We start from the raw sequence: 72,089 nt of genomic DNA, 5'->3' as shown, positions 1-72,089 counted from the left end.
CACCCACTCAGAAGCACTTAAAAATATGTTTTTCCCTTGAAGAAGCTGGCCAAGGCAGGAGCAACAGTTTTAGCGGGTACTCGTCTCTGTGTCTCATCTATCTGCCCTCCCTCTTTAACGGCATCTTGAAGGATATTAGTCACTTTGCTCTGGTGCTGTTGACATAAGTTTGCCACCTCTACAGAAAGGATTGTAAATTCTTTTCTGAAGGAATTTAGAATGTATGGAGGCCCAACTATCAGACATCCCGCCAATCAGCAGTGTTTATTGAAGACATACTGTGCGCAGAGCACAGAGTAAGCATCTCGAAGAGTAGTACACAGAAGAAAATATATAGAGGATATAGTCTTTAAACTCGTTGCGGGCAGTGAATGTATCTGTTTATTGTTATATCGAGTCTCCCAAGCACAGTAAGTGTTCAGTAATTACGATTGAATGAATGAATGAATGATGCCTGCCACAAAGAGCTTGCAGGTTAGAGGAGGAGATGACAGACTATTCCTGATTCCAGCACATGGCCTATTAGAAAGACTACGGGCCGGGGTTAAGGACGGAAATTGCCCCCGCAGTTTATGCGGAGGTAACACATTTCCAAAGTGGGTCTCATGTGGGCCGCTCCTCACTGGGCCTCTGCGGGGATGTCTGGTCAGGTTTCGCGGGGCATCTTGAGGAGGCATGGCTCATGCTTTTGGGGATGCCAGAGTGAGGCCCAGTTAGCATGGGCCCAGCGGAGGGCCCTTGCCGGTTCCTGCCTCCCTCTGGCCTGAGCCTGGGCCCGTTAGAGCCTTATGGTCCTCAGGTCGTCCCACGGGGTGCTCACAGTCTTAATCCCCATTAGACAGGTGAGGGAACTGAGGCCCAGATAAGTTAAGTGACTTGTCCGAAGTCACATAGCTGATAAGTGGTAGAGCCGGGATTTGAACTCCATGACCTCTGACTCCAATGCCCGGGCTCTTTCCACTGAGTCATGCGGCTAATCTGTAGCTGCTTCTCTTGTAGTCATCATTGCCTGGAAGAGCCACAGGACTGTGTGTGTGTGTGTGTGTGTGTGTGTGTGTGTGTGTGTGTGTGTGTGAAAGAGAGAGAGAGAGAGAGACAGAGAGAGAGAGAGAGAGAGAGAGAGAGAGAGAGAGAGAGAGAGAGAGAGATTGATGGTGATGAAAATTCAAAGTGAGCCCTTTAAGGGCTAAGGACCATATATCATTTGTATACTGTGTAGCACCATAGGTTTTTGATGCAGAGATACTGAACACCATCATCATTCTGACTTTACATTAATTTAGTACCTTACCACACATTCTTCTCCCTCCTATTTAGACTGTGAACTCTATGGGGGACAGAGCCTGCATTCAACCTCATTACCTTTTATCTTCCCCACTGCTTAGTACATTGGGTTTTTTTTTTCAAGAAATTTGCTAAGCACTTTCTATGTGCTAGGCACTCTACCAAGTGCTTGAGTAGATACAAACTAATCACTTTGGACACAGTCCATATCCCATGTTGTGCTTATGGTCCTATGGTCCTCATTTTACAGATGAGGTAACTGAGGCACAGAGAAGTTAAATGACTTTCCCCAGGTCACAAAGCATTCATTCATTCATTCAATCGTGTTTCTTGAGCATTTACTGTGTGTAGAGCACAGTACTAAGCACTTGGAAAGTACAGTTCTGCACCTAATAGAGACAATCGCTACCCACAAGGGGCTCACAGTCTAGAAGGAGTGAGGCAGACATCAAAACAAGTAAACAGGAATCAATAGCATCAATATGTATACACATCAAAACAAGTAAACAGGCATTAATATAAATGAATAGAATTATTCATATATATATACATATATACATATACACAAATGTATACATATATATATATATATATATATATACAAATGCTGTGGGGTGGGAAGGGGACAGAGCAAAGCGAATGAGTCAGGGTGATGGGAAGGGGAGGGGGAGCTGAGGAAAAGGGGGGCTTAGTCTGGGAAGGCCTCTTGGAGGAGGTGAGCCTTCAGTAGGGCTTCGAAGGGGAGAAGTGTGATTTTTTTGGCTGATTTGAGGAAGGAGGGCATTCCAGGCCAGAGATAGGATTTGGGCCAGGGGTTGACTGTGGGATAAGCGAGAATGAGGCACAGTGAGGAGGTTAGCACCAGAGGAGCGGAGTTTGGGGGCTGGGCTGTAGAAGGAGTGAAGGGAGGTGAGGTAGGAGAGGATAAGGTGATGGAGAGCTTTGAAGCCAAGAGTTAGGAGTTTTTGCAGCAAATAAGTGGCAGAGCCAGGATTAGAACACAGGTCCATCTGACTCCCAGGCCTGTGCTCTATCCACTAGGCCACATTGCTTCTCAGTGATTGGCACCTGGCAGGCACTTCACAATAACCAGTTATTATTATTGTTACATATATAACACCCCCCACCCCTCAAAAAAAAAATAGCAGTGAGAGCCTATCCATGCACACTAGTGATATTGAAATGACTGAGGCTCAGCCAATGATATATCCCACATTGGAAACACATGAAGAAAGTTCCTCACCACATCACAGTGCTTGGTACATGGTAAGCACTTAACAAATATCATCATCATCACCACTCTCACTGTCTTTGGGAACCGTGAAACCTTCTCAAAATCTCTGGTCAGATAGTTACCCAGGGACTGAACAACTCCTGTTCAGATTAGTACCTGATACTCCAAAGAAATTGTATTTTTTAAGTGTACTTTTACCGATAGAGATAAATCACTGATGGCAATTTTGTGATTCAATTATTCATGAACCGGAGAAAGCACTCAAAATAAGAAATTGGCACCCTACACTTATCCTATATCTGCCTAGAGTTACTGATCCTGCTCTTGCTTGCCATCTACTGTGGGGGTTCCTCAAGGTTCAGTGCTGGGTCCCCTTCGGTTCTCGATCAACACTCACTCCCTTGGTGAACTCATTTGCTCCCACGGCTTCAACTATCATCTCTACGCTGATGACACCCAGATCTACATCTCTGCCCCTGCTCTCTCCCCCTCTCTCCAGGCTCGCATCTCCTCCTGCCTTCAGGACATCTCCATCTGGATGTCTGCCCGCCACCTAAAACTCAATATGTCCAAGACTGAACTCCTTGTCTTCCCTCCCAAACCCTGCCCTCTCCCTAACTTTCCCATATCTGTTGATGGCACTACCATCCTTCCCGTCTCACAAGCCCGCAACCTTGGTGTCATCCTAGACTCCGCTCTCTCATTCACCTCTCACATCCAAGCCATCACCAAATCCTGCCGGTCTCAGCTCCGCAACATTGCCAAGATCCACCCTTTCCTCTCCATCCAAACCGCTATCCTGCTCGTTCAAGCCCTCTTCCTATCCCGTCTGGACTACTGTATCAGCCTTCTCTCTGATCTCCCATCCTTGTTTCTCTCTCCACTTCAATCTATACTTCATGCCCGGATTGTCTTTGTCCAGAAACGCTCTGGGCATGTTACTCCCCTCCTCAAAAATCTCCAGTGGCTACTAATCAATCTGCGCGTCAGGCAGAAACTCCTCATCCTCGGCTTCAAGGCTCTCCATCACCTTGCCCCCTCCTACCTCACCTCCCTTCTCTCCTTCTACAGCCCACCCCGCACCCTCCGCTCCTCTGCCACTAATCTCCTCACTGTGCCTCGTTCTTGTCTGTCCCGCCATCGACCCCCGTCCCTTATCATCCCCCGGGCCTGGAATGCCCTCCCTCTGCCCATCCGCCAAGCTAGCTCTCTTCCTCCCTTCAAGGCCCTACTGAGAGCTCACCTCCTCCAGGAGGCCTTCCCAGACTGAGCCCCTTCCTTCCTCTCCCCCTCGTCCCCCTCTCCATCCCCCATCTTACCTCCTTCCCTTCCCCACAGCACCTGTATATATGTATATATGTTTCTACATATTTATTACTCTATTTATTTATTTTACTTGTACATAGATATTCTGTTTACTTTATTTTGTTAGTATGTTTGGTTTTGTTCTCTGTCTCCCCCTTTTAGACTGTGAGCCCACTGTTGGGTAGGGACTGTCTCTATATGTTGTCCACTTGTACTTCCCAAGCGATTAGTACAGTGCTCTGCACACAGTAAGTGCAATAAATGCTATTGATTGATTGATTGATCTTTTGACTAGAATTAGGAATAGCTGCCTGAGCTGGAAAAAAAAGGATATAATAATAATAATAAATTGTATTTAAGTATGTATTATGTTCTAGGCACTGTCCTAATTGCTGGGATGGATACAAGCAAATTGGGTTGGACACTGTCCCTGTCCCACATGGGGCTCACAGTCTTAATCTCCATTTTACAGAGAAGGGAACTGAGGCATAGAGAAGTTAAATGATTTGCCCAAAGTCACACAGCAGAAAAGTGGAGGAGAGAAACAGTTGTATGAGGTCAGAAGCCATGGGATTCTTATTAATACTGGAGGAATGTCCGCTTGACAGCAGTAATAACTATGGAATTTGTTAAGCACTTACTATGTGCCAAGCACTGTACTCAGCCCTGGGATAGATAATTGGGTACCACATAAGGCTCACAGTCTAACTAGGAGGGAGACCAGTCATTGAATTCCCAGGTTGTAGGTGAGGGAACTGAAGCACAGTAAAATGAAGTGCCCAAAATCACATAGCAGGCAAGGGCAGAGCTAAGATTAGACTACCCCTCTAGACTGTAAAGTCATTGTTCTCTGTAACTTCTCTTTAAAATGGGGTTTAAGACTGTGAGTCCCATGTAAACATGGACTGTGTCCAGACTGATTAGCTTGCATCTAACCCAGCGTTTAGTACAATGCCTGGGACATAGTAAGTATTTCACAAATACCATCAAAGATAGAAGCCGCATTTGACAGTCAGGAGAATTCCAAGAGGCCTCTTTGCCTACCTGGGAGTAATAGACATCTGTTCTGTTCTGTGCATTACTCAGGATATACAATATTTCATAACAATAATAATAATGATAGTATATGTTAAGCACCTACTATGTGCCAAGCACTGTTCTAAGCACTGGGGGAGATGCATGGTTGTCAGGTTGTCCCACGAGGGGCTCACATTCTTAATCCCCATTTCACAGATGAGGTCACTGAGACACAGAGAAGTTAAGTTACTTGCCCAAAGTCACACAGCTGACAAGTGGCGGAGCTGAAATTAGAACACATGACCTCTGACTCCCAAGCCCGGGCTCATTCCACTGAGCCAAGCAGCTTCTCATATGAATTGGACTGTTTCCAACATGATTAGCTTGTGCCTACCTCAGTGCTTAGAACAGTACCTGGCACATAGTAAGCCCTTAACAAATATCAGAAAAAAGGAACATTTAATGGAGACTTAAGAACCTTAGAATAATAATAATAATAATAATAATAATAATAATAATATTGGTATTTGTTAAGTGCTTATTATGTGCAAGGCACCGTTCTATGCTCTGGGGAGGATACAAGGTGATTGTCCCATGAGGGGCTCCCAATCCTAATCTCCATTTTGCAGTTGAGGTAACTGAGGCATAGAGAAGTTAAGTGACTTGCCCAAAGTCACACAGCTGACAAGTGGCAGAACTGCTTCAGAGTCATTATGTTCCCTTATCAGATCCCTGTAACCATGGACACCACTTTGGAGTAGGAGGGAGCCTGGGAGTGTAATCAATTAATCCCTCAATAGTGTTTATTCAGAGCTTACTCTGTGCAGAACAATAGAATTAGTAGTCAACAAGCTTTGCCTTCGGGAGCTTATAGTCTAGGTTAAAAAAATATATGTCAGATAAAAAGATCTCTGGTGTTCTATCTATTCTGGGCAGGGGTGAGCCTAGCTAAAAATAAAACCATCTGATGTTAAACTGGATGAATGGCTAGTTTTCCTAAGGTGGTAGCCGTGTAACCCAAAGAACAGAGGATTGTGTCCATTCTTGACAGATGCCTCTGAGAGAATGGCACAAAGCCATGAAACTACAGTTAATCAGTGGTATTCATTGAGTGCTTATTATGTGCAGAGAACCATACTAAGCACTTGGGACAATGCAATGAAACAGAATCTGTAGACATGTTCCATGCTCACCACACGGTTAGAGTGTATCCATTAGTAAAATAATAATAATCCTTCTAGACTATGAGCACATTGCTGGGTGTAGGGACCATCTCCATATGTTGCCGACTTGTACTTCCCAAGTGCTTAGTACAGTGCTCTGCATACAGTAAACACTCAATAAATATGATTTAATGAATGAAGGAATGAATGAATAATTATAATTACAGCATTTATTATGCACTTAACTATGTACCAGGCACTGATCATTGCAGTATGTCTGACCACTCTCTCCACGATTGGATGGGCCGGGGGGTGGAGGGGGTGGCTAGATGCGCTTTTAAGGAGATTTCCCCAAGATTGCAACCTCTCAGGACTCAAAACAGGATGAGGAAGGTGTGCTGCCTGTGAGGATTTCAGAAAGGAGAAACAGTTGAATGATCTCATTGAAGGGAATTGCCACTCTGAACTTTTCTATGTGTGATTATACTGCCACCAACAGGCGATTTTGTTTCATTGCCTCACTTTGAGGCTGATGAGCTGGGAAAGCAAGAAAACACCTGCCAATCAATCAATCAATGGCATTTATTAAGCGCTTATTATATGAGGATCCTCTGGCCCTGGCCCTGGGGCTGGTGATGGAGATTAAATCAGAGTCCTCGTGTTGCTTTTTATTCTTTTTATTTAAAAACAACTGAAAATTTCTCATGAAATCTCTCGCTCCATCCCTTCTCCCCTCCTTAACTTCCATCTTCAACCGCTCAAGCTCCACTGGTTCCTTCCCCTCTGCCTTCAAACATGCCCATGCCTCTCCCATCCTAAAAAAACCCTCTCTTGACCCCACCTCACCTTCTAGTTATCGCCCCATATCCCTCCTTCCATTCCTTTCCAAACTCCTTGAACGAGTTGTCTATACGCGCTGCCTCGAATTCCTCAACAACAACACTCTCCTCGACCCCCTCCAGTCTGGCTTCCGTCCCCTACATTCCACGGAAACTGCCCTCTCAATGGTCACCAATGACCTCTTGCTTGCAAAATCCAACGGCTCATACTCTATCCTATTCCTCCTCGACCTCTCAGCTGCCTTCGACACTGTGGACGACCCCCTTGGAACACGCTATCTGACCTTGGCTTCACAGACTCCGTCCTCTCCTGGTTCTCCTCTTATCTCTCCCGTCGTTCATTCTCAATCTCTTTTGCAGGCTCCTCCTCCCCCTCCCATCCCCTTATTGTGGGGGTTCCCCAAGGTTCAGTGCTGGTCCCCTTCTGTTCTCAATCTACACGCACTCCCTTGGTGACCTCATTTGCTCCCACGGCTTCAACTATCATCTCTACACTGATGACACCCAGATCTAAATCTCTGCCCCTGCTCTCTCCCCCTCCCTCCAGGCTCGCATCTCCTCCTGCCTTCAGGACTTCTCCATCTGGATGTCTGCCCGCCACCTAAAACTCAACATGTCCAAGACTGAACTCCTTGTCTTCCCTCCCAAACCCTGCCCTCTCCCTGACTTTCCCATCTCTGTTGACGGCACTACCATCCTTCCCGTCTCACAAGCCTGCAACCTTGGTGTCATCCTCGACTCCACTCTCTCGTTCACCCCTCACATCCAAGCCGTCACCAAATCCTGCCGGTCTCAGCTCCACAACATTGCCAAGATCCGCCCTTTCCTCTCCATCCACACCGCTACCCTGCTCGTTCAAGCTCTCACCCTATCCCGTCTGGACTACTGCATCAGCCTTCTCTCTGATCTCCCATCCTGGTGTCTCTCCCCGCTTCAATCCATACTTCATGCTGTCTTTGTCCAGAAACTCTCTGGGCATGTTACTCCCCTCCTCAAAAATCTCCAGTGGCTACCAATCAATGTGCGCATCAGGCAGAAACTCCTCACCCTGGGCTTCAAGGCTCTCCATCACCTCACCCCCTCCTACCTCACCTCCCTTCCCTCCTTCTACAGCCCACCTCGCACCCTCCGCTCCTCTGCCGCTAATCTCCTCATTGTACCTTGTTCTCGCCTGTCCTGCCATCGACCCCCGGCCCACATCATCCCCCGGGCCTAGAATGCCCTCCCTCTGCCCATCCGCCAAGCTAGCTCTCTTCCTCCCTTCAAGGCCCTTCTGAGAGCTCACCTCCTCCAGGAGGCCTTCCCAGACTGATCCCCTTCCTTCCTCTCCCCCTCGTCCCCCTCTCCATCCCCCCATCTTACCTTCTTCCCTTCCCCACAGCACCTGTATATACGTATATATGTTTGTACATATTTGTTACTCTATTTATTTATTTTACTTGTACATATCTATTCTATTTATTTTGTTTTGTTAGTATGTTTTATTTTTGTTCTCTGTCTACCCCTTTTAGACTGTGAGCCCACTGTTGGGTACTTGTACTTGTACTTCCCAAGCGTTTAATACAGCTCTGCGTACAGTAAGCACTCAATAAATACGATTGATGATGATGATGATGATGATGAAAATAATAATAATGATAGTGGTATTTGTTAAGTGCTTACTGTGTGCCAAGCACTGTATTAAGACCCTGAGGCGGGTGGAGGAGATGGAACCAGAGGCTTCGTGTTGGTTTTTTTTTCCTTTTTATTTCAAAATAACTGTGAAAAAAATAAATACTAATAATTGTATTTGCTAAGAGTTTACTGTATGCCAGGCACTGTACTAACTCTGTCCCCCAGGGGGCTCACAGTCTCATTCTCCATTTTACAGATGAGGTAACTGAGGCACAGAGAAATGAAGTGATTTGCCCAAGGTCACACAGCAGACAAGTGGTGGAGCTGGGATTAGAACTCATGACCTTCTGACTCTATGCCATGCTGGTTCTCTGGGCCAGTGGCACTCCAGAGCAGGGGCAGCTCCCTCCACTTACACCTCCCACCTCCGACCTTCATCAGGACTGGGGAGTTCTGCGGCCACTTCCCGGTCTGGAGGGGCTGTCCTTGTGCCTCCATCGAGGCTGCATGAATATGCGTGGGAGGAGAGCACAAGGGTGGCATCAGATTTTATCGTGTGACTGGCAGCAGCAAGGTGTCACCATGTTGGGTTGTAATTCAACCTCTTCTACTAAGGCTTGGTAGAATTACCATGACGTCCAGAGAGATTCATCATCCAACTAAATGCCTCATACAAATAGCACCTCCATTACAGACTGTAAGCCCGTTGTTGGATATGAACCGTCTCTATATGTTGCCGACTTGTACTTCCCAAGCACTAAGTACAGTGTTCTGCACACAGTAAGTGCTCAATAAATACGATTGAATGAATGAGTGAATGAATTACAGACCTTAGGTTTGAAAAGCATTGACCTAGTGGAAAGAGCATAGACCTAGGAGTCTGAGGACCTGGGTTCTAATCCTGCCTCTGATGCTTGTCTGCACTATGACCTTGGGCGAGTCATTTAACTACTCCAGACAATAAGCTCACTGTGGGCAGGGAATGTGTCTGTTTATTGCTATAATGTATCTTCCAAGAGCTTAGTACAGTGCTCTGCAAACAGAAAGTGCTCAATAAATACAATTGAATGTGTGAATGCATACTCTGCACCACAGTTTCCTCATCTGTAAAATTGAGATTAAATATATGTTCTCTTTTCCCCTCAGTTTGTCAACACCCTTTGGGACAGTGACTGTCTTTGCTATGATTATCTTGTATCTACCCCAGTATTTAGTACAGTGCTTGGCACCTAGTACGTGCTTAACAAATACCATCATCATCGATCATTCAACAGTATTGAGTGCTTACTGGGTGCAGAGCACTGTACTAAGGGAATAGGAAAGCATGATATTATAAAGCTAGTAAAATGATAATTATGTTATCATTATAGTTTATAATTAATAATTAGATCAGAAATTATGATGTATTAGTATTATGTTGGATTTTGTTAACTGATTAAGCCTGGTTCTCTTTTTGGCGACTTGGAGGCCATTGGTGTCCTGAAAAATGTTTCTCTTGTCCCATGGGGTCTCTTCCCCACCTTGAGTATTTCCTTTATTCTGAAGTTTTTTTTCTCTCTGCCTTACATTTCTGGTGGAAAATCTATCTTAGGAAAGCAAAGAATTGAAAAGAGAGGGAGAAAATGGTAATAGAGCATTCCCAATCAATTATTCAGTCAACTAGTGGTATTCATTCATTCATTCAATCTTATTGTTTTGAGCACTTACTGTGTGCAAGCACTGTACTAGGTGCTTGGAAAGTACAATTTGGCAACAAATAGAGACAATCCCTACCCAACAATGGGCTCACAGTCTAGAACATTTTATTGAGCACTTGCTACATGCAAGGCACTGTACTAAGCATTTAGGAAAGCACAGTGCAACAGTGATGGTAGACAAAATTCCTCTTCTCAGTGACATAGTGCATCTTGATGGCTATCTCAGCGGTTCTGAATTTGCAGCTCCTTATTGATAGCATTCATATCTTTATTGATTCACTTACCTCCTCTCCTTACTCTTAACATGACCAGTTCTATCTTTGTTTTTCTTCCCTCTTCTAATACTTGTAAACAACTTGTGTTTGCACAACTGTGCTGTTTGACTGTAAGTGATTGGAGGGTCGGAAACACATACTTTAGCCTCATGGTACTCTCTCCAGTCCCAAGTACAATGCAAACTGACAGTGGGCTACTTATTAAATTATGATAGACACCATCCCCCTTGACACACCCCTTGTCCACACCATGTTCAGCCTGCTTTTCTCATTGCAGAAATGCCTCGCTATGACTTTAGACTCCATTTTTGCCCTAGAGACAGTGAGCTTCCATCTATTCTTGTGAGTCTGGATGAAAAGCCTGCTGCATGGCTAACCTTCTTCACTGTCTGCTCATAAAGACACGTGATGTAGTAGGATGGTTGTTTCATTCGGTGATTGTCTGTTTTTTGAGGCTGCTTCTTGGAATCCTAATCTGGGTGTAGCTTTTATTCAAGGAGAACAACACATTTCCTGGTTGTTGCACCTTTTCATTTCCAAATAAAGGAACTGATTTGGTATCCAGCTATTACCCATACTCCTCACATATCTAAGCATTTATTCATTGAATCATTTTTATGGAGAGTTTACTGTTTTCAAAGCACTGTACTAAGTGCTTGGAAGAGCACAGTATAACAATAAACAGATGCATTCCCTGCCCATAATGAGCTTACTCTATCAGGGGAAGCTATGGATTTTGGGGTATTTGTTTTGGTATTTGTTAAGCACTTACTATGTGCCAGGCACTACTAAGCACTAGGGTAGATACAAGGTAATTGATTTGGACACAGTCCATGTCTTACATGGAGATCCAGTCTTAATCCCCATTTGATAGAAGAGGAAACTGAGGCCTAGAGAAGTGAAGTGATTTGGCCAAGGTCACAGCAGACAAGTAGTGAAGGCAGAATTAGAATCCAGGTTCTTCTGACTCCCAGGACTGTGCTTTATCCCCTGAGCCTTGCTGCTTCCCAGTATTTGTCACACTACCTCAATGTTTATGAGTGACTGCATACTTTATTGTTGATAAACTTGGTCTCACCATTTGACAATGAGTCTGTTTTGTAGTTGATGCTGGGAGGTTGTTTAGTAAGTCCAATTGGTCTTTTTGAGGTACGTCCAGGTGTTACAGCTGTACAGAAAGTCCAACACCCCAACACTTTATGGACCTTCAGCTTGGTGTCTCTACCTATCTTCTAAAAATCAACTTGGGCTTTTTCAATGCTTTTTCTACTTAGTATTCCTGCAAAATATAGTGAGCTCTGTCCTTTTCTCCTGTCATCTCTCTCCTTCACACTAGAGAGAACTTGGGGTCTTAGAAAGCTGTGTTAGGGGCTGAAGGAGAGGAAGAGATGAGTGATGCCTGTCTTGTCTGAATGAGTGGGGAGGACCTGCACCGGTCCCTGGTGTTCCTTGACCCCGAGAGGGGGATGGTTGACTGATGTCAATCTTAGGCCAGCCTTGAAATGAAACTGATGATAGTCACAGCTCTTCCATGGAATTTATATAAGGAAAATGATTTAACTTTTAAAAAGCAAGTCACTTAACTTCTCTAATCCCTTGTCTGCAAAATGGGGATTCAATACGTGTTTCTTTCTCCTATTTAGATTGTGAGCTCCATGTGAGACCTTTCTCCCTGCTTTCTAGATTGTTAGTTCGTTGAGGGCAGGGAATGTGTCTGTTCATTGTTGTATTGTAAACTTTGAACACAGTAAGTGCTCAATAAATACGGTTGAATGAATGAGTTAATGAATTACAATAATTGTGGTATTTGTTTGTGTGCCAGGTGCTGTATTAAGCACTGTGGTACATGCATAAAGTATTGGACACAATCCCTGACCCATGTGGGGCTCACAGTCTCAATCCCCATTTTCCATTTTGCACATGAGGTAACTGAGGCACAGAGAAGTGAAGTAACTTCCCAAGGTCACACAACAGACAAGTGGTGGAGTTGATATTAGAATCCATTCTCCTCTGACTTCCAGGTACTGTGCCATGCTGCTGATCTGATTATCTTGTATCTACCCTAGTGCTTAGTACAATGCTTGACACATAGTAAGCGCTTAACAAATACCATAATTATTATTGTCAGTAATAATGCTGATCATGATAATAATGATAAAACAGGTCTTTATTTAAACATTCAAAACTCCAATACCAGAAAGGTCATGGTAACCTTTTTTCTTCACCACATGGAAACTCTCTGGGTTTGTGATTCTTCACCTACTTAGATCCAATTTACTGAAACCCTTGAGAAAAATGTCTCTCAAAGTGTGTGGCTTAGGACCCAGGGGAGGAAAATGGGGCTCTATTTCATAATTAATAAATTATAATAAATTATAATTTATTATTAATTGGACAATCCCAGGCTTCAAAAGATCTGGAATAAATTTACTTTTTCCACCTCAAGATAGTTAAAGCAAGGAAAGGTCCTTCTCCCTTCTGTCTTCTAAGTTGGTCCAGAAGCTTCAGGAGCTTGGTTACTTCCCTCAGAATATTCTAAGTGGACAAAATAAGGAATCTTCCTAGAGGTGAGCTCTCAGAAATTTTGACCTACGTATTGACCACTTTTTTGAGGGCCATTAAAATGTCACTTTTCAGCTGAGATAAAAAAGAATAAATCTGTCAAAATAATTAAGCTTAATCTATTTGATTCAGGGATTAGTCAAATGAAGTTTATGTTTATGGTCACCATCAGTCTGTCTTTGAACATGCTGTTTGTGTTTTATTCATCTGTGACCTCGGGAGAGTACACTGTAACAGATTTAGTAGACATGTTTCCTGCCCAAAATGAGTTTGCATGCCCATGTACATCCCATGTATCAGTTTGCAACAGTCTGTCTGAGTCTACCCAATCTTATAGTGTTTTTCTGGGGAGATGTCTGATTCATTCCCCTGTTCCCTTGCTCCAAGGCTCCAAGACATTAGTCTGTCTTTCCGCATGCTGTTTCTGTTTTATTCATCTGTGACCTAGGGAGAGTACACTATAATAGAGTTGGTAGACACGTTCCCTGCCCGCAATGAGTTTACAGTCTGGAGGGACATCCCACGTATCATCTGTCTGAGTCTATCCAATCTAATAATGTTTTTCCGGGGAGATACCTGATTCCTTCCCCTGCTCCCTCATTCCAGGGCCTTTGCCTTCCCTTCCCAGATTCCTGTGGTCATGGGCATTGGCTTCATATCCAGAAAACTAATCAAAACTGAGAAGCAGTGAATAGATCAAAGGCCTGGGAGTAAGAAGGTTATGAGTTCTAATCCTGGCTCCACCACTTGTCTTCTGTGTGGCCTTGGATAAATTCCTTCACTTCTCTGTGCCTCAGTTATCTCATCTATCAAATGGGGATTAAGACTGTGAGCCCAAGGTGGGACAGGGACTGTGTCCAACCCTATTTACTTGTATTCACCCCAGCCGTTAATATAATGTCTGGCATGTAGTAACTGCTTAACGAATATCACAATTATCATTATTACTGTTATTATTATTATTATTGTTACTAATAAAATTCCTAAAATTCCCTGGACATAAAGGCATGCTCCTTGTGGGCAGGGGGCATGTCTGCCAACCTTGTGATATTGTACTCTCCCTAGTGCTTAGTACAGTGCTCTGCACAAAGCAAACACTCAATAAATACCTCCAATTGGTTGATTGATTTGGTGTCACATCCATACCAGACAATGGACAGAAACAGGCCAGTTTAAAAAACAGATTGCCTGACATAAAACTGGATAACTGGACAACTTAGTGGACAACTAAGTGCTGCTGTTGTGGGATTTGTTTTTGTTTGGTTTTGTTTATGGCATTTGTTAAGCACTCACTGTATGCCAGGAATTGTACTAAACTTTGGAGTATATACAAGTTAATCCTGTTAGACACATTCCAAGTGCCACATGGGGCTCAAAGTCTTAATCCCCATTTTACAGATAAGATAACCGAGGAATAGAGAAATTGAGAGGTGCCCAAGGCCAGACAGCAGGCAAGTGGTGAACAACAATTCCATGTTTTCCTATCCCCTTCCCTTTCGTGATTTTATCCATACCTGTCAGGTCCTCTGTCACCCTTCCTATTTCCAGAATGAAAAGTCCTAATCTCTTCTGCCCACAAGGATTTTCCATAATAACAGAAGAGAGTGGGAAATTAGAGACACAGAGTGGGCTGAGACAGACAAATTCATGGAGGGAACTTCACAAGAATTGAAATTGAAAAAGCTAAGGGCCTGATGCGCTCTTCCATGCCTCCCTCCCTTCCCTTTCCCTCTGGGGTTTGGCAATCTTGTAAAATCCTTACGTACCCTTCTCTTCTATTCTCCCTCCTTTCCCTTCCTCTCTGAGGCTGTCAAGGGAATTGCATCAATCTATCACAGCTATAACAGGTGCATTTTGTTTGCATATAGAAGCTACAATAATTTACTCCTTGTGGTGTTTTTGTTGTTTTGGGGAAAATTAATAGAAATTAAAGAACATGAATGTCTCTAGGCAAAGTTAATACTAGCATTTCACTCATTTTCATATCTTTTTTAGACTCATGTCTGGCTAGGTAAGATGCAACTGTAAAACTTCAGCTACTTCTTAAAATTCAAGCAGCATTCACCTAAATGTGGTTCAGTGTTTTTCCTGCTGCGACTAGAGGAACTTCTTTTCTTACTCTTTAGCAGAAGAACAGGAAAAAAATTGTTTAAAGACAAATGGAAAATCAAGGTGAAGAAAGTAATTTAAGTAATAATTGTCAGAGGATTTTGTTGAAAATGATATACTCAAGGTGTTATTATCTCTATTACACACTTAGGAAAAAAGTGTTTTCCTAAGCACTGAAATTCTACTGCTGCTTTTTAAAATTCTTCCTAATATCCAAAGTGGTAATTACAAACAACAAGCTCTTCTTCCTTTAAATAACTGAACAGAAATCATACCAAATGATTATTTAATCCCCGAAGAAAAACTTTAGCGGTATCCTGGTCACAGATATTGAATACTCATTTTACAGATGAGAAAACCGAAGCACGGAGAAGTCAAGTGACTTGCTCAATGTCATACAGCAGGCAAGTGGCAGAACCGGATTAGAGCCTAGGTCCTCTGATGTTACCAGGTCATATTGCTTCAATAAATCAAAGAATATTAATCTATATATTCCAATCAATAAATCAATAACATGGGAATTTGCTCCCACAAGAAATTGAGTAGTTAGAAAATGTAAAGTTTCAAAAAAGATTTTGTATTAACCACTGACCACCCCAAATACTTTTAACCCAGTTCCTCTCAGGGTCTGGGAGAATGACACCATCTTAGAATTGATTGGGGGAATTGTCTTTCCTATGATGTAAGTCTCACCTACATTCAGCTCACCGCCCTGCCCCATGAGACCTCCTGCAGAAACGAGCAATGACTATGGTGATCCAGGGGTGTACCAATACAAAAGAAATGAAAATCCCACAAGAAAATTTAGACTAATACTCACTTTCCCACCAAAGGAATTGAGTAAAATATTGTGTACCCGTATTTTAGTGTGATTTGAGATGATTTGCGATCTCTAGCATACAGTATTTTCATTTCCTGAAAAGGGTCTGTGTGATTTTTAAAAAGGAAATGGAAAGAAATTTAATTCTAGACCTACAAACATACTTATTTCCATTAACTCCTAAATTAACAGCAGCTGTCTTTTTGTTTCTCTGGACAGATTGCAGCAGCTATATGCCTGAGGGGAATCAAACCAGGATAGCAGAGTTTGTTTTTCTGGGCCTAACAAATCAGCCTCAATGGCAAATCATCCTCTTTATGATGCTTTTATTTTATTATCTTGTCACCTTGGTAGGAAACATGGGGATGATCACACTGATCAGAGTAGATTTCCATCTTCACAGCCCCATGTCCTTTTTTCTCAGCCATCTGGCCTTTGCGGACACCTGTTCCTCCTCCATTGTTGTCTCAAAGATGTTGACTGACTTCTTCAAGGAGAAAAAAGCCATCTCCTTCCTGCAATGTGCAGCCCAGATGTGGTTCTTCGGCCTCTTTAGGGCTGGTGAATGCTTCCTGTTCTCTGCCATGGCCTTTGATCAATACGTGGCAAACCGAATCCCACTACTTTATATTATGCTCATGTTCCCAGAGGTCTGTGTGTGGCTGGCGATGGCACCTTACGTGCTGGGCTTTCTGAGCATCATGACCCACACAAGGTCGACCTTTCACTTACCCTTCTGCAGCCCAATTGTCATCAACCACTATTTCTGTGATATCAGTCCACTCTTAGCCCTAGCCTGTGCCAACCTCCATGCCAGTAAGTGGCTCTTTTTCATCTTGGCTGACACCTTAGGAGTATGTAGTTGCTTGGCCATCCTGGTCTCCTAAGTTTACATCCTCATTGCTGTCTCGAGGATTCACTCTGCTGCCGGGAGACGGAAAGCCATCTTGACCTGTTCCTCCCACCTGACCACCGTCACCATCTTGTACGGAACTCTCTTCTTTATCTACATTCCACGTGGTGTTAGCCTTTCATTGACTGTGAATACAGTGGTGTCTGTCTTCTACACAGCCATCATACCCATGTTGAACCTCCTGATCTATAGCTTGAGAAACAAGGAGGTGAAAGACTCCCTCTGTTGGACTTTTAAAAGGAAGATGGTTCTCTACAGGTAAGTAAGAGAGATATGATCGTGCCATTTCTCTCAGAAGGAAATCTTCTGAACATACTCAGCAGCTGAGGTTCTTTCCTAACTGCTGCTTGTAGCAATACACCACCTCTGATAATAATAATAATAGTAATAATAATAATAATATTTGATAAGTACTCACTTTGTGCCAAGCACTGTTCTAAATGCTGGGGTAGATACAAAGTAATCAGGTTGTCCCACATGAAGCTCACTGTCTTAATCCCCATTTTACAGGTAACTGAGGCACAGAGAAGATAAGTTATTTGCCCAAGGTCACACAGCAGACGAGTGGGAGAGGCGGGATTAGAACCCACGTCCTCTGACTCCCAAGCCCGTGCTCTTTCCACTAAGCCACGTTTCTTCTCTAGACTGTTAGCTTGTTGTGGGCAGGGAATATGCCTGTTATGTGGTTGTGTTGTACTCTCCCAAGAACTTAGTACAAAGCCCTGTACAAAGTAAACACTCAGTAAATATGATTGATTGACTGTAAACTCGTTGTGAGCAGGGAACATGTTTACCAACTCTGTTGTATTGCACTCTTCCAAGTGTTTAGTAATACAGTGCTCTGCATACAGTAAGGGCTTAATAAATACCATTAATTGATTGATTGCAGAGATCTACCAGTAGCAATGCAGTGCAATAACAGTACAGACCAGTATCCTTAGGCTGTGAGCTCTATGTCCAACCTCTTTACCTTGTAATAATGATAATAATGGTATTTATTAAGTGCTTGCTATGTGCAAAGCACTGTTCTAAACACTGTGGAGGTTACAAGATGACCAGGTTGTCCCACAGGGGGCTCACAGTCTTAATTTCCATTTTACAGATGAGGTAACTGAGGTACTGAGAAGTTAAGTGACTTGCCCAAAGTCACACAGCTGACAATTGGCAGAGCCGGGATTTGAACCCATGACCTCTGACTCCAAAGCCCGGGATCCTTCCACTGAGACACGCTGCTTGCATCTACCCCTGTCCTTGGTACAGGGCCTGGAACACAGTAAGCACTTAACAAATACCAGAGAATTCCTAACAGAAACAGGCCTCTTAATACAATAATAATAATAATAATAATGTAGTTATTAAACACTTACTATTTGTCAAGCACTGCTCTAAGCACTGGGGTGAATACAAAATAACCAGGTGGGACACAGTCCACAGAGGACTCGTAGTTTAAGTAGGAAGGGGTGGGGTTTAATCTCCATTTTGTGGATGAGGAAACTGAGGGACAGAGTGACTTGCCCAAGGTCACACAGCATATCAGTAGCGGACTTTGAATTAGAATCCAGGCCTCTGACTCCCAGGTACATACCCTATCCAATAGGTGATACGCTTCCCACATTCTTCAATCAATTGTATCTACTAAGTTATTAGTATCTACTAAGTCTTTAGTGTGTGCAGAGTACTGTACTTAACACTTGGGAGAGTAGAAAAACATTTATTACTTGTTATTGTCAGATAAACACAAAGTCACATAAACAAATTACATAAAAAGTCACATAAACAAAACTCTGCAAGAGGGAATTGCTAGAAATCACGATAATATTGTCATACTTTTTATAGAACCTCAAATCACTGAGGCTTGAGGTTCTTTAGAGAATGTGTCCAAGGATATGAAACTGAAGGAGTGGGAGGCAGCTTCAGAGGTAACAGTAAATTCCTGAAGAGAGATGTGGGAATGTCTCAGAGCAAGGAATTCAGATCTGGCAACATAATTAACAAAATTTTCTGTTCCATCTCTCAAGAAATCCACCTGGTGCCTGAGGGATCTAGGCTGTAAAGCCCCTCTGTTGGGATTAGGTTGTGGTTGATTAGCGGCAGATGTATAAGAGAATGAAGACCAACACTGAGAAACAGTAAAATTAAGAACAACCTTCCTATCATTTCTATGTACATTGTGGTGAGAGTCAGACAGGGAGGGTACCAGAGAATGACTTTGGGGAGTAATATGCAACTTCAGATATTTCATAGGTATCTTTTAAGGATAAAACTGAAGTTTAACTGGACTAAAGTATTTTTTTCCAAATTATTAGTTGTTTCTAAGTGGGTTAACTATCATTGAAGAAGCTTTAACTGTTCCAGGGTTTGCGACAGGTTGATCTTTGTGAATATCACTGTTCAAGAACGAGAAGCTATGTGGCCTAATGAATAGAGCACAGGTCTTAGGAGTGAGAAGGATCTGGGTTCTAATCTCCACTCCACCATTCATCTGTTGTGTGACCTTGGACAAGTCTCTTAACTTCTTTATGCCTCATTGACCTCATTTGTAAAATGGGGATTAATTCTATGAGCCCCATGTGGGACATGGACTGTGTCCAACCTGATTTTCTTGTAATCTACCCCAGAGCGTAGTACAATGCCTGGGACATAATAAGGGCTTAACAGATACTAAACAAACAAAACATGTTCTCAGCTTCATTTTAAATCCCATAAAAGGTGCTTTGGAAAACTTGGAGTCCATCTGTTGGACTTGTGGAGAGGAGACGGGGGACATAGTGCAATTATTTGTGTTTCAATCATTGAAGAGTATTTACTGAGTGCTTACTGTGTGTACAGCATAGTACTACACTCTTGAGAGGCAGAAGGAGAACACTGAGAAAGACCAGCCATGGAAATAAGAAGAGAACCATGGGAGAACTGCATCAGTGTAATCAAGGTTAGACCTTGTTTCCACTAAATTGTAAGCTCCATGAGAACAGGGATTGTATCCACCAATTCTATTACATTGTCCTATCCAAAGAACTTAGGGCAGTATTCTGCACACAGTATACTCAATAAATACCACTGGTGGATTAATTGATTAAGTTGTCAATGAGGATTAGGATAGAGTAGAACATATGTCCTGAAAGCCTGGAATTGGAGACTGGATTGTTCTGTCAGGGTGACGTATGTTGCTAGATTTCCACTGTGAGCAGGAAATGTGCCAGTCAATTCTGTTGTATTATACTCTCTGTAATGCTTAGTATAGTGTTCTGCACATAGTAAGTGCTCCAAAAGCACCACCCATCCATCGACTGATTTCCAGGATAGGCTTGGAGTTGGGGTTTGTTGATGTGTGCCTCTGAGTGGATTGCTGTATCTGTTGAGCCCACAGCTTGCGATTATCAGCCTTGCACTAATAAAAACCATGATCACAGTGGCACTTAGGATTGAAAAGCTCATTTAGAAATCATGTCATTTTCCAGTGTGTATATCTTTATAAATACCCAGTGAGGTGGACCAACAGAAACAGGAATCCGAGTCAATAGGCAGAAAACCATTGAGGAAATATAATAAACTCGATACGGTTGGTAAGGTTTTGCTGCTTGTAATGGTGCAAATGAATTTGTTATTTACTAGGAGTTATATCTGACTGAGACAGTCACCCATAGCACCTACAGGAGAAATTCTAGTACAAGATAATTTGGGCTTTACAATTGAATTTCTCTAAATATTTTGTAATTCAGAATCCTTGTAATGTTCATTGACATTTGTGAAATCCAGGGCGATACTAAGGTCGATGCGGAATGGTGCTGAATATTCTATCTATTTGGAGATGACCATACTGCCCAGTAGTGAAATATAAGGAGCGAATAGAGCATAATCCATATTGGCTACATGATGGCGCCTTGAATCAAAGAAAAGGCGTAGCTGCTTTCTTCAAGCTTTGCAGATGAAAAATCCCATGAAGGAAAAGAACTAGGGGGAATGAAGTTGAGCCTATTTCAAATTCAAATTCTTAGGTAATTACCAATTAACAACTGTAAACAACTTTGCTAGGGGTCTTTCTGTGAATCCCTCGGATTATGCTTTTCTTTGTTTTCCTCTCTCTTTTTACTTCTCCCTCTCTTTTTCCTTTTTTCCTCTGTTCTTCCAAAGCCCTTAGTATAGTGAGTATATTAAACGTAGATACTTCTACATTCAGTCCCCTCTAGACTGTGAGCTTATTGTGGGCAGGAAATGTGTTTGTTTATTGTTATATTGTACTCTTCTAAGTGCTTAAGACAGTGTTCTGCACACAGAAAGCATTCAAGAAATATGATTGACTGATTGACTGTTGTAGATCCATTTCTCTATGTTGTACAATATTGAGGGAATCCACACCCTGCCTAATGCAGTAACACGGGATAAAATAGACCATTCTGTGAGGAAAATGAGCCTACTTATCTTCTACTCCCTCTTTCTTCTGTAATCATTATTAACCTCACTCTCAACCCCACCGCATTTAGGTACGTATCTGTAATTTGTTTTAATCTCTATCTCCCTCGCTAGAATGCAAGCTCCTTGTGGGCACGGAATGTCTCTAAAAGCTCTGTTAAGTTTACTCTTCCAAGTGCTTAGTACAGTGCTCTGCACACGGAGCACACAATAAATATGATTGCCTGATTGATTGACTAATTTATTATTAAAAATGGCATTTGTGTAAGCATGTAGAGTTTTAGTTTCCGGAAAGTTGGCTAGTGGGGCAGTATGGCAGCTCTAGAGGTAAAAGCATCTGGACAGTCGTCAATCAGTCAGTCAGTAATATTTATTGAGTGCTTACTGTGTGCAGAGTACTGTACTAAAAACTTGGGAGAGTACAATATAACAATAAAGAGACGTATTCTGTCAATAAATATACAGTAACAACCATAGTAATACAGTCATGGTTATACTGCTCTGATGTTAAGCAGGGCAGGAATAGAAAGCACCCAGAGGTTGGCATTCACTATAATGGCACTCTTTGTGGATTGATAATACAATAATTAAGCCATTGCATTCCATTCACTTGACAGTTCCCTTTCCAAATTCCTGGTTATTCATCTCCCTCTACAATGTAAGCTTTTCATCGACTGGGAAGATGTCTACCATCTCTGTTGTACTGTATTCTCTCAAGTACTTAGTACCATGTTGTACATATGGTAAGCACTTAACAGTGGTCTACACACAGTAAGCGCTCAATAAATATGACTGAATGAATGAATAGAGAAGCAGCATGGCTTAGTGGACAGAGCCTGGGCTTGGGAGTCAGAGGTCTTGAGTTTTAATCCCAGCTCCACCACATGTCTGCTGACCTTGGGCAAGTCACTTTACTTCTCTGAGCCACAGTTATCTCATCTGTAAAATGGGGATTAAGACTGTGAGCCCGACATGGAACAACCTGATCACCTTGCATCCCCCCAGCGCTTAGAACAGTGTTTCACATATAAGAAGCCCTTAACAAATGTCGTCATTGTTATTATTATTAATAAATATGAGTGATTGAGTGACTTGTTGATACTTTCTCATCTCCTGACCCTTGGCTAATTTATTTAATCCGTGGCCACCAATTCCAGAGAGGAATGATTTCCTTTACAATGAATGGGAAAAGCTCACAGATATTTGGTAAGTCACTGTTTTACTCCTGCTGAAGGAGACCTCGGCAACCTATCCTTGAAAAAGCTTTCTACTTACTAAATTGTCCCTTCCTAAGGGTAAGAGCTCTATGGTTATTGCAAACAGACCTGAACTGGTACTACAAAGATAGGTTGGATTATGATTAATTATCCCACCAAAAGTGTCATTATTTAAAGTCTGTTGGGTCTAATTAGATTCTTTGTAACTCATTCATGAGGTAGAAGGAAAAGTGTTTTCAAGTTGTGTAATTGCCCATCTCGGAGCACCCAATCAATGCTAATAAAGCCCAGTGGAGCTTGTTAGAGTGAGGATCCATAACAACCACTGGGATTTAGGGCCTGTTCTTCGCACTGGGGAAAAGAGGTCAAGTTAAGGACTTTCTCTTGTTAATATTACCAAGGTCTGTCGTTTTAACTTCTTAACTGCTCAGACTCCAAATTCAACAGAATTTTCAGTAAGGTGTGGTAGCCTTGGAGAATAGTACCTGTGGATATTCCTTTCTAATTTCCGTGCCAATATAGACAGACAGGTATAGACTCTCAGGAACAGGACATTCTTTTCTTGGACCCAAAACCACAGTGAAAGCAGGAGTTTTATTTCTTGTGCCACTATCTTGCTTTGTGATATTGAACCTCAACTTTTGCACCTATAAAATGGGAATGATAAAGGAAAAATTCCTCGAGGTTCCAGAAGTACCTGTCTGTCACCAAGCTGTATTCTCATTTGTTCTGTTTGCCTTCTGGTCAGGTGGGTTAGAACAAGGAAAGTTATCTCCATTATACAAATGAGGAAACTAATTACTTACTGTATATTTGGCTATTTATATTCTCCTCTCTCCCCAATAAGATTACAAACTATCCAAGATAAAGGGATTGTGTCTTTCTCCTCTGTTGTAAGTCAGTGCCTGAGTCCAGACTGGAGCCTGATTTTCCTGGCTAAGCAGGGAGTTTCTACCACTTCACATTAGATTAAGTTTTCCAGGAGTCTTGATAAGAGTCATTACTTGAAGTGATGGTAAACACCTTGGGAAAAGTTAATGTGCTATAAATATTTGAGAGCTTGTTTCCTCCACTGATCTCATTCATCCTCGGAATGCTCCTAAGAGAAGACTAAGGGAGAGGCTTTATTGTTTGCATCCTTTCTCTGGGGAAATGGAAGCTAGGGAAGACTAAGGGCTTGAGCAGAAAGTGATGTAACCTTGGGAAACTCACTTAGGCTCTCTGTGCCTCAGTTCCCTCATCTTTAAAATAGGGACTGATACTGTAAGCCCCATGTGGGACATGGATTATGTCCAACCTGCTTATCTTGTAATAATAATAATAATGGTATTTGTTAAGCACTTACTATGTGCCAAGTACTGTTTTAAGCACTGGGGTACATATATGGTAATCAGGTCGTCCCACGTGAGGCTCAAAATATTAATCCACATTTGACAAATGAGGTATCTGAGGCACAGGGAAGTTAAGTGACTTACCCAAAGTCTCACAGCTGATAAGTGGCAGAGCTGGGATTAGAACCCACAACATCTGACTCCCAAGTCCATGATCCTGCCACTAAGACATGCCACTTCTTCTATCTACCCCAGTGCTGAGTACAGTGCCTGGTACATTGTAAATGCTTAACCAATAGCATAAAAAACTGCTTGGGAGGTACAAGAGAAATAGGAATAAACCCTGTCCTCAACAAGTTTACAATCTACTTACTGTGTGCAGAGCATTGTACTAAGCACTTGGGAGAGTACAATGCAATAGTATTGGTAGACATGATTTCTGCCCTCAATGCTATTACAGTTTAGTGGGGGGGGGGGGGGAAGTGAAGAGGATGTCATAGGGGGCCTAAATAACTCCAGCCCTATGCCTCTAGGAGCTGCCCAGCCTCAAATAGGGATTATCTAACTGGAAGCTATCACAACTAAGATCCTTTCACCTAGTCGATGAGCTTCTAAATGCCTCAGGAAAGAAGAAAATATATGCCTTAGTCGATTTAGTATTGAGTAGGGACTATCTCTATGTGTTTCTGACTTGTACTTCCCAAGTGCTTAATACAGTGCTCTGCACACAGTAAGTGCTCAATAAATACGATTGAATGAATGATAGAAGAGCGATCAAAAATGCAAGACCAAATGACAGCAAACATACTTATTATGGGCAGGGAATGTGCCTGCTATTTCTGTTGTGTTTCATATTTCCAAGCACTTAGTACAATGCTCTGCACATAGTTAGTGCTCAATTAATATGGTTAATTGATTAAAGGAGCACCAGGATTTCAGACTCATCCACATAACATTCCCAAAAGTCACAGGTGCAGCCATGCTAGTATCCTTCTCAAACTTCTAAAAGTACAGAAGATCACATGCACGGTGGTCGAGTCCTTGCCTGGGCTGGAGTTGTCGACATCACAACTAATGATTCATTTAGGAAGGGTATAAACTGGTGTATATGGATACAAACTTTAGCTTCTTAATACAAGGACCTGTTCTTCCTTGCAAGATGTTGGCTTCAAACCATGTGGCTGTGGTGTCTGAGAGGTTTCCAAACAAAAGGCTCTTGAGATGACTACGGATGATCACAGTAGGTGAAATTTCCCTCCTCTACTCGATGTAGGTTAACAAACACAGTAACATAAAGGAACACTTTCTACAGAAAGAAAGATGTGTGTGTGTGTGTGTGTGTGTGTGTGTGTGTGTGTGTGCTTATTTATCTGTGAATTATTTTTCCATATATCCTGTAGAATGGTGATGCACTACAAGAAATCCGGATTCTCCAACGCCAGCTTTCATTGATCCTGCAGAGCTCCTAGTTCCCCAACCTGGAACCTTCTAAAAACATCTTCCTTTAAAAAGAAATAATAATGGCAAATGACATTTATTGAAGTGTCAAGGATTTTGTAACACCACTCATTCCCATGAGGAAGGTAACTGCCACAATTCATCTACAGCTGGACCCCGGCATAAAGGACATCCAAATCAAGATGCTGGTTGAGAGAAATTTTACGTTGCTGACTGAATTCATTTTTGTAGGATTCACAGATTATCGACCTTTCAGTTAACCTTTATCTGGTGGTTCTTGGGGTTTATGTATTAACTTTGGTGGAGAATATTGGAATAATGGTTTTGGTCAATACCAATTCAAGTCTTCAAACCCTCATGTACTATTTTCTCAGTAATTTGTCTTTCCTGGACATCAGTTATTCAGCTGAATTTGCTCCCAAAATGCTAGTGAACCTCTTAGCAGCCAAGAGAAGCATTTCTTTGTATGGTTGTGCACTACAGACATATTTCTTCATTTGCTTTGCAGTTGCCAAATGCCTTATTCTGGTGGCAATGGCATACGATTGCTAAGTGGCTATCAGCAACCCATTGCTTTACTCAACACTCATGTCTCAGAGGGTCTGTGTTGTTTTTATAGTTGGAGTGTATGCAAGTGGAAGCATCACCTAAATTGTGCATGTTTGCCTCATGTTCAGGTTGCCATTGTGCGGCTCCATCTGATAAATTACTTTTTTGTGATAGTCCCCCATCGTTAGCAATGTCCTGTGCTGACACCCATTTGAATGAGCTCTTGCTTTTTCTTTTATGTGGCTTTATCCAAACAAGCACTTTTATGATCATCTTCACATGTATCTATTCTTATCATTGTCTTGCAAGAAGCAAAACCTTATCCACCTGCTTCCCACCTAGAAACTTTCACTTCATTCTATGGGACCCTTCTGTTCACGTACTTATGCCCTATTGCTATCTATTCCCTGGACACAGACAATGTTGTTGCTGGGTTTTATACTGTAGTCTTTCCCATGTTTTACCCAGTTATCTACAGCCTGAGGAATAAAGTTGCAAAAAATGCTGCCAAGAAATTGTTACAGAGAAAATGTTTTTCCAAATGAATATAGTTTTCTTCTTTTTCAAAAGGCTTTAGAAAGGGAGTTTCAAGAAAGCAAATCACAGTGTCATGTATTCTATTGTGGTGAGTGACTTGTGGTGAAGGATTTATTTAACAAGGTGAAATAAAAATTTGAGCAACAATCAAATTTGAACCACGGTGATTCAAGGGTCCAGGTCAGTTTTTTTTTCAAGTGTAGCTCTTTGGTCTTCATTACCTGGATAAGTGCCATAACACTTCCCTTCACTTGGTTGAGGAACACACTGCCTGAGAGCAAGAATGTGTTCCTTAAAATGTATTGAATGTCACTGAAATGTAGATAGCACCCTGACTTAATATTTGATGCTTCAGCATGGAACAAGTATTTTTTAGCCAAACATACCAACGAATTTCCAATCTTTTTACAATTATTATTACTTTTTAAATAGTATTTATTAAGCATTTACTATGGGCTAAGTATGGACTAAGTACTATGGGTTTAGTACTATTCTACTAAACACCGAGGTAGATACAATAATCAGGCTGGACACAGTCTCTGTTCCACATAGAACTCACAGTCTTCATCTCCATTTTACAGATGAGATAACTGCGGCACAGAAAAGTGAAATGACATCCCCAAGGTCACAAAGCAGACAAGTGGTGAGGCAGGGATTAGAATACAGATCCTTTTGACTCTCAGGCCCGGGCTCTATATGAATAAAATATTGCATATTATAGTTTGCTTTACCAGCAAATTAAGTAGCCTTATTTATCCCTACCACATAAGGCTAATCTATACTGTTACTGCCATCTTCTCCATCAACGTCTTTCTCTTCTCTCCACTGTCACCCCCCCACTCTCATACAGAGACCCACTCATATATCTAGAGACCACTTGCACCTCTGATCATACACATATACACAAATTTGAAGAAGTGTGGCTTAGTGGAAAGAACCCAGGCCTGGAAGTCAGAGGATGTGAGTTCCAATCCCGGCTTCACCACTTGTCTGCTGTTGGACCTTGGACAAGTCAATTCACTTATCTGAGCCTCAGTTACCTGATCTGCAAAATGAGGATTAAGACTGTGAGCCCCACGTGGGACAACCCGATTACTTTGTAATTAGCCAGTGCCTATAACAGTGCTTGGCACATAGTAAGCACTTAACAAATACCATAATTATAATTATTACACAACTACAACCATGTACACAGACAGAAACATGAAAATAAGTGAACTGACACTCAGCTACGAACTTAGAGACCAGCATACTCTAAATTACACACCTTGGGATGGGAAGGTAGGGCCAAGTCTGTTTTCCAGTGTTGAATCCTGATTTATTCATGCACCTTTTATATTAGAGTGGATTTTATGATCTGCTAAACTGAATTCATTCCTCAGGAGATTCCAGTAGAAGATATAATTCAATTTGACTACTGGGGAATCTGTGATGCTCTTTTCCTCCTAAAATTTAAAACAGAATGTTTTTTTTCCTCCATAAAAAGAGTCTTAATAGTTCTGGTTTTTTCAACAGATTGCATGGCAGCATCATACATTAGTGTTGATAACGTAGTTTACTGTAAATTGGTAACATTTATTTATATTAGTGTCTCTCCTTCTACATTCTAAGCTCATTGTAGGCTGGGCATGTGTCTACCAACTCTTTTATACTGTACTCTCTCAAAGCATAGTACAGTGCTCTGCACATAGTAAGCACTCAATCAATTTCAGTGATGATGATGATCAGTTGAACTACTGAATTTCACCCCTCTCCATTCTGTATGTCATTCTTTTGCCCAAGAGAGAATTTTCAAAAATGCCATTCTGCTTTTATCTCCACTGTTTAAACTCTAGTAGTTACCAACTCCTCTCTGCGGCACCCATAGACTCCTAAATCATTGGTTTCAAGCCACTAAATTAATTCTCTTCTTCTTACTTATCCACTCTCTTCTCCCACTACACCCCAGCTCACACTCTTCACTCCTCTCAAGCTAACCAACTCACATCCAGCCAAGCTGCCAGTATTCCATCAAGCAAGAAAAAGTACACACAGTGGTTTATATCCAATATAATATATAACCGGGTTGACCCTCCTGATTTGCAGCCTGAGGAACAGGGATGGTCTTATCTCTCATACTGCCAACATTTTCCCCATGACATTCCCTCTGCCTGGAACTCCCTCCCACTTCAAATCAGAATGATCATCTTCCTCATTCGTCTCAGGTTCAAAACCCTCTTATATTCACATCTTCTCCAACGATACTTTCTCTGTTAATTGCTATTCTCCTCAGGTTAAATCACTCCATCTGCTATCTCAACAGTTCTGCATTACCTGAGCACTTCTGAATTCACAATGTAAAAGAGCACTTATGTACAGCTCTTCGAGTGCATCACTCGATTTCTTAAGCCCTAACTCATCTACAAATCCAACTGATCACATTTGTAAAAGTATGATATTTGTTAAGTGCTTACTATGTGTCAAGTACTGTATTAAGCCCTGGGGTTGAATCAAGATAATTGGGTTAGACACAATCCCTATCCCATGTAATGCTCACATTCTCAGTCCCCATTTTACATATGAGATAACTGAGGAACATGGAATTTAATTGGCTTGCCCAAGGCCACACAACAGATGAGTGGCAGAGCCAGGATTAGAATCCAGATCTTCCAACTCTTAGGTCTGTACTCTGTTTACCAGACCGTACTGCTTCTCTACAGGTCACATTGCTTCTTTCCTCGTTCTCTGAAAAAAAGTTTTGGTCTTTATGCAGAGCACTGTCTACTATTATATATTAGTGATTATACATTTACTTTAATACAAACAAGTACATACAAACATTTAGCATTGCCATTCCTCTTCCCTAAAGGTTGGGTTTGGACAGTCCCAATGTTAAAAAAAAGGGGAATCTACAGTATTACCGTCAATCAATCAATCAATCAATCGCATTTATTGAGCACTTACTGTGTGCAGAGCGCTGTACTAAGCGCTTGGGAAGTATAAGTTGGCAACATATAGAGACAGTCCCTACCCAACAGTGGGCTCACAGTCTAAAAGGGGGAGACAAAGAACAAAACCAAACATACTAACAAAATAAAATAAATAGAATAGATATGTACAAGTGAAATAAATAAATAAATAAATAAATAAATAGAGTAATAGATATGTACAAACATATATACATATATACAGGTGCTGTGGAGAAGGGAAGGAGGTAAGATGGGGGGATGGAGAGGGGGGCGAGAGGGAGAGGAAGGAAGGGACTCAGTCTGGGAAGGCCTCCTGGAGGAGGTGAGCTTTCAGTAGGGCCGTGTAGGGAGGAAGAGAGCTAGCTTGGCGGATGGGCAGAGGGAGGGCATTCCAGGCCCGGGGGATGACGTGGGCCAGAGGTCGGTGGCAGGACAGGCGAGAATGAGGTATGGTGAGGAGATTAGCGGCAGAGGAGCGGTGGGTGCGGGGTGGGCTTTAGAAGGAGAGAAAGGAGGTGAGATAGGAGGGGGCGAGGTGATGGAGAGCCTTGAAGCCGAGGGTGAGGAGTTTCTGCCTGATGCACAGATTGATTGGTAGCAATTGGAGATTTTTGAGGGGGGGAGTAACATGCCCAGAGCGTTTCTGGACAAAGACAATCCGGGCAGCAGCATGAAATATGGATTGAAGTGGGGAGAGACACGAGGATGGGAGATCAGAGAGAGGGCTGATGCAGTAGTCCAGATGGGATAGGATGAGAGCTTGAACATGAAGGGTAGCGGTATGGATGGAGAGGAAAGGGCGGATCTTGGCAATGTTGCGGAGCTGAGACCGGCAGGTTTTGGTAATGTCTTGGATGTGAGGGGTGAATGAGAGAGAAGAGTCGAGGATTACACCAAGGTTGCGGGCTTGTGAGACGGGAAGGATAGTAGTGCCATCAACAGAGATGGGAAAGTCAGGGAGAGGGCAGGGTTTGGGAGGGAAGACAAGGAGTTCAGTCTTGGACATGTTGAGTTTTAGGTGGCGGGCAGACATCCAGATGGAGATGTCCTGAAGGCAGGAGGAGATGCGAGCCTGGAGAGAGGGGGAGAAGCCTGGAGAGAGGGGGAGAGCCTGGAGAGAGGGGGAGAGCCTGGAGAGTATTACCATCAGTATTACCTTCAGAGAAGTCTGAGCCCAGGGGACCCAAAAGACAAGTTAATGATCCAATCTGTGGGTCGCCTGAGTTTCGGGACTGTGTTATAAGCCAAGGACTTTGTCCCCAAGTGATCCTCAATCCAATATAAAAACATCTTCATTACCCATATAAACTGCTAAGGCTGAATCCTCCCAGAAATGGGCATGTAATCATTCTGGACTTTGCATGATAAAAGACAGCGAGTATTTCTTTGCCATTCTAACACTCTCATCTGATATGGGAAGCCTATCAGCGTGAAAGATTTGAGGGAAGAATATTCTACTCTCCATTTACTGGCTAGGTCTCTGCAGGCAAGTGAAGTGGAGAGTCGAACTAGATCTAGTGATTCTGATTAGAATTGATGGGAGAAATTCCTCTATTATGAAGGTAAGTGGTAATATTTAGTTTTTTTACTTGTAGAGTAGAATTGCAAGACAAAAATCAAAGCTACTAAACAGGTGAGGACATTTTGAGTGAAAATAGTATGTGGTTATGTTAACATATATGTGGCTATTTGGACTTTCAAGTGCAAGGTTACACCACCTAAAAAGTTAGAGCAATGAATACCATCAGGTGGTTTCTCAGTGAATAAGGGAGAGCTATGCCATAACCTTCCTAGATTGGAGCACAGTGGAAAAGAGGCTTTTCTAAATTTTGTCCCTTTCCTTACAACCCATTCCTAGCTGAATCTCAGTAGAGGAAGCCCAGTGAGTGAGCAGCTGTTCCCAGAATGCAGTTCCTTACCTGGACTCTACAGCTCTTAGGAGCCATTCTGAACATCACCAGTTCCACAGTGCACAATGGAAAAGCATGGTCTAAGACGTCTGATGGTTTTTAAATGGAGGAAGGTGCAAGAGTCTGATTTACAAGTAAAAATTGTTGAGATCACAGCCAGGTTGTCAAGAATAAAGTTAGTCAACTTACCAGCCAGTTAACGGGACATATTAATAATGATAATAGTGGTATTTGGTGCTTTCTATGTACCAGGCACTGTACTAAGCGCTGGGATGTCTATCAGTCCCTGTCACACATGGGGCTCACAGTCTTAATGCCCATTTTACAGATGAGGAAACTGAGGAGATGAAGTGACTTATCCAAGGTCACATAGCAGACAAGTGACATAGCCGGGATTAGAAGCCGGATCCTTTTGACTCCCAGGCCCATGCTAAATCCACTAGGCCATGCTGCTTCCCTACATACTGAGCATTCCCTCAATGGAAAGTGTTGTGCTTTCTCTGCCCTCCCAGGGGAAGAACTGTAAATTCTTCAAATATGATTTATTCATTTTAGTCTACTCAAATTGCCAAATTTTCTCCTTGAGGCGTTATATTACAACTCAGCTTCTTGGGGGTCCCTTAAAACTAAGGTAATTTTAGGGTGGTAAAACTTTGGTTCTTTTTGCTTTCTGCCATCGATACACAGTGGAAAGCAAAATATATTAATGAGGCCAGAAGCTGATTTAAATAAAAATTATAAAAATGATTATAATGATGAGAGTAATAATTTCTTCCCTCTGTACTTGAGACAACTGGACTGACTAATAGGGATGTCATAAGAAAGGAGAATTCATATACGTTCCTCTTATGTTCAGCATAAGAAATCAAGGGGTGGGCCTGGGAGTCAGGAGACCTGGGTTCTAAACCTAGCTCTGCCCCTTTCCTGCTGTGTGATCTTGGGAAAGTCACTTCTCTGTGCCTTAGTTCCCTCATCTGCAAAAGTGGGGATTCAATATCTGTTCTCCCTCTTTGAGCCCTATGTGGGACCCGATTATCTTGCATCCACTACAGTGCTTAGTATAGTGTTTGTCACATAGTAAGTACTTAACAAATAGTATTATTATTATTATGTGGACTGTCAAGGGGCACCATTTAACACCATGGCTGGCATGTGTTTGGAGCAGGGGGGCAGACACACACTCCTGGAGTATCTCCAGAATGCTGATTCTTATTGCTCTGTCCCCCAGTTGATCTTTCTTCTATGTATCAAGAGATCAACACTATCAAAGGTCAGAGTAGGCAGCAGGACATATGGCTTCTGTCCTTGGAATAGCAACCTCTTTCTAATCGAGAATTAATTGGGAAGAGATTGGGCACAAGAGTGGTTGCTTTCTCCTCCATAGTTACTAAACTACTCCAAAATGGATAGTAGGACTCAGCTATTATAGAAAAATAGGATTTGTTTTCATAGCCACAAAATAACTTTGGTTTCTGATTCAGGTTTCTTTCAAACTCCACATCCTGAGGTTGCATAGCTGCATAGGATATGGTTATGAGTCCTCTCAATTGTTTCACCCTTTAGTTTCTGAACTAGGAAAAAGGTGTTTTGAGTAAGCCCACAGGCTATGGATCACAGTCCATAGCAACATTAGTAGCAGCTGGAAAACAAATCAAAACAAAACCAAAAAATACATCTAGAAGGAATTTAGGTAAGTTCTCTGGGCTGACTGTATTAGCAGAGGCTTGGGGCTAAGCACTCTCTCAGTGAATACCTTCCTCTCTTTTACTGGGATGTAATTGAATAAAGTCATTGTTACAAAGAAGAGGATTGATATCTTTTATTAACCCAGCCTTTCAGATGACGAAGTAGGATTCATTTGGATATGGAAGTTAATGTACGTATGTACCGTGCCATTTCCCTAATCCAAAATTTACTCTGTCTATCTCCCCCTCTAGATTGTAAGCTCTTTGTGGGCATGAGTAATAATAATAATGATAATAATAATAATAGCATTTGTTAAGCACTTACTTTGTGCCAGGACCTGTACTAAGTGCTGGAGTGGATTTAAACAAATTGGGTTGGACACAGTCCCCTTATGGTGTTCACAGTCTTCATCTCCATTTTATATATGAGGTACCTGAGGCAGAGAGAAGTGAAGTGACTTACCCAAGGCCATATAGACAAGGAGGGGAGCCAGGATTAGCACTTATAACCTTCAGACTCCCAGGCTCATGCTCTATCCACTACCCCATACTCTCCTCTATCATGTCTACCAACTATTCTACCAAATATTGTATTGTATTGTTCTCTTCCAAGTACAACTTACCATTGATTGATTGATTTAATGATGGGCCAGGAAAGTGTCTTCTGCTCCTATTGTACTCTCCACAGTCCTTAGTTCAGTACATGGCAGTCAAAAGGCACTTAATAAATACCATTACTACTACAATCCCTGTCACTAGAGCACAGAAGACCTCGGTTCAAATCTCAGCTCTGTTACCTTTTCTGTGACCTAGTCGTTTATCATCTCTGGGCCTAGGTTTCCTCATATGTAAAATGGGGATTAAGCTGAATCCCGTGGGGCAGCCTCTATGTCCCATTTTATTATTTTCTATCTATCTTGGCACTTACACAGTGCTTAGCACATAATAAGTTTTTCACAAATACCCCAGTTATTGCTCTCTTTCATAGTTTAATAAATATCTTTAATAAATGATATGATCGATTATTGTTGACATCACTTTGCTTTCTATTTAAAAGGAAAATCCATTTGAAAATCTGAATACATGGCTGGAAGCAACAACACATCAGTGATTGAGTTCCTACTTCTGGTCCTGACAGATTGTCCAGAATTGCAGATGCCTCTCTTTGCCCTGTTCTTGATCATTTATCTGGTCACTCTGACAGGAAATGTGTATATGATCCTATTAATCCACATTGATGCCACCCTTCACACTCCCATGTGCGTCTTTCTGTGTAACCTTGCACTCTGTGATATCTGCTACTCGACTGTCCTGGCCACTAAAATGTTGATTAATTTCCTTTTGGAATGTAAGTCCAGCTCATTTATTGGCTGTGTCTTTCAGAGTTTTTTTTTTTTGCCATTTATATTACTGCTGGCTATCATGGCATATGACCGCTATACAGCGATTGTCAACCCCCTATTATATACAGCTATCATGACCCCAAAGATCTGCCTTCAGCTAGTGCTAGCATGCTACCTGGGAGGTCTTGCCAATTTGTTGACACACACAACTGGATTACTGAGGTTGAATTGCTGTGGACCTAATGTCGTCAATCATTTCTTCTGTGATATCCCCCCTCTCCTGAAACTCCTGTTCTGACTCCCACACCAATGAGCTGCTGCTTTTGACCTTCTCTGGAGCGATTTCAGCAATCACCTTAATTATCATCGTGATCTCTTATGTCCAAATTGTCACCACCATCCTCAGGATAGGCTCAGTCAAGGGGAGATACAAATCCTTCTCCACTTGCGCCTCCCACTTGACAGCTGTGATCTTGTTCTATGGCTCTCTGTCGTTCAGCTACATTCAGCCCAGTTCCCAGTATTCCCTGGAGCAAGAGAAAGTATCTGCAGTGGTTTACACCCTGGTCATCCCCGTGCTAAACCCCCTGATTTACAGCCTGAGGAACAAGGATGTGAAGGAGGCTTTGAAAAGGTCAATAAAGTGGAAAAAATGCCAGCAATAATTACATCAAAACCTCCTTTAAGCAATGCCAGTAGTTCCTGTCCCACCCAGAACTCACAGTAGGAGGGAGAACAGGTATTGGATCGCCATTATATAGATGAGGAAAATGAGGCACAGATTAGTTGAGTGTCTTCCCCCAGTTTACACAGCAGGTAAATGGCAGAGCTGGGATTAGAGCTTTGTCCTCTGACTCCCTGGCCTGTGTTCTTTTTACTAGACTGCACTGATTCTCTAGTGAACAATAAATGGACAACAATGAACAATAAATGAATGAGAATAGGAACACAGATGTTCATAATAGGAAGGCAAAAAGAAATCATAGAAGAGCTCTAGGGTAAAACATTTTCTGTGTAAACAAGGGTATATAAAGCACAAATTAATGGGTGAACATCTCCAAGATATTAAATCCAACATTTTTCAGGTGATTTCCTGTGAAAACTCTAAACTGTAAGGTCCTCCTCCAGATTGAAAACTCCTTGTTGGCAGGGAATATGTCTACTAACTCTGTTGCATTGTACTTTTCCAAGCACTTTGCAAAATGCTGTGCACACACTAAGTGCTCAATACATAACACGGATTGATTGCCTGATGTCCATAACAAAATATTCTCACAGTATTTCTGCTTTATGATCGCTCTGCTCTCTATTACATATTTGGGATGTTAGGAATAGGGTTAGTGTTCTAGAACCAAGATTCTGCTATTTCCTATAAGCTATGGCTCTTTCTGTAACTTTATCTTTAATTATGCTGAGAACACTTGTCCATCTTTGTGCCAAAAAAGAATTGGGTGACCACCCTATACATGGTGGAACCCTAACTTCCCAAATACCTCACTGCACCAAAGGCAGAATTTATGTCAGGGCTGACGGCCCTTCTCGGAGCAGGCCAAGAGAATTTGCACTTTACAAGGCCACTGATGGAGCTCGGGGGTTGGAGGGCTTTATGATGGATGAATCTGTTGGGAAGTGGCTCCAAACTGCCCAATGAGCACATTTAAACCTTACACCAAATGAAATGTTTAGTATAACATTCATAACTTCCCTCTCCACTACATTGTCCTTCCCTCCCTTTTTTCCCTCATTCCCTTCCCTTCCCTTCTCTGTCTCTCCATTTCTCTCTTCCGACCATTTGTCCCTTCAGTTCTATTCTTCCTTCTTGTATCAGGACTGCTCGGAACCTGGTGTAGCTAGCTGTGGGAGAAGCTTCAGGCTTCTTGAAATTATAGGCAAGAAGCAATAACAGAAAGCAACAGGCAAGGTACAGAATCATACAGTTGTGAGTAAGCTTCTTCCTTAGATTGGAAGTAGAGAGCAGAGATAATGTGTTTTATTTCCTTTTCATAGTTGTATTCTCAATAATACAACTTTTGATACTTTTCAGACTGATGCCAGACTTCATTTTCACTCCTGTAAAGAATGCACTGTAGGTTTCGGCTGTTTGAATTCATTTTTGAAACAGGCAGGAACATAAGAAATAGGGAGATCCCTATTGGGATCCAATAGCTTTGGAATGAAGGTCCTAGGCCCGGGAGTCAGAGAACCTGAGTCTAATCCCGGCTCCCCACTTAATTCCTGTGCAATGTTAGGCAAGTCACTTAACTTCCCTGAACCTCAGTTTCCTCATCTATAAAATGGAGATTAAATACCTGTTCCTTCTCCTACTTTAACTGTATAATAATAATAACAGTAATGGCATTTATTAAGCGCTTATTATGCACAAAGCACTGTTCTAAGCGCTGGGGAGGTTACAAGGTGATCAGATTGTCCCACGGGGGGCTCACAGTCTTCATCCCCATTTTACAGATGAGGGAACTGAGGCCCAGAGAAGTGAAGTGACTTGCCCAAGTCACACAGCTGATAAGTGGGGAGTCAGGAACTATGATCTGATTGTGTTGTATCCACTACAGAGCTTAGTACAGTGCTTGACACAGAGTAAATACTTAACAAGTACCCCAATTATTGTTATTATTATTATTACTATTATTATTTTTATTAGAGAAAAGTGTCCAGGGTGGTGGTGCAGGTAGGGGGTCGGATGGAGAGAATGCATTTGGAATGCTGTGAGGAAATCCAAATAATCTCAAACTCCAGAACTCTGAATGTAGTTACACACTTCCATGTGGTCTGGGCTAAAATGCTGTAGGAGGAAGGAGGACACATAGGTAAATTTTAAGGGTGCTAGAGCAGCTAAATTTGCTCTTTTGTGAGATAACACTCAAACTCTGATTCACCCCAAGACTGAATCCGTGTTGAGCCCTTTATTAGACTCTGTATCCCAGCAGAGGCCCCTTGTGGCCCAAGGCTCCATGTGGCTCTGTATTGACTCAACAGTCTCTGTGCAGTGCACAAACACGCAGGAGAAATCAGTGTGATTTTCAGAAAAGGAATTCTATTCAGACTGATATGGGTGATTCTGGAAGTGGAGGGGTCCCACCTTCTTTTGGAATTCTCAAAAGGAACCAAAATATATTTTAAAAATTCTGTCAAGGAAATGGTTGAAGAGAGAAAGAAAGGGACACAGTCAGGGAGGTAAGGGTAGCAATAGTCAACAAGTAATAGTATTTATTGAGAGCCTGCTGTGTGTAGAGTGCTATATTCAGCATGTGGAATAGAATAGAGGAGTTTGAAGACAGGATCCCTACCCTCAGGGTGCTTAGAGTCTAATGAGGGAGCACATTCATAGAAGGAAGGGCCATGGTGAGAGCAGGGAAAGAAGGGAGGGAAGGAGTCTGTTCCGGGCATGGAATAGGCAGGCTTCCTTTCCTTCAGGTCCCACCCACTGCTTCCACACTTTCTCCACCCCTGGGAAAGTGAAGTAGAAGGCAGAAGGGGAGAAAAAATAAGAGTAAGAGTGGAGCCGGGAGACAACCAAATTCATTAATTCATTCAATCATATTTATTGAGCGTTTACTGTGTGCCGAGCATTGTATTAAGTTCTTGGAAAGTACAATTCAGCAACAAATAGAGAAAATCCCTACCCAACAATGGGCTCACAATCTAGAAGGGGGGAGACGGATATCAAAACAAGTAAACAGGCATCAATAGCATTAATAGAAATGAATAGAATTATAGATATATGCACATCATTAATGAAATAAATAGAATGATAAATATGTACATATAAACACACGTGTTGTGGGAAGGGGAGGTGGTAGAACAAAGGGACGTAGTCAGGACAATTGGGAGGAGAGGTGGAGCAGAGAAAAAGGGGGGCTTATTCTGGGAAGGCCTCCTGGAGGAGGTGAGCTTTCAGTAGGTCTTTGAAGGGGGGAAGTGTGCTTCTTTGGCAGATGTAAGGACGGAGGACATTCCAGGCCTGAAGTAGGATGTGGGCCAGGGGTCGATGACAGGACAGACAAGAACGTGCCATTTTCTTGGGGGGATGGAGAGGGGGACGAGGGGGAGAGGAAGGAGGGGGCTCAGTCTGGGAAGGCCTCCTGGAGGAGGTGAGCTCTCAGTAGGGCCTTGAAGGGAGGAAGAGAGCTAGCTTGGCGGATGGGCAGAGGGAGGGCATTCCAGGCCCGGGGGATGACGTGGGCCGGGGGTCGATGGCAGGACAGGCGAGAACGAGGTACGGTGAGGAGATTAGCGGCAGAGGAGCAGAGGGTGCGGGGTGGGCTGTAGAAGGAGAGAAAGGAGGTGAGATAGGAGGGGGCTAGGTGATGGAGAGCCTTGAAGCCGAGGGTGAGTAGTTTCTGCCTGATGCGCAGATTGATTGGTAGCCATTGGAGATTTTTGAGGAGGGGAGTAACATGCCCAGAGCGTTTCTGGACAAAGATAATCCAGGCAGCAGCATGAAGTATGGATTGAAGTGGGGAGAGACATGAGGATGGGAGATCCTTACTCTGCCACTTTTCAACTGTGTTACCTTGGACAAGTCACTTAAATTCTCTGTGCCTCAGGTCCCTTATCTGCAAAATGGGGATTCAGTCCCTGTCCTCCTTTCAATTTAGATTGTGAGCCCTATGTAGGGCTTGATTATCTAGTGTCTATCCCAGTGCTTATTACAGTGCTTGGTACATAGTATGTTCTTAACAAATAAAGTTATTATTATCATTATTGACAATGATGATAGTAATAATTAACATTCATATATAAATGCTGAGGATGGGTATATATAAATATGAAAATGCTAGGAGAAGCTGAATCCAGGGTGGCCTGCCTTGGCATACTCAGCAATGTTTACTCTCTTTGAAACAGAGCTGGGTGGCCCAGCAAGTCTGCCAGTGTGTTCCTATTGTGGTGAGACACTAATAATATTTATTATTACCGTGGTATTTGTTAAGGGTTTACTTGGTGCCAAGCACTGAGGTAGATACAAGATAATAGTTAAAGATAATGAGATCAGACATAATCCCTTGTAATGGAAATGTGATTTATTGCTTTCTGCTAGTTGAACAACCTGCAATGCTTCAACAAATCTTGGTCTTGCATTCCCACCAAGAATGTTCTTTTATTAATTCTTCTTGCTTTTCTGTTTTTTAAAATATCATATTCCCCATTTGGATTGAATAGTGATTACTGTGAATATTAACTGTGGGAATTTGAGTTCTGTCCTGGTGCACATGCTTGGGCTACACCAGCGATAGAGATGTTCCTGCCTTAAAAATGAAGAGGTAACTTTAGTTTGTCATTTTGCAACAGCTCTCGATGTCCGAAATAGATTGAGCACTATTCCAACTTGGTCTAATGGGGGGAACTCGTCCCAGTCCTTTAAAACTCATCACACCCTCAACTGGCTCTAACCAGCTCCAGTTACAGAGGGAGGCCACAGGCAGAAATACCCTCAAAAGTTGCCGAGATGGATAAGATTTTCCCCTGCACCACTGATTCCAACTCTTCTCTCCCAGTTAGTCATTTAGTAATAATTTTTGAGCATTTACTTTGTGCAGAGCACTGTACTAAGTGCTTGGGAGAGTACATGCTGCTTGAGAAGCAGCATGGCGTAGTGGATAGAGCAAAGGCCTGGGAATCAGGAGGTAATGTGTTCTAATTCCATTCCACCACTTGTCTGCTGTGTGGCCTTGGGCATGTCACTTCACTTCTCCGTTCCTCAGTTACCTCATCTGGAAAATGGGGATCAAGACTGAGCCCCATGCAGGACAGGGACTGTGTCCAACCCGGTTTGCTTGTATCCACCACGGTGCTTAGTACAGTGCAGATTAGTACAGTGCCTGGAACATAGTAAGTGTTTAACAAATACCACAGTTATTATTATTATACAACAGACAAGCACATTCCCTGCCCACAGTGAGCTTACATTCTAGATGGGGAGGCAGATATTAACATAAATAAAAAAATTACAGACGTACATCAGTGCTGTGGGGCTGGTGGTGGGGGTGGGGGTGAATACAGGGAACAAGTCAGGACAACACAGAAAGGAGTGGGAGAAGAGGACAGGAGTGTCAAGTCAGGGAAGGTCTCTTGAAGGTTAATGTGCTTTCAATAAAGCTTTGAAGTAATTGTCTGTCTTATGTAAGAGCAATAATCTATCTTCCCTAGCCTCCCTACCCTTGACCCACAATCCCCCTCTGAAAAGCTGTGAACACCTCCCAACCTGGCCAGAAGAATCTCAGATAAGTGGTGGAAAATGCCAAGATTCCTCAAGGAAGCAAAAACAGGGCTTTCTCCTCTTTCTGGACCACTCTGTCAGTATGGTCAAGGCAGCAGTGTAGTTCAATGATTGGGGTAAGAACCTTAGTTGGGAAAAACTCCTATTTTCCTAACTCTTCTTCATGTCCATCCAAACCACAGTGAGCAGATTCTGCTCCTGGGAGTCCAGTTCAAGGTGAATGAAACTCCTTCCCTTCCCTCCCTTCCTCTTTTCCTTACTTCCCTTCCTTTCTTCTGGTGTTAATATGAGTTCTTCATCCCTATAGCTCATACAATTGCTTCAACCTCACTGATGTCTCAGTCACATGAAAACTCCATTACTCAAGCCCTCCATTCACAGCTGAATAAGAAAAACGTCCTTAAATATAGGATTTTGTATGGAAAGATCAAATACAGCATTTCTTGTTAAGGGAAGCCCTCCTAATGGAAGAAGCCACACTGCAGGGGTTTCTAAGAGAGACAGTAATGGGTATTTTCTGAGACACAGCAAGCATGGGCTTGGGAATCAGAAGTCATGGGTTCTATTTCCGGCTCTGCCACTTGTCAGCTTTGTGACTTTGGGCATCTCACCTAACTTCTCTGTGCCTCAGTTGCCTCATCTGTAAAATGGGAATTAAGACTGTGAGCCCCACGTGGGACAACCAGATTACCTTGTATCCCCCCAGCGCTTAAAACAGTGCTTGGCACACAGTAAGTGCTTAACAAATGCCATTATTGTCATAATTATTATTTCTAAGAGACCTCATTATCGATGATCATCAGTGATATTTATTGAGTGCTTACTATGTACAGAGCACTGTACTAAGAGCTTGGAAGAGTACAATACAAAATTTCCCGGAAAACACAGGCACAGGATTAGCTGGGAGACAAAGCTTCTGTTCAAGGGAGCATGGCACTGATTTTGAAAGATCCAGGGCTGAGTTGCAGGACATCTTAGTCAAGTCTCTCAGGTTCTCAAATACTTCCTCATTTCTTTTTCCAAGTCCCTTCCTACCTCTAAATTGGTTGTTCCTTATTCATCAATAGCATTTATTGATTGCTTTCTGTGGGTACTCTGTGACTAGGATAGAACAATAGAGTTATTATCTTACAACTTCCACCCTCATGTATCTAGCCTAGATTTTCCATTCATTCCTCCCCAACTAAATTCATCAGTCTTCTCCACTTCCTGACCTTGGAATCAGACACGATATTTTCCTCTGTGCTTTGATCTCTTCCTTTGCCCCTGATCAGAAACCAGGATAGGTTGGGTAGTGTAGCTCCTCAAGAAAAGGAATCACCTCTTTTACTTCTGTATTTTCTCGCTATGGTCAGGGAACATGTCTGCTAATTCTGTGGTATTTATCCCTCCCAAATGCTTAGGACAGTGGACTGAATATAGTAAGTGCTCAGTAAATACCATCGATTGATTTCTCAAGCATCTAATACTGAACATTGCACACAGTAGATGCTCATGAAATGCTGTTGATGCTGATAATGCAAAGAGCCAAGGAAGTACCTGAGCTGAACAGGGAGGTATAATCAAAGAACTGTCAAGACTATCACAGTAAGGTGAAGAATACCAGAGGCCCTGGAAACAAGAAAGCAAGTCACTGCCATGGGGTAATATGCAGTGATGAAGTAGACCATAGTGAAGAGAGTTGACTGTGCAACAGAGTTCAGTAGAACACAGAATCCAGACATCCAAAAAGACTTTTGGCAGATTAATAATATGAAATGACAAGTTAACTGAGGCCAAACCTTGTTGGAGTCCATGACGGGATTGTTGTGGTATCTAAACTTGAACATGACTGTGATGTTTGTACTTTTTAAAATATCATATTTGTTCAGCACTTACTATGTGCCAGACACTGTACTAAGTGATGGGGTTAATCAGGTTGGTTGTCATCTCTGTCCCACATCGGACTTACAGTCTTAACTCCAATTTTACAGGTTAGGTAACTGAGGCCCAGAGAAGTAAAGTGATTTGCCCAAGATCACACAGCAGACAAGTGGCAGAGCCAGGATTAGAAACCAAGTGCTTCTGACTCCCAGTCTGATGCTCTACCCATTAGGCCAGGATCCTACTTATTTTCAAGATCTGCATCCAGCTCCTAAAGTCAGTATGATCTATGAACCACACTCAATATCAAATGGCAGGAAGAAATTACCAATGATGGGAAAACGAAACTCAGTCAGCACAACAGAACGGTGGTGGTCACAGCAACACAGCTCCCTTAGGTAGGTAATCTATGGCAAATAGTTGAATAATTATGGTTTGGTGACCCGAAAGGGGCCACACACCCAAGCCAGAAGGGCAGAATGAACCTTGAAAAGAAGCAGCGTGACTCAGTGGAAAGAGCTCGGGCTTTGGAGTCAGAGGTCATGGGTTCAAATCCTGACTCCACCAATTGTCAGCTGTGTGACTTTGGTCAAGCCACTTAACTTCTCTGGGCCTCAGATACCTTATCTGAAAATGGGGATTAAGACTGTGAGCCCCACGTGGGACCCCCTCCCCTCATCCCCTCCCCCCCTTCCATCCCCCCTCCTTACCTCCTTCCCTCCCCCACAACACCTGTATATATGTATATATGTTTGTACATATTTATTCTCCCCCTTCTAGATTGTAAACCCACTGTTGGGTAGTTACTGTCTCTATATGTTACCAACTTGTACTTCCCAAGCGCTTAGTACAGTGCTCTGCGCACATTAAGTGCTCAATAAATATGACTGATTGAATGATTGATTGATTGAAAAGACCTGGTGAAGCACAATCTCTACCAATGGGATATAGTAGTGGAATGTTGGAAGACCACTATAGAAGTGGCCCATCAGTAAGAAGGGTAGCGGTTGCTCTTCTTTGAGCACAGTCTTCACAAAGATTAATATATTAAGAGGCAGGCTTGCAGCATGGCCTGGTGGAAAGAGCACCATCTTGGAATTCAGAGGTTGTGGGTTCTAATCCTGGGTCCTTGTCAGCTGTGTGACTTTGAGCAAGTCACTTAAATTCTCTGTGTCTAAATTACCTCATCTGTAAAAATGGGGATTAAGACTATGAGCCCCATCTGATATAACCTGATAACACTGTATCTCCCCCAGCACTTAAAACAGTGCTTGGCACATAGAAAGCACTTAACAAATACCATCATTATCATTATTATTGTTAAAACAGGCCTGGTATAGGACAGTTAACAAAGTATGCATCATACTTTTCAACTATTCTTGAATGTCAGAAAAGGAAATCATGAGGTAAATCTGTTCATATAAATGCATAGGAAATATTTGGATTTTTCCATTTCATTTTTATATTAAATTTCAGAATTTAGTTAACATTTGTAAACATCCTCATTTTAAAGATTAACTAAGTAGACTAAACCCTGACTAAGCTCCCTTTTCCTTTTCTTCAACTTCCTTCTGAATCGACCTGACCTGCTCCCTTTTTTCATCCTCCCCTTCCAGCCCCACAGCTCTTACGTACATATATATAATTTATTAATTTAGATTAATGTCTATCTCCTCCTCTAGACTGTGAACTCCTTGTGGACAGGGAATGTGTCTATTATATTGTTATACTGTACTCTCCTAAGTGTTTGTACCATGCTCTGCAAACAATAAGTGCTCAATAACTATGGTTGACTAACTAGAAAGCAAACACTCAATTTCCAATGCTATTATTTTGCTGTATTTAAATTCAGCATGAATAAGCCTTTTTTATATTAGTGATTCTTCTCATTGACCTCTTGACCTCCTGGTTCCTCAGGCTATAGATCATGAGGCTCAGCATGGGGATCACCACTGTATAAAACACTGAAATCACTTTATCCTGCCCCAGAGAGTAATCAAATGCTCACCGCATGTAATTAAATGTTGATGTCCTGTAGGAAAGTACCACCGAACACAGGTGGGTGGCACAGGTGGAGAAAGCTTTCTGCTTCCCCTCTGCAGATTGGATTCTCAGGATGGCACCTAATATGCCAAGATTTCTGAGGACGTTAATACTCCAAGAAAGATGGCACAGACAAATAGCACAAACTCATTGATGTAGGTAGCTGAAGAAGACAGAGATAACAGTGGGGGAACATCACAGACAAAATGATTAATGACATTGGAGCCACACAAGGGTAATCTGAAGGTGAGATAGGTCTGCGTGGTGGCAGTTATAAAGCCAACCAGATAGGAGCCGGCCACTAAGAGGTAACAGACTCTCTGGGACATAATGCATGAATAAAGCAGGGGGTTACAGATTGCCACGTAGTGATCATAAGCCATTGCAGCCAGGAGATAACACTCGCTGCTGGCTGGAACAATTAAAAAATACATTTAGGCAGCACATCCGTTAAAGGAAATGGTTTCATTCTGCGCTAAGAGGTTGTCTAAGATCTTGGGAAGAACGGTGGAGGAATAACAGACATCTAAGAAAGCCAAATGACTGATAAAATAATACATGGGGGTGTGCAGTTGAGTGTCAGCCTTAATAACTGTGACCAACCCTAGATTTCCAATCAAGGTGACCAAATAAATCATGAAGAATGTCAGGAAGCCAATGACCTTCATATCTGGATTGTCAACCAGACCCACAAGAATAGATTCGGTCACTGTGGTGTTTGCTGCAGCCAGATCTCCAAAATGTGTGTTTTTCCTCTGCTGGGGTGTGACAGAATCTGGTCAAAGAAATGAAAGCAAAAAGTATGATGCTCTCTGATACTTTGCCCCCTGAAAATCACTGAAGTGAATAACTGGTGTAGACAATGAGCAGATTCCTTTTTACCTTCCTGGAGGAAGATCTATCCTTCACTCACTGAGTCTCTCTCAGGCCCTCAAAAATTGATCCATTCGTGTTATCAACTGTGTAAAACATGCCCTATATTTGTCTCCTCTCTTGGAAATATCTCTAGATTAACTCAATATTAAACCTACCAGCACTGAAGGTTTTCTCCATCAGTATCAGATGAAGAAACAAAAAGCCTGTGTCTCCCATAATCCCACAGTAGAAGAAGAATTATGGACTGATTTAGAGCATCAGGAAGCAAACTAGTAATGGATAGTTTTTGTTCAGAATTTTAAAAATTTTCATAAGGAAGAGAAAAACACTAAAATCAAAAAGCAATGTTGCCTCTCCTGAGTGTGTAGAGTGATACCAGAGATCCGGTTTCTTTGGTACAAAGCTGGTTTGTAGGGTGGTCACTCAGCCTCTGTGGGCACCACAAAAAATGTGACACTGTGTGCCGTGGACAATCTACTAGACTGCAAACTGATGGCAGGAACCAGGTTACCAGCTCTACTGTACTGTACTTCCCCTAGCGCTTATTACAGTGCTCTGCACAAAGGAAGAGCTCCATGAAAGCATAATTGATTTCTGAGCTGCACTTAGCCTTTTCACCCTACTACTTCTCCAAATCCTGACTCAACTTCGGGGTGGAGGGGTTGGAACGCCAGTTTTCTGAATTTCCAATTTACCTAGGTGCCTGATGGGCGAAGAGAATTCTGGCACGTGCCCCTCTGCTCCTAGGGCAGTGTTTAGAGCAAGATCTAGAGGAGGTGGTGCCAGTCTCCATCTTGCTTAGGCTCTCTGCAGAAAGGAAATTGGAGTTTCTGGAATCTGGTTAGAGGTTCATTCCTGGGGGTCTGCTGGAGTCAGAGTGGTCACATAATCATGCCCTCCCTGCCCCTTCCATATTCTCTGCCTCTATTCTTGAGGCTAGGCTATCCCTCCATTTTTTTAAAAAATGGTATTTGTTTAATTCTTACTATATGCTTAATACTGCTCTAAGCACTAGGGTAGATACAGGTTAATCAGGTCAGGCACAGTTCTTATCCGATATGAATCTCACAGCCAAAGTAAGATGAATAACAGCTATTAAATCCCCATTTGGAGTTGGAAAACTGAGGCAGAGAGGCCCAAGGCCACACAGCTGACACATGACATTCCTCCCATCCCCTTGTAGGGGTTCCTCAAGGGTCAGTTCTTGGTCCCCTATTGTTCTCTATCTATACTCACTCCCTAGGGGAACTCATTCGCTCCCACGGCCTCAATTATCATCTCTACACTGATGACACCCAAATCTACATCTCCACCCCTGCTCTCTCTCCCTCCCTCCAGGCTGGCATCTCCTCCTGCCTTCAGGACATCTCCATCTAGATGTCTGCCCGTAATCTAAAACTCAACACGTCTAAGACTGAGCTCCTTATCTTCCCTCCAAAACCCTGTCCTCTCCCTGACGTTGCCATCACTGTAGGTGGCACTACCATCCTTCCCGTCTCACAAGCCCACAACCTTAATGTCATCCTCGACTCCACTCTCTGATTCACCCCACACACCCAATCCATCACCAAAATGTGCCGGTCTCACTTCCAGAACATCGCCAAGATCCACCCTTTTCTCTCCATCCAAACTGCCACCTTGCTGGTTCAATCTCTCATCCTATCCCGACTGGATTACTGCATCAGCCTCCTTTCTGACCTCCCATCCTCCGGTCTCTCCCTGCTTCAGTCTATACTTCACTCTGCTGCCCGGATTATCTTTGTATAGAAACGTTCTGGGCATGTCACTCCCCTCCTCAAAAATCTCCAGTGGTTGCCTGTCAACCTAGAAATCAAGCAAAAACTCCTCACTCACAGCTCCCTTCTCTCTCCCTTCCTTCTATCACCTCCCTTCTCTCCTTCTACAGCACAGCCCGTACCCTCTGCTCCTCTTCTGCTAATCTCCTCACTGTGCCTCGTCCTCTCCTGTCCCATCATCAACCCCTGGCCCCTGTCCTTCCCCTGGCCTGGAATACCCTCCCTCCATGCATCCGCCAAACTAACTCTCTTCCTCCCTTCAAAGCCCTACTGAGACCTCATCTCCTCCAGGAGGCCTTCCCAGACTGGGCCCCCTTTTTTCTCTCCTTCTCCCCTCCCCATCTTCCCCCTCCTTCTGCCCTACCCCTTTCTCTTCCCCACAGCTCTTGTATATATTTGTACATATTTATTAATTTATTTTACTTGTACATATTTACTGTTTTATTTATTTTATTAATGATGTGCATAAAGCTATAATTACATTCATTCTGACAGTTTTGACACCTGTCTACTTGTTTTGTTGTCTGTCTCCCCTTTCTAGACTGTGAGCCCATCGTTGAGTAGGGACCATCTCTATATGTCGCCGACTTGTACTTCCCAAGCACTTTGTACAGTGCTCTGAACACAGTAAGCACTCAATAAATGCAGTTGAATGAATGTATTAATGAATGAACGGTAGAATCAGGATTAGAACCCCAATCCTCTGTACTTCCCAAGCACTTAGTACAGTGCTCTGAACATAGTAAGTGCTCAATAAATATGATTGAATGAATGAATGAATGAATGAATGAACGGCAGAATCAGGATTAGAACCCCAGTCCTCTGACTTCCAGGTCTAATCTCTTTCCATTAGGCCATGCTGCTTCCCACTTCAAAATATATTCATCATGTAAGCCCTGATGTACTCTCAACCTACCATAAAATTGATGTGCTTGTCTTACTTACCCCATCGCTTGCTTGGAATGATGCCCTTGTGGGCCAACATTTTGTGACTTGCCCAACATTTTGAGGACAGAAACGAGTAGATCGTTTTTCTACTCATCTTTTGTTTTCTTCACCTATCTTTTAGTTTAAAGAGAACAGTTGTGTGCTTTACCCACTAGGCTTCAGTGCTTCCCATGTTGCCCTTGTTTCAGCCCCAGGCTCATTTCACTATCTCAGAGGAGAACAGAGAGGTTCTCTGCTGTTCTCCAGAGTTTCCTAAAGTCCAGGGAGTCACCACACATGCCGTTCCCCCAGCTGGAGGTAACTTCATTTCAGGAGCAGTAACAGTAACATCATGAACCCACGGCAGGAAGCATCATGACAGACAGAGGTGGGACATTCTCAGATGATCTCTACTACTCCTGTGTCCTGCAGGCTGCCCAAGAAGAAGGCATTCTGGATTTTGTGTGTGTGTGTGTGTGTGTGTGTGTGTGTGTGTAGAGCTAGAGAGGGAGTTGCAAGTTTGTGTGTAGTTATGAAAGTTTGTGTTTCTTCTCTTCACCTTTGCTCTCTATTTTCTCTCCCTTTTTTTGTCTCCGTCTATGTCACCCCTTCCTGCCATGCTGACTGCATCCCTCTCTTTCTCTGCTCTTTCCTTTTTCCCAAATCTTAATCTACTGTCTCAGCCCTCATAGAAATTCATTCTACTACCATTGTATCTAATGTATTAATTATAATTGTTTTCCCTGAATAAACCTTAAGAAAAGTCTCTGCAAAAGCTATGGTTTATTTTGATTGTTTTACCTCAATTATTTATGTTCTATCAGTATTGATCCCAAATGGCTCAGGGACAACATTCTATAGTCAGTCAATCAGTCAACATTTATTAAGAGTTTGCTGTGTGCAAAGCACTCTACTAAACTCTTGGGATAGTACAATACAACAATATAACAGAAACATTTCCTACTCACAAGAAACATATGATTTCTGGGTCCTGGGTCTCTCCATGATGGTCTAAAATCCATATTCTTTATTAAATTATTTACCACCTTATGACTATAAATCAAGTTTAGTTCTTTCAAATGACTGAACAAAGATTTATATAATTTACTCTCTGATTATCAGTAACTCCAACTTCCCTCTGGTGGCTGTGTTCATAGTTACTCCTGAGGTGCCTTGGGATTCAAATTCTCCTCCTAATCCCCCAATTGCCCATGTACAAAGAAGAAACAAGCACTCCCTTTGGGAAAGTATGGTAATTGTTGCTCTTCTTAAACCCTTCCCTTCGACAATTGCAATTTTTTTGAAATTTCAATTTATTTTCAGTTTGGTTTCTTCACGACTTTTTCTGCTTTTCAAATACTTAGGGAATTTGTATAGTTGAGTAAGGCCTCATTTTCTGGAGCAAAAACATGTGGATGTGTTTTCTGGGATACTAATTAACAACAAAACTGAAATATTCCCTCTGTTATCTCTTTTTTAATAGTATTTCTTAAATGTTTACTCTATGTCAAGCATTGTAGTTCCAGTCCCACATGGGGCTCACAGTTTAAATTGGAGAGAGGAGGATTCAATACCCATGTTACAGAGAAGGTAACTGAAGTGCAGAGAAGAACAGCATGGCCTAATGGAAAGAGCATGGGCCTAAGTCAGAGGACCTGGGTTCTTACCTTGGCTCCACCATGTGACTGGTATGTAACTTTGAGCAAGGCACTTGACCTCTCTGTGCCTGTTACCTCATCTGTAAAATCAATAATTCAATTTGTATTTATTGAAAGCTTAATGGCTTACTGTGTGCAGAAACATAACAAGTGTTTGGGAAAGTTCAATAAAACAGAGGTGGTAGACACATTTCTTGGTCACAAAAAGCTTACAGTCTAGAGGGCATTCAATACCTGTTCTCCCTCCTTCTCAAACTGTGGAGCCCCTTGTTGGATAGGGACTGTGTACAATCTGATTAACTTGTATCTACCCTACTGCTTAGAACAGTGTTTTACACATACTAAGCACTTCACAAATACCACAATTACCATTGTGTTTCTTGTCCAAGATCATACAGCGGGCAAGTGGCAGAGTCAGGATTAGAATCCAGGTCCTCTGACTCCCAGGCCTGGGCTCTTTCCATTAGGCCTCACTGCTTCCCACTCGAACACTTCCTCACCATATAAGCCCTGAAGTACTCTCAACCACCCATAGAGTTTATGTCCCTATCTTGTTTACCCCATCACTTGGCTGGAATGATACCACTGTGCACCAGCATTAAGAGGACAGAGATGAGTGGCTTAACTTTCCACTCATGCACCTTTCCTTCAACTATCTTTCTACCTTATGGTTTAGGATGAGACTCTGCCAACCCGAATGATCTTATTCCTTACCATTAGCTTTAAAGCAATCAATCACCTTGCTCCTCCTATCTTACCTCAACGATTTTCTGTTACAACTCTGCAAACTCACTTCACTCCTTTAGCCCCTTTGCTACTTATTCTACCTCGTTCTCATTTATCTCACTGCGAACACTTCACCCACATCCTTCCTCTGGACTGGAATTCTCTCCCCCTTCACAATTGATAGATTATTACTTTCCCCACCCTCATAGCTTTATTCAAATCACATCTCCTCTGAGAGACCTTTCCAGACTAAGCTCTCCTTTCCTCCCTTCTGTGAGGCCACTGCACCTGGATTTGTAAACTTTATTCACCCCACCTCATCCCCATGTCACTAATGTAAATATCTGTAATTTATTTATTTATTTAAATTATTGACTCTCCTCCTCTAGACTATAAACTCCTTGTGTGCAGAGAACATGTCTACCAACTCAGTTGTACTGTATTTTCCTAAGCACTTAGTACGTTTCTCCGCACACAGTAAGTGTTCAATACATACTATTGATTCATTGACTTAATGAATGCTCATTTTGAGACATGCAATTAGATTGTTTTGTTAAATTCATGATTTGTGAGGCTTTGGGAAAATAATTACTCTGAATTAGGAGACTGATAGAGGAAATTGATGACAGTCATATTTAACACAGTAAAGTGCATTTTGGATTCTAAACTCTTCCTTAAGGAACATATTTCTCAATCTTTCTCTACAGATATCATCAGTTTACCTTTGATTTACTGGTAAATGGACGGGTGTCATCAGTATTATTCACTAAGCACCTACTCTGTTTTCTAAGTGCTTGGGAAGATGCAGAAGTAAATGGCACAGCTCTTGCCATGAGGAAATTTCAATCCATGAACCATTCTTCCTCAGAAAGACATGGTTATTCATCCAATCCCCATTTAATCAATCAATGGTATTTATTGAGCACATATCCTGTGCAAAAAATTGTGCCTGCACATGAGAATTTTAAGAAAACTGAACACAAAACATAGATGCTCCTATGCTTCTCTGGAAGGGAACCAAAATGATAATAAATATTATTTCTTTTAGTCGTGGTAATATAATTTATTGACGGTCCACTGGGTGCCAAACAATTATCTAAGTCCTTGGAAAGTACAAAATAAAGAATTGACATGTTTCCCACCTATAAGGGGCTTACAAGCTAGAGCAATAGTTGATACTTAGAACTGTGAACATCCAGGGCTAAATCTGCTCATGAGACCAAGGAGAGGGGATACCTGGGATTCCCAAAGATAACATATCCAGCTCCTCAAGCAGCTTCATGACAAGCACATATAAGTCACTTTTCATATCAAGCAGTTCTACTTCATATCAAATAGCCACCTAAGATTACAAAAGGCAAGTTCCTGGAATACAGTCGGTGTTTCAGTGTTGAAGAAATATTTATTGAATTACAACTTTCCTGGGTAGACTATGAAAGAAGAACAATTACCAGGAAGATACCTAAGTGGCTATTTTCTTGGGTGCTAATATAGGGCAACTGCAAGAAGGGGAGAGAGAATAACTGTTTTAAACCATAGTGAAGCACAACCTCAAAGGAGTTACTGTGACACTGGACTGTAAGGAGATGCCAGTGGTAGCCATTCCAGGATGGTGTGTAAAATTTCATCTTTGAACACAAAGGACAACTAATTAACATTTCACCAGGTGGCATCTCTCAACAGCATATCCTTCTAAATAAATCAGGAGGTAGATAAGTGAAGAGAGAGAAAAAATACTCTATCTAGGTTCCCTCAACCTTTTGCTTTTTAGGTGAACTTCTGAGTAGAACTATATTGCCAGGAACTAGTAACATAACCCCCTGTTGATAAATGGTTGGTGAAATCGGTTTCATTAAGGACACTCAGAGATTTAGGTTCTTCTAAAAAATAGTTTTAAAATCACACTGGGTATGTCATATGCAGACTCAGGCAATAGGGATTTTTTTCTCTTCCCTCAAGAAGGGAGGCATAGTCCCTCAGGAAGAGAGAGAGAGAAAGAAAGAGAGCGAGAGGGAGAGATAGTGAAAGAGAGTGAGAGACAGAGACAGAGAGAGAGAGAGCATAAGAGAGATATAGAAGGAGGAAGTAACTGATCATACAATTTTAACCATCATGCATTTTGGAGAAGTAAGATATCATTCCCAAGACATAAATTATCTCTGGGTTAATAGAAAAAGTGTCAATATCTATGACACATTCTAAGAGGAAAAGGGATTTACTCTGAGTACCACTATTAATCATCAAAAAACAGAGAAAGCACCTTTGTCTCCATTACTTTCCTAAAGACACTCTTCAATTCTTTGTTTCTCAAGCTGTTGATCAGAGGATTAAGCATGGGGATAAACACGTTATAAAACACTGAGACCAATCCGTTCTGATTCAGAGAAAAGTTTGAATGTGGTTGGAGATACATGATGGTCAGGGACCCATAGAAAATGAAAACATCAGTCAGGTGGGAAGTACAAGTGGAGAAAGCTTTCCATTTCCCCTCTCTAGAGTGGGTCCTCAGGATGGCAGCAAGAATGTAAATATAAGAGATCAGGATAGTCCAGAGTGTGCTCAAGATATTAAAGGTAACACAGATAAACATCACTAGGAAATTAATGCTTGTAACTGAACAAGAGGATTGTAACAGTAATGAAATTTCACAGAGGAAATGATTGATCACATTGGATTGGCAGAATGACAATCTAAATGTAAGATACGTATGAATAAGAGAATTTGCAAAGCTACCAAAGCAAGTAATTGATGGCAGGATAACACAGGCTCTGGGGGGTACAATAACTGTATAAAGCAGAGGGTGGCAGATGGCCACATATCGATCATATGTCATCACTGCCAGAAGCAATATCTCAGTGGTTCCAAATGCACCAAAGAAATAAGCTTGGGACACACACCTAAGGAAAGTAATGGCTTCGGTTTCTGACAAGAAGGTAATTAGCATCCTGGGAGTGATGCATGATGAGTAACAGAAATCGACAAAAGATCAATGAGGAAAATGTACATGGGGGTGTAAAGTTGGGACTTCATCTTGGTCAGCATCATCATCCCAAGGTTGCCTACCAGAGTGACAAAATAGGCCATGAGAAAAAACAGAAAGAGGGCCACCTGCAGATCCACTCAGTCGGTCAGTCCTGAAAGGATAAACTCATTACACATGGTGAGATTTCCTTCTGCCGCAGAGATGGAAGGAACAATGCAATATTAGTTGGATACTTGCTAAGTGAGTGTGGGTGAGAAGAGCAGAGTCTTAATACAATAGATTCTTAATCCAGTTGCTCTCCAAGGATTCACATCCTATGGCACATTTAAGCTCAAAACAAAAATTGAGAATGAGTGGATTTCTCTCCCATTTTCATGCTTATTTTTAAGGAAGGGCTTTTCTCCCACTGTTCTCCGTGCCTAATTCCCAGATGTGTACTCTGTACCAGAGCTTAATACAGTACTTTAAAAAGAGTAAGCACTTAATAAATGCTATTACTGCTCTCATCACTACTACTATTACTACTACCACCACTACTTGTACAACTAGTAGTACAAGTAAGTCTTAATGTATAGGGGGAAAGAAATATTTTAAAAGTGTTATAATGTCTTCTAATTCTTCTTTTGTACTCTCTCATCCTCCTCTGCCCATAGGAAGTTCTCAGTTAATACTACTACTTAATGAAGTAATGTTTCACTTATGAGATGCTGATGGCCTTGATCAGGGAGCTGAATTTGGACACCATGTCCTTACTCTCCTTTGGGCAAAAACCCTCTACCTATGTCCAGGCCAGACTGAACCTGCTCTTCAAAATCTGTAGGAAAATTGAGCCCTATATTTAGGATTTAATGTTAGATTTAGCCCCTAGCCCTAACCCTAACCGTGGTTCAATACTCTAGATGCAAAGTAATCACTGTTTAAATAAGGACAGAATTATTTCCTGAATACAACCATGGTGAGATGAGAAGAGTTCCACACAATCGCCTACTGGTCTAGAAAGAGGTAATATTTCCCACTAAGCCCGTGATTGAAAAACTAAGACCAGTCAGGGACATTACGTTGGAGGTTTCTTATTCCTGGTGCTGAGGATAAAATAAAAGGTAATACCTATTATTAGCAAGGCTGGTTGTTAAAACGGAGGAGGTGGAATTAACAGACTGAGAGGAAACAGGAAAAGGAACTGGGATCCTCCTTGCTCAGGAAGCTACATTTTCCAGAAAGCAAAAAAGTCCTGCCATCCCAGAAATCCTGGGGTGGAGACCTTTAAATGTTAAGAGGAGAAGCCATTTGCTCTTTTTACTCCTGCCACTGGAACTGGGACCTGGCTACTTCCACTGGGTCTTGGGGAACACTATGTGCTGGGAGTAAACATCTTCAGAAACCTGTTGATCAGAATTATCTTGTTTGTTTGCCAAAGGAATTTATAAAACGCGAGGCACTTGAGTATTTGGACCATTGTACCTGGAATTTGGTTTTGCTTTAGCTTTTCCCTCATTATTCCCTTCTTTCACTTCAAAATAAATAATAATAATAATAATACAATAATAATAATAGTTTTTGTTAAGCTCTGATTAGGTGCCGAGTACTGCACTAACTGCTGGGGTAGAAACAAAGTATTTACATCAAACACAACCCCAGCCCAAATCAGGGTTTATAGTCTAAGTATGAGGGAGAACAGATATCGAATCCCCATTTTACAGATGAGGAAACTGAATCACCCCACCACCACCCCCGAGCTGCTTTCAGTCTCACTATTTTTGCAGTTAAACACATTTCTCACAGGATTTCATCCCAATAAATGTGGTAGGTCACTTAATCCTTTGACTTATCCCTGTGGATAGTGACCATATTTGACCCCGTGACCCATGGAATCCTTTTAATATTATTTGTAAAGCCTTGATTAGTCATACCTTTTCACATTCATGGATAAACAGGACTTCTTGGTCAGATGCCGATCCTTAAACCAATAAAAGAAAGGATGATAATCCAAGAAAATCTTAACTCAAAACCTCTTTAATCTAATTGTGGCATCTCCTGACATTTTACACCCACCATAGCATATGATATATGTGAATCTGTATTTCTATCAGTGAATCTACATCTGCTTAAGCATATTCAGTCCCTTCTAGACTGTGAGCCCATGGGTGGGTAGGGACTGTCTCTATATGTTGCCAACTTGTACTTCCCAAGCACTTAGTACAGTGCTTTGCACACAGTAAGTGCTCAATAAATATGATTGATTGATTGATTGATTGATTTTAGTATAATAAAGGGACTAAGCATATTTAGTCCCTTCAATAAATACATTCAATTCCCTAGTTGGCCAGTCTTGTCACTCTCTGGGGATTTGTTCATTCATCTGAGGGAGGTAAAAACCTCCTAAAGCAAGATTTGTACACTGATTTCTCTAGATAGGGGAAAAGCAATTTGGTAAACTTTGCTCATGCGAAGACTGAGACTTCCTTCCTGTTTTCCATTTTTCCAGCATACATGACTGAAGAAAAATAGATCAGAGATGTAAATTCTGTATTTATGAAGTCAACTGTCACACTGTTGGGTAGGGACTGTCTCTATATGTTGCCAACTTGTACTTCCCAAGCGCTTAGTACAGTGCTGTGCACACAGTAAGTGCTCAATAAATACGATTGAATGAATGAACTGTCCTTTTTCCTTACTCACTGATTTTTCACGTTGTTTTGATTAAACAGGAAAGAACAACAACTTGATGCCTTTAATCCTCTCTCTTGGCACCCATCCCTTACTTAGAACATCCCTCTGGCCTAGAAAACCCTCTTCTGGTACAACAGTGAGACTACCCCTGTCAGAATCTCCAAAGTCCTCTTACAATCATATATCTTCCAAGAATGTAATAATAATAATAATAATGGTATTTGTTGAGCATTTACTGTGGGCCAGGCACTGTACTAAGTGCTGGAGTGGATACAGTAAATTGGGTTGGACACAGTCCCTGTCCCACTGAGGGCTCACAGTCTCAATCCCCATTTTACAGATAAGTTTACTGAAGCACAGAGAAATAAGTGACTTGCCCAATGTCACACAGCAGACAAGTGGCAGAGCTGGGATTAGAACTCATGACCTTCTGACTCCCAGTCCCTTGCTCTATCCACTACACCATGCTGCTTCTAAACTCCTCTAGACTGTAATCTCCTTTGGTCAGAGAACATGTATACCAACTCTCCCCAGCACTTATTATAGTACTCTGCAAATGGTAAGTGCTCAAATAATACAATTGATTGATTGATTATTTTATTCTTCCCTGACTAGTCTCTCATTTCCCCACCATATTCACCCTCTCTTCTGCATCATCTATGCACTTGGGTCTGTACCCCTTAGGCACTTCTGATACCTCATCGCCATCTTCACAGCACTTAGAAGTAGTGTGGCTCAGTGGAAAGAGCAAGGCCTTTGGAGTCAGTGGTCATGGGTTCAAATACCGGCTCTGCCAACTGTCAGTTGTGTGACTTCGGGCAAGTCACTTAACTTCTCTGGGCCTCAGTTACCTTATCTGTAAAATGGGGATTAAGACTGTGAGCCGGCCGTGGGACAATCTGATCACCTTGTAACCTCCCCAGCACTTAGAAAGTGCTTTGCACATAACAAACGCTTAATAAATGTCATTATTATTATTATTATTATTATTATTATTATTATTATTATTATTATATCCTTGTTCCCTGATGCTTTCCCCATCTATAATTGATTTAATGTCTGCTGCTCCTATTAGATTGTAAGAGCCTTGTGGGCAGGGTTCATTCTACCAATTCCAATTGTATTATACTATCCCAAGTGCTTAGTATACTGTGCTGCATACAGAAAACAAAGGACAAATTCAATTGATTGACTGACTGAGTTAGATAAGTTGTGTATAGAATGGGTCTGTACCCCTTAGGCACTCCTTCACAGCAGTTATGTGTATATCCTTATACCCTGATGCTCTCCCCATCTGTAGTTGATTTTAATTACATGGGGGGGGAGAGGCATGAATCTAGATACCCCACAGTGGGGTACCACCCCCAAAATAATACAGAGGTTCCTCTATCGAAGGCCCCTTCATAGTTCTTATTTCCCCAGTTTCAGAAACTTGTCTGGGCACAGTCCATGGGGCAATTATCCCGGACTTTGATTTCTGGGGGTGTCCACTGAGAGTTAAGAAGTGTGTAGAAGCAGCATGGCCTAGTGGCAAAAGCATGGATTTGGGAGTCAGAGGACATGGGTTCTAATCCCAGCTCCGCCACTTGTCTGCTATGTGACCTTGGGCAAACTGCTTAACTTCTCTTTGCCCCAGTTACCTCATTAGTAAAAAGGGCATTAAGACTGTAAGTCCCATGTGGGACAGGGACTGTGTCCAACTTAATTGCTTTGTATCTACCCCAGTGTTTAGAACAGTGCTTGGCACATAGCAAGTGCTTACCAAATACCATTATTACTGTTATTATTAAAGGTCATTGTACAAGTCAAGTGTGAGTGGGTCTCTTTAGTTGCATTTGGGTAGACTGACGAAAGGCTCTAATAAACCTCTCTTGATTAATTCCCTAGCACCTTATGCCATATAAACTATGATCTTAATTACACCAATTTTTAGGACTCTACATTATATATTTAATTACTTTGATTACTCTTGTAAATACTTTTATGTTTTTCACCCCTATTAGAGTGCAATTTCCTTGTGGGCAGAGAATATGCCACTTTTAAACTCTGAACTTTCCAATCATTAACACTGCACCAAATGAGCACTCGATGAGTATTAATGTTACTTATACTGTAAAATGAGGATCCAATATTTGTTTCCCTTTTCTCTTAGACTGTGAGACCCATGTGGGACAAGGGCTGTGTCTGACTCGATTGCATTGTACCTTCCCCAGTGCTTGGCACAATATTTGGCACATAGTACTCCACAAACATTAATTATTATTATTATTACTAGTACTTAGCATTCACAAGACTGTAAACAGAGCAGGAATTGTATTGACCCACTGTATTGTTCTCTTCCAAGCACTTAGTAGTAGTAATGATAATATTTTGCCATGAGTTTTCTATGTGCCAAGCACTGCACTAAGCACTGGGATATATACATGAAAATCAGGTTGGACACAGTACTTGTCTCCCAATGACCTAAATACAATAAATGCTCAGTAAATGCAATTGATTGATTTCTGACTACTTTTTTTCCATGGATTTCTCTGAATATAGGATGGTCCCTATTTTTTGTTTTATTTTATCCCCAGTTCAGCGTTAAAGAGTTCAGTTCAGTTCATCTAGACTGTAAACACGTTATGGGCAGCGAACATGTCTGGTAATTCTGTTGTTCTGTAGTTCAGTTATCTGCACATGGCAAGTGCTCAGTAAATTCCACTTCTGGATCAATTGATTGACTTAAGCAATACCAATCTCCTAAAGCCTAAACTTCAAGTCTAATAATCTCATATCCAGGGGTGAGTGAGCTTGCAATAAACCAGGAGAAAAGGTATAGGAACTGGAGAGTTTAAATAAATCTCTGGAGATTCTGTTTAATATCATGGAAAAAAATCTAGCAGAATCTTCTTCATTTGCAAAATGATTACTAAACTGTACCAGCCCTGGTGATAATGAGGTGCTAAGTGGTAAGACTTTGAAAGAAGACTCAAATTCAAAAGGACAGGTTACCTATATTAGATACAGGGGAGAATAATGAGGGAAGCATTTCTGCTTAACTCTGCCCTAAGGGGACAGCAATGTTCAAGCATGACCTCTTCCAAGAAAAACTACTCCTCGCTCAGTGAAAAGAGCACAGGCTTGGGAGTCAGAGGTCATGGATTCTTACCCTGACTCCGCCACATGTCTGCTGTGTGACATTGGGCAAGTCACTTAACTTCTCTGAGCCTCAGTTACCTCATCTGTAAAATGGGGATTAAGACTGTGAGCCCCACGTGGGACAACCTGATTTCCTTGTAATCACCCAACACTTAGAACAGTGCTTCACAAATAGTAAGCGCTTAACAAATGCCATTATTATTACTATTATTATTATTACAATCTTTAAATGCATATGAGGTGGATGGGATCATTATTATTATTATTACTGTTATAGTTTGCTAATAATAATAAAACTGCAGTATAATTGTTAGGAATTTACTCTGTGCCAAACTGTGCTAAGTCCTGCAGTGGATACATGATAGGATAATCAGAGATTTTCCATCATATTTATCTTACCAGGCATACTAGTGTATTTAGCCAAAAAAATTAAAGTCAGTAAAATCATCCTTTATTCCAAAAGAGGGTATGTGTGCGTGTGTGTGTGTTTGCTCTCAGTAGTGTTTTGCAGATAGTTAGCACTCAATAAATACCATGGTTTATTTATTGTGTTTATGTGCATGTATATACATATACCAAGCTGTCATGATTTAGGCTAGATGAGGTTTCTCTTTTTAATTGTTTTCTTTCCCCTGAAATTTCTACTATCCAATAAATATATAGCACCAATAATTGAACTCCTATTAATCTGTTGTCACTACCAGTAGAATAAATGTAAGGGTTTCAGGGACAACTTGGCTTTCATCTGAACTTAGACTTGGGTCTCTTCCCTTTGATTTCCATGCTAAGAAAACATGGAGCAATTTTCTTGAAAGCTGAGGGACTTCTCATTCCCAGACCTAGCTCTAATTGTTCATAATCAGGAACATGTTTAGTGTAAAATCAAAACTTGAGAAATCACTAGAGATTCAAACCCCAAATGTCCCTAAACCATGTACAAATGCAGAGCCAAAATAATAATAATGGAATTTGTAAATGCTTATTAAGTGCTAAGCTCTGTTCCAAGTGCTGGGTTAGTTACAAGCTAATCAGGTTGGCCCACTTGGAGCTCACAGTCTTTATCCCCATTTTACAAATGAGGTAACTGAGGTACAGAGAAGTGAAGTGACTTGCCCAAAGTCACACAGCTGACAAGTGGAGAACAGGATTAGAACCCACGACCTCTGACTCCCAAGCCCAAACTATTTCCACTATTCCACGCTGCTTCTCGATACATAGAGAAGCAAGAAGGAAATCTTGGTCAGTACCAGGCACTGTTCATTTGAGGCACATAAAACCTCAAATGAAGTTCATCTGGGTCTGAACTGCAGAAATATATCAAATTTATTTCAGGTGATCTTTCTAGCAGAATTAGGTAGGATCAGGCAGGAAAAAATGCATTTTCTTGAAACTAAATTACAAGATAAAGCAAATGCTTATTCTCCAAAGTGATGCGCATTGCTATCGCTGAGTTAATAGCTTATAAAAGTTAATGAACCAAGTGAGTGGATTGTTGACATTAATAACAGTGTTTTAATGCAGTAAGAACAGGGCTCCTTCAAGTGGGAGTCTGATTTTATGTGAGGTCCTGTGATTACAGTTTGGTAGGAGACTTTTAGTAGAAATGGGAGTGGTGAAATAAAAAAAAAGACAGCCCTGTCTTGTCTTAGAAAATGCCTAGGTACATCTGAAAGGACAACTTCTAGCAAACATATGGGGAACTATTTAAAAAAGTTAGGAGATTGCCAGGGTTTCAAACACATGCATTCTTATATCAAAGTGAATGTTTTGAAATTTGGGACACTGGGGTGAAGGAACTTTGTTATTAATGTTATGGGAAGGAAATAATCTTTAAATGTTAGCCAATTTGATTCAATTAACACAAAAATAAAGTATCCTGAGCTTTCCTGAGTCCTCAGTCCTCACAAAAAGTTGTCCATCTAGCTGCAAAAGGAATAAAACATTTCCTTCTCTGAACGGTAAGCTTGGGAAATCAAATCACTGCCCACATTACTTCTCTGCGAATGTCCTGGAAATATTTTCCCTCAATCCAAGGACCTGGGTGTACTTTTCTTTTTCTGATTGCCCATTCTACTCTGACTTCCCTTTCTTCACTCTGACACCCTTTATCCACATCTGTCAGTGTCAAACAGGTATGGAGGATTGGAGGAAGAGCAAGAAAAATGTCCTAGTCAATTAATTCCCCTCATTAAGAGAGAAGGGGTGTTAATAATAATAATAATGGTATTTGTTAAGTGGTTACTATGTGCAAAGCACTGTTCTAAGCGCTGGGGAGGTTACAAGGTGATCAGGTTGTCCCACGGGGGACTCACAGTTTTAATCCCCATTTTACAGATGAGGTACCTGAGGCACAGAGACTTGCCCAAAGTCACACATTTGACAGTTGGCAGAACCTGGATTTGAACCCATGACCTCAGACTCCAAAGCCCGTGCTCTTTCCACTGAGCAACGCTGCTTCTCTAATTGATATTTAAATCTTCTCTGTTGATATTTAATTCAATCCATCAACTGTATTTACTGAGTGGTTACTGTTTGTAAAACATTGCACTAAACACTAGGGAGAGTAGGGTATGTCACATTTGGTAGATATGTTCCCTGCCACAATGGGTTTACAGTATAGTTGGGGAGACAGACATTCATATAAGTAAATAAATTACTGATGATGATAATAATAATAATGATAATAATGGTATTTGTTAAGTGCTTACTATGTGCCAGGCACTGTACTAAGTGCTGGGGTAGTTACAAGCAAATAGACAATCCCTGTCCCACATGGGTCTCACAGTCTCAATACCCATTTTTTGGATGATGTAACTGAGGCACAAAGAAGTGAAGTGACTTGTCCAAGATCACACAGCAGACAAGTTGCAGAGCCACGATTAGAATCCATTACCTTCTGACTCCCAGGAGTGTGTCTAGCCACTATGCCATATTACTTCTCATATGTACAAAAGTGTTGTGGTGCTAACGGATGGGTGGATAATGTGTGCAAATACAAATGCAAGAGCTATACGGAAGGGAGTGGGATAAATTGAAATGAAGGCTTAGTCGGGGAAGACCACTTGGAGGAGATGTGCTTTTAATAAAGCTTTGAAGGTGGGTAAACATTTAAAAAGTGTTCCAATTATGGAGATGCAGTCAAACTTGAGACTTGCCCTGGATTTTCTCCCTGTTCTCCTCCTACCAGATTTCCCATTCTTATTATGCATTTAATCTGTTTACCTCTCCACCCTTTCTGAAAAGAAAGAAAAACAACATTTTTTTTAGCATGGCAAAAAATGCACAAATGTGCATTTAATTTTCACTGTGAGAAAAATAGGATAATCTCCTTTCAGCAAGTTACCTAATCAGATGAGGTGGGCAGGAAAAGTTCCCTTTTTTATTTTGGCATTTAAGGGGACTCTGTTTCTCTGTGGGACAGGTGGAGCAGTGGGGAAGCAAAAACAGAAACCACACCTAGTCATTTGAGAAAACTATCTTTACCTGACTGAGATCAGCAGTTAAAATCTGGAAGCATCTCTGGAACTTCCTATCTTTTTAAGAATGCCTCTTCTTCATCTCTGGAACAGAAGACTTCACTTGCTAGGGTGACAGTCACCATCTCGGCTCCACTTCTATACCCCTCCCATCATCAAGAGGTAGAGCAGGATAACCATGGCTGGCTACTCTAGCCCAGTAGCCATGGTGATGTGTGTTTCCAATTCCTCTATGAAGCTGCTGGTCTTAATCAGGGGATTCAAGGATCTGAGCATTCTGGGGCAAGGGCATTTGCCTATTAACATGAGTGGTATTTTTTAAAAATCAATCAATCAATCAATCAATCAGTGGTACTTTGAATGCTTACAGTGTGCAGAGCATAATACCAAGCACTTGGGAGAATATATTAGAGTTGGTATGTCTGTAATAATAGTAATGATATTTGTTAAATGCTTACTATGTACCAAGCACTATTCTAAGCACTGGTAGATACAAGGTAATAAGGTTGTCCCACATGAGGTTCACAGTCTTAATCCCCATTTTACATATGAGGTAACTGAGGCACGAAAAAGTTAAATGACTTGCTCAAGCTCACACAGCAGACAAGTGGCAGGGTCAGGATTAGAACCCATGTCCTCTGACTCCCAAGGCCGTACTCTTGCCACTGGTCCATACTGCATACTTGTTGAGTTCTTACTATGTTTCAGGCACTTTTCTAAGTGCTGGGGTAGATGCAATTTAAACAGGTGAGATTTAATATTTAATCCGTGGTCCCCTAACTGATGATTGATCGGATCTCTTTTCTTATTCTGGCAGTTATCACTTGGAGAAGTCTCATAAATGGCTAAAGGGAATGATATTGTGGTAAGACAATTTATTCTCTTGGGGCTGACAGAAAACCCTAGCTTGCGAATGTTTTTATGCTGTTTCCTTTTATTTATTTGATAACTGTGGTATGAAATCTCTGGATGATCGTGTTAATTGGGGTGAGTTCCCAGCTTCATTCCCCCCCAGTATTTTTTCCTCGATCACCTGCCTTTCTTAGATGTCTGTTCTTCATCATTTTTGCCTCCCAAGATGCTGGTAATCTTCATATATGAGAGGAGAGTCATCTCTGATGCAGGGTGTATCCTCCAATATTCCTGTTTCAACATGTTCATAACCACAGAGTATCACCTGCTGGCTGTGATGGCTTACAACCGATATTTAGCTATTTGCTACCCACTTAACTATACAGGCATTATGACCCTAAATGCCTTTATATATACGGTGACTCGATTCTACTTAATGGGCTTTTTGAACTCACTTACGCATACGAGTGGTTTCCTGAGTTTGTCTATCTATGGACCTAATGTCATTAATCATTATTTCTGAGACATCCCATTATTGTTCAAACTTTCCTGTTCCAATGCCTACAACAATAAGGTCTTGCTCTTGACTTTCTCTGGGGCCATTACAGAAATCACCTTTCTGAGGGTAATCAACTCCTATGTGTATATTTTCTCGACTATCCTAAGACAAAAAGCCTTCTCCACCTGTGCCTCCCACCTGACCATGATCACCATTTTCAATGGAACAATGCTATTTGCATATTTTCACCCAACTTTCAGATATCTGTTGGCTCAGGCCAAATTAGTGTCTGTGTTTTTTAATGATGATGGTATTTGTTAAGTACTTACTATGTGCAAAGGACTGTTCTAAGCGCTGGGGTGATACATGGTGATTAGGTTGTCCCACATGGGCCTCACAATCTTAATCCCCATTCTAGAGATGAGGGAACTGAGGCCCAGAGAAGTGAAGTTACTTGCCCCAAGTCACACAGCTGACAACTGGCAGAGCTGGGATTTGAACCTATGACCTCTAACTCCAAAGCCCGTGCACTTTTCCACTGATCCACGCCCAAGCGCTTAGTACAGTGGTTTGCACATTGCGCTCCATAAATACGATGAATGAATGAGTGAATGTTCATTCATTCATTGGTATCTACAAGTCACCAGTGTAAAGGGCGCCTCTCAGGGTGGCACTGTGTGCAGAGTGCCATTCTGGGGGGTGCCAACAGGGGTGGCATTGGGTGGCCAGTCAGTCAATCGTATTTACTGAACGCTTTCTGTTTGTGGAGCACTGTACTAATTGCTTGGGAGACTACAGTACAAACACATTTACTGCCCATGATGAGCTGATAGTGTTGAGGTTAATAATTGTGACATTTGTTGAGTACTTACTCTGTTTCGGGCACTGTACTAAGCACTAGGGTTCTATGGTCTCCATTTTACTGGTGATTTCGTCTGAAGGAGCAGTGGGCCTTTCTAGCCAAGTAGGGAAGAGGGGTGGAAGGGTGGGATTACAATCTCACTGTGGGTTGGCTCTCAAGCATCTGCCTCCCCCGCGTCCTCGGATGTGCCTCTGCCTAACTCAAGATAAGGCCTCTGGCCCTGAGCCGTGAGGGAATGGGTAGGCCTGTTTCCCACCTCACAGGCCTGCCAGCACCCAGAAACAAAGTTTCTTTGCTGATTTAGTGGAAGCAAGAGCATCTCTGTGCCTGCCGCCTCATCTGCAAAATGGGAATTAAGACAGGGAGCCCCATGTGTCCATCCCGAGTAACCTGTATCTACCTCACTGCTTAGAACAGTGCCTGGCCCATAGTAAGCACTGAAGAAATGCTGTTAAAAAAACTGTGGGGAGGTCAACTGGGCACATAACTCTTAGGTTGCCAAGGCTTAGGTTATCAATTGTGCCTACAATCGTGGTCGGTGTGATCCCTGCTGTTGGTGAGAGAATTTAAAATAGAGATAGGGGAAGTAGCAGAGAATAAGGATATGGACACGAGTGCTGTTGGAGTTGGGGTGGGGAGTGATTATCAGAGTGCTTAGGGGTAATAATAATTATGATGACATTTATTAAGCACTTACTATGTGCAAAGCACTGTTCTAAGCGCTGGGGAGGTTACAAGGTCAGGTTGTCCCTCAGGGGGCTCATAGTCTCAATGCCCCATTTTTCAGATGAGGCAACTGAGGCACAGAGAAGTGACTTGCCCAAAGTCACACAGCTGACAATCGGCGGTGCTGAGATTTGAACCCATGAACTCTGACTCCAAAGCCGGGGCTGTTTCCACTGAGCCACGCTGCTTCCCAAAGCTGCTTCTGAAAGCCAATGATAAGGGGTTTCTGGTTGACGCGGAGATGGATGGGAAACCACCGGGTTTCTGAGGAGTGGGGAAACGTGTGTGGTGCACCCTGTTTAGAAAAATGTGGTCCAGGAAACAGAGTTAAGCAAAGTCTGGAAAGAGGAGAAGCTGGAGGCTGGGAGATGAGTAAGGAGGCTGATGTCAAGGTGAAGTGTGACAATCACTTGGGCCGGCATCACAGCAAATGGAGTGGGAGAAGTGGAGTCTGAAGATGTCACGAAGGTAAAATGGGCAGGATTTGGCGACAAGCTGGATATGTGGGCCGAATGCAAGATGAGTTGATGAAAAGAATTCTAGATTTTTGGCTTGTGGGACACGGATTGCTGTTATGTCTGAAGTAATGGGCAAGTCAGAGCTAGAGGTTTTGAATGGGAAGCTGAGCAGTTCCGCTTTGGAGGTGAGTTTGAAGCAAATGCGGGACATCCAGTAGAGACATCCTGAAAGCAGGAGGAAATATAAGACCAAAGAAGAGAGAATCTCAGCACTCAGTCTAAGCACTCAGTCTCTTTTGCAGGCACCTCCTCCCCCTCCCATCCCCTTACTGTGGGGTTCCCCAAGGTTCAGTTCTGGGTCCCCTTATGTTCAAGATCTACACTTACTTCCTTGGTGACCTCATTCTCTCCCACGGCTTCAACTATCATCTCTACGCTGATGAAACCCAAATCTACATCTCTGCCCCTGCTCTCTCCCCCTCCCTCAAGGCTCGCATCTCCTCCTGCCTTCAGGACATCTCCACCTGGATGTCTGCCCGCCACCTAAAACTCAACATGCCCAAGACTGAACTCCTTGTCTTCCCTCCCTGCCCTCTCCCTGACTTTCCCATCAATGTTGACGGCACCACCATCCTTCCCGTCTCACAAGCCCGCAACCTTGGTGTCATCCTCGACTCTGCTCTCTCATTCACCCCTCACATCCAAGCCGTCACCAAAACCTGCCGGTCTCAGCTCCGCAACATTGCCAAGATCCGCCCTTTCCTCTCCATCCAAACCGCTACCCTGCTCGTTCAAGCTCTCACCCTAGCCCGTCTGGACTACTGCATCAGCCTTCTCTCTGGTCTTCCATCTTCGTGTCTCTCCCCACTTCGATCCATACTTCATGCTGCTGCCCAGATTGTCTTTGTTTAGAAACGCTCTGGGCATTTTACTCCCCTCCTCAAAACTCTCCAGTGGCTACCAATCAATCTGCGCATCAGACAGAAACTCCTCACCCTCGGCTTCAAGGCTCTTCATCACCTCGCCCCCTACTACCTCACCTCCCTTCTCTCCTTCTACAGCCCACCCCGCACCCTCCACTCCTCTGCCGCTAATCTCCTCACCTTACCTCGTTCTCGCCGGTCCCACCGTCGACCTCAGGCCCACGTCATCCCCCTGGCCCGGAGTGCCCTCCCTCTGCCCATCCACCAAGCTAGCTCTCTTCCTCCCTTCAAGGCCCTACTGAGAGCTCACCTCCTCCAGGAGGCCTTCCCAGACTGAGCCCCTCCTTCCTCTCCCACTCCTCCCCCTCTCCACCCCCGTCTTACCTCCTTCCCTTCCCCACAACACCTATATATATGTATATATGTTTGTACATATTTATTACTCTATTTATTTATTTATTTTACTTGCACATATCTATTCTATTTATATTATTTTGTTAATATGTTTGGTTTTGTTCTCTGTCTCCCCCTTCTAGACTGTGAGCCCACTGCTGGGTAGGGACTGTCTCTATATGTTTCCAACTTCTACTTCCCAAGCACTTAGTACAGTGCTCTGCACACAGTAAGCACTCAATACGATTGATTGATTGATTGATTGATTGAGATCGGGACCGGAGATGTTGACTTGGTGATGGAAATTTCAGGAGTTCTGTTTTAGACACCGCTCCTCCACTGGACTGTTCACTCCTAGGGGGCAGGCAGTATTGGGATGATACGCTATTGCCCTCTCCCTGGCTCTTGACACTGGGCTCCACACACAGACTCTCAGCCTCTGCATCCGGCTGACTGATCTAAATGCCAGATTGGCCATCGGATCTCGTAGCCGCAGATGGAGAGAAAGGGACCCGTGTGTTTTCATCAGATCGGGTTCAGAGGAGGAAAAGATGGAAGACCACCATCGGGGAGAGGAGCAGATCACAGGAGAGCCAATCGCACCCCGGCCCTGGAGCCGCCGTCCAGCTTCCCCCCGCCGCTGGGCCTGCTTCCGAAAGGAGATAATGGTAACGAGAGCATCACTTACAATAATTTTCCTTTATCTTGCATTGTATGGAACTCTAGGAACGGTTTTACTCTCTTGTACTTGCCTTGTCTTTTGCCATCGAATCATTTCTGACACGTAGCGACACCACAGACACATCTCTCCCAGAACACCTTGCTCTCCATCTGAAATCATTCTGGTAGTGTATCCCTAGGGTTTTCTTGGTAAAAATATGGAAGTCATTCAACACTGCTCCTTCTGCAAAGTAAACAAGTCTCAGACCTCGACTCTCTCCTATGCGGCTCCTGCCCAGCATGGGTGAGTTTTGCCTTGTTGCCTTCCTCTCACTAGCCAGTGGCTAAGCTCAGAATGGAATGGGTATGCCACTGCTTGATTCTCCCTCCCATAGCTGAGACTGGTAGAGTACGAGAAAAGCTCCAGGTGTGACTCTGAGAGGGGGATTCACTTGTTAACCATCCTGAATCTCTTGATTTACAGCCTAGGGAACAAGAAGGTCCAGGAGGGTTTGAGAAGTATGGTGCAGAGGAAAATATATTTTCAATGAATGCGAAGGTGCAAAGTTAGTGATTCTAGTGGAGGAGGGGGGCCTCTCGGCACCCCAACTCCCAGAAGGCTCCTATCCTCCGGACGCCACCATAGGGGCCCGGGATCACCGATCCTGAGAGGCCCGCCCGCCATCACAGAGCGGGGCCCCGGAAGGACCTCTCACCTCCGGACACTACCATGAGGAGTGGGGAATCTCCCTCCCTCCTCGAGTAGCCTGTTATCGGACTCCCATGATTCGTGGCCGGGCTCCTGGCCGTCCCCGTCTCGAACATCTGCATCCCCGCCCCCATCCAGTCCAAGATACTGATGCTTCTGGACTGGGTTCCCCCCACAAAACAATCATCAGTAGACTCACCCCTCGAAGGGAACTCCACTCTGTCCAAGTAGCCAACTGGGATCATGGGACATTGTGTACCCCTGCTTGCATACCCCCGTTCCCCCCCATAAGCGACCTTCTTTGAGGAGCCCCCACTCCCTCCTTCCAACACCAGCCAGGACTGATTCCCCCCGCCCCCATCCCCGAGGAAAAAGGCCCTTGTTCCCACCGAGTTACTTCAATAATAACCCCATTCTCACCTACTCAGCCCACCCATGCTATTTGTCTGTTTACTCCTCTTCCCAGGCGTTTCCTCTCTCATGAACAGCTATAACAGTTATGCCCTACTCCAGAGCTGCCATCCATAGGACTCCATACTCCACCAACTCAGACATTTCTGCCAAGAGCCCCTGGACTCCCCTTGCCATTAGCGTTTTTGATTTGATTTGACTGACCCATGAACAATTCATTCTTCTGCTTTGGGCATCTTCTGGCTATTTTATGCATGCATCTGCATGTTAATTGTTAACTGCTCTCTATGATGTCATCATCTGCTTATTTTATCATTGCTATCACATGTTAATTGTTATAACTGTTTCCTGCTCTCTGTGATGTCAACATCTGCTTATTTTATTGTTGCCATCACATGTCAATTGTTAACTGCTCTCTGTGATGTTATCATCTACTTATTTTATTATTGTTACTGCATGTTAATTGTAAATTGCTCTCTGTACTGTCATTTACCTTGCTGACCTCATCAAGGACTATCACTTCTCCTGGAACCATCGGCCCTTCCCAGGCCTCACGTTCCCCTTCCCCTCTCTCACCCAGCTCTTTCCCTCCCTTTCCCCCATCTCCACTCTTCCCCCCACCCCCTCCCAAAAGTCCCTCTCTACCAGAGCCAACCCTGAACCCCTCCCTTCCAACCCGATCACTTCCAAACCCCTCCCTCCCCTCCTCCCTGCCCCCACCCCATCCCAGTTCTCCCTGCCCATTGCCACCCATCTTCCCCCCTCTCCCCGCCCAGGCCCCTGCCAACTCATTCTAATACAAACCATCCCCTCCCCTCACACCCTTCCTCCTCCCTTCCTTCCCTCCACAGCTGCTGCCAAGTGTGGCCTATGGGACCCCCGCTCTATTATAGGTAAACTTATTTTCACCCTTGACGTGTTCCTTTCCAGCTTCCTCCTCCTCCTCGCCCTAACCAAAACAGGGCTCACCCCGGATGACACGTTCTCTTCTGCTGTTCTCTCCAGCAGAGGACTCTTCTTCTCCCACTCCCCCAGACTCACCGGAAAAGGAGGAGGTGTCGACTTCCTTCTCGCACCCCAATGTCGCTTTTGCACTATCCCTCCTCCCCCTTCCTTTTACTTCCCCTCCTTTGAAGACCATATTATTTGCCACTACCACCCCCTTCCCGATCCTTGTAACAGTCATCTACCGCTCCCCAGACCCCACCTCCAACTTTTTAAAACAATTTTGACCCCTTACTCACCTTCCTTCTCTCCTTTTCCATGCCCACTCTGATCCTCGGAGACTTCAGCATCCACATGGATATCCCTGGTAACTCCTCTGCTGCCCACCTTCGATCTCCCCTTGATGCTGCCAACCTCCTGCTCCACCCGACCTCACCCACTCACCAACCTGGTCACACCCTCTACCTCATCATCTCCTACCACAGCACTATATCCACAATCACCAACTCTGAAATCCCTCTCTCTGATCATAACCTTCTCAACTGCTTCCTCACTCACACTCCTCCCCCTGTAAATCTATATTACTACCCTACAGGGACCTCTGCTCTCTCGACCTCATCCATCTTTCTCAGCTCATCAAACCCCATCTCCCCTCCCTGTCCTGTCTACCCAATCTTGATGGCCAGATTACTGCTCTCAACTCTACCCTCTCTACTTAACTCAACTCACTCGCTCCCCTCTCCCTTTTCCACTCCCATACCACTATCCCACAGCCTTGGATCACTGCCACTCTCTGCTTCCTTTGCTCTTATGCTCGAGCTGCTGAACACTGCTGGCAAAAGTCTAAACACCAAGCCAATCTTTCTCACTTAATGTTTATCCTTTCCTGCCTTAACTCTGCCCTCTCCTCTGCCATGCCTGATGTGCATCTAACTTTATTTCTATTTATTTATTGTGATGACTTGACATCTGTCCACACGTTTTGTTTTGTTGTCTGTCTCCCCCTTCTGGACTGTGAGACCATGTTGGGCAGGGACCGTCTCTATATGTTACCAACTTGTACTTCCCAAGAGCTTAGTACAGTGCTCTGCACACAGTAAGTGCTCAATAAATAAAATTGAATGAATGAATGAAAGGTAACATTCAGCACTAGCAGCTAAGGAGAACAAGAAAAACACATTCTGCAAACGATGCCACCTTTTTGGCCAGAAGGTAGTTAACCATTATTTTAGGAGCAATGATAGAAGAGTAACTGATAGCCAAGAAAGACAGATTGCTGAGGAAAAATGTATGGGGTTGTCAAGTTGGGAGCTCTTCTTGATCAACAAGAAGATTGTCAGATTCTTCAACACAGTGATGAGATAGATGGCCCAAAAAACCAGAAAGATGACAAACTGTAAGTCTGGGTGGTCCGTAAACCCCAAAAGAATAAACTCAGTCACCCTGGTACAGTTGTTCTCTTCCATTAATTCCATTGTGCGCCTTGGAACTAGGTAGAAGCAGTTTATCATTGGAATGGAACCAAATTCGGCCAGAGAGTTTACCCTAATGGAACTCTCTGTGACTCATTGTTGTTAACACAATGTCCTTGCTGAGGTTATGGATCTTCTCTGAAAATCATTTCAGCAACTGCATGAAAGGAGAAATGTGTTTGATTCATAGGATTTAACCACGTGCACATTGGTATCTTCCTGCTCTCTTTATATTCTACCTATAACAGCTCTCCTCAACAATTACTGTCTTTGGACTTTTCTTTGCCTTAAAGGAAAACTACACTTAGAACCAATACCCAGCTTGCATTGCAAAACCTCTGGGGAATAATTGAGACGTTAGTGTACTCCCAGACACTCTTGTAAGGCATCTTATGAAAAATAGTGGGAAAATGGGATCTGATCCACAGCAAGTGACAGAGAGCAGGAGGAGGAAAATACAAGCCACAAGTGTCTGCTACTGTCAATACAAACTCAGCCATCAGAATTGGGGAAGCACATTCAGGAGTGGCAGGGGAAGACTTGGCTGTTGTGAGCAGCAACTGCA

The 72,089-nt window shown here is 42.6% G+C and overlaps 5 pseudogenes; 3 read left to right on the top strand and 2 right to left on the bottom strand.

The window, feature by feature from the left end:
- The first annotated feature begins 16,152 nt into the window (after positions 1-16,152).
- On the top strand, positions 16,153-25,259 carry LOC119922797 (annotated as a pseudogene).
- Positions 25,260-25,364: 105 nt separating this feature from the next.
- Positions 25,365-26,342, top strand: LOC119922796 (annotated as a pseudogene).
- A 7,618-nt stretch (positions 26,343-33,960) lies between these two features.
- On the top strand, positions 33,961-34,885 carry LOC119922795 (annotated as a pseudogene).
- Positions 34,886-44,166: 9,281 nt separating this feature from the next.
- On the bottom strand, positions 44,167-45,414 carry LOC119922794 (annotated as a pseudogene).
- A 7,163-nt stretch (positions 45,415-52,577) lies between these two features.
- LOC119922787 lies at positions 52,578-53,392 on the bottom strand (annotated as a pseudogene).
- Between the last annotated feature and the right edge of the window lie 18,697 nt (positions 53,393-72,089).

This window comes from Tachyglossus aculeatus, unplaced genomic scaffold (genome assembly GCF_015852505.1).
Source record: "Tachyglossus aculeatus isolate mTacAcu1 unplaced genomic scaffold, mTacAcu1.pri scaffold_124_arrow_ctg1, whole genome shotgun sequence".
Classification (NCBI taxonomy): Eukaryota; Metazoa; Chordata; class Mammalia; order Monotremata; family Tachyglossidae; genus Tachyglossus; species Tachyglossus aculeatus.
The sequence above is the reverse complement of the archived record's forward strand: the minus strand, read 5'-3'. Positions and strand labels throughout refer to the sequence as shown.